The sequence below is a fragment of the Mustela putorius genome, unplaced genomic scaffold (assembly GCF_011764305.1).
Source record: "Mustela putorius furo isolate JIRA1106 unplaced genomic scaffold, ASM1176430v1.1 tig00000145_pilon_pilon_pilon, whole genome shotgun sequence".
Lineage (NCBI taxonomy): Eukaryota > Metazoa > Chordata > Mammalia > Carnivora > Mustelidae > Mustela > Mustela putorius.
This window is the reverse complement of record NW_025421294.1, coordinates 37181436-37251803: the sequence shown is the minus strand read 5'-3', so window position 1 is coordinate 37251803 and position 70368 is coordinate 37181436. Positions and strand designations below refer to the sequence as shown.

The following is a 70368-nucleotide window of genomic DNA, read 5'->3' as shown; positions in this document are numbered from 1 at the left end:
AATTTGTAGTTGTGTTTATTCTGGAAACAAGTAAGTGCTTTGTTGGTATATGCGCATCATACAGCTTTTCCCACTCTGTACCTTCTTTATCGTCCTTAGTGCCTTTTGAAAGACTTTTAATGTAGTTATTTTATCAATCTCTTTTTATGGTCAGCACTTTGTGTGTCTTGCTTAAGAATCTTCTTACCACTCTGAGGTCATGAAGACATTCTCTTATGTTACCTTCCAGAAGTTTAATATATTGCCTTTAACGTTTAGATCTACAATCTCCCTCAGACTGATGCTGCGAATGGTGTGAGGTAGGAATCAAGTTTTATTTCTGCTCTATAGAAATTTCCAATTGACTCAGCCTTAGTCACTGAAAAGATCACCCCTCCCCCACTGCTTGACAATGTCACATTTGTCATAAAATGTGTGTCCACATATGTCTGGCATCGCTAGTACCTTGGTCTATTCATCTATCCTTGCAAAAATACCACACTGTCTTGCTCACTCAGCTTTAATAGGTATTGGTTTCCGGTAAGGCAAATCCTCCCACTTTGCTCTTCTTTTTCAAAAAAAAAGGCTATCCTTCACCTTTTGTGTTTGTACATAGATTTTACAATCTGTTTTCCAAGTTATACTCAACCCCCCCAACACACACACACACACACACACACACACACACACGGGCACACACCTGTGAAGATTGTGATTTGGGTCATATGTACTGAATCTATAAGTCAGTTCGCAGAGAGTGAGATTCTGTAACATATTGAGTCCTGTCCACGAATACATGTCCCTCCATTTAGCTTAGCCTTCTTGGATTCCTCTCAATAATGTTTTATAGTTTTCTGAGTATTTTTAGGTGAACCAATTTTTTAAAAACTAGGAAGGGAGTGGAAGTGCAGACAACATTTGGATATGGCAAAATCATGAAGACAGCAATGTTCTCGAATGTTTCCTTTGTACCCCCAGCCGGTGTGGGATCCAAAGCACGCAGAGCTGTGCCTGTCTCTGGGCCCTGCCTGCATAACCACGTCCCGTGCACACTCCAAAGCAGGCCCAACACCAAGGCCTCATGAGTATGGATGGACCGAATGCTCCCTATCACTTTCCCATCCCACAGCATCCAACTCGTTGCTGGAAAATTGGTACTCAATCTATGCCAATGTGCCAAGAACAGATCAGGCAGCGTTTCAGCTCCCAGATAAAACTCTGTTCTTGAAAAGTAATTTATTGAATTCTCCATTAGTTCTCCATTAAAGAAGGTTTATACATGTTCATTAGAGAATATTTAGAAATTGCTAGCAGGTAGACAAAAGGAGAAAAACAACACGCATATTCCTATTGCTCAGAGATAATCACTGGTCATATTTTGATGCATTTCCTTTCATCTTGTTGTTATACAAATTTTGTATTTGCTTATTTTGTTTTTACAAGCTTGACATCATTCTGAATTTACACTGCTGTGTTCAGCTTTTCTTACTTAACATTTAAGATGCCAGCCTGCTCTCCTGTGACTCTAACGTCTTTGGAAGCATCCTGGCCAGGAGCTCGGTAAGGTTCTGTTAGTGACACCCGGCTGCTAAAGACCCCGCTGTGGCAGGAGATATTTGTGACTTCATGCTGGTGTACGCAGTGCGTAGCCAACGTCTCTGGGCATTTGTGAGCTGGTGTAAATGCCTCAGGTCTGCTAGCTCATTTACCCTCACAAACCTCGTAGGGAGTTTGCATTATTTACCTCATTTTACAGACACAGAAAGGTCACTTGGCCAGCCCAAGGTTCCCAGCCAGCGAGTGCCCAAGCTGGTGGATACTGTTGGCTCTTGGAGACACTCACGCCTCCTCTCACTGGCTCCTTCCTTTTAACTGACGGAGCCTCTTCTTTCTGCAAGTGAGAGGGCAGTGCAATGGAGGGACGCAGCTGTAAGGTCCCCAGGATGGGCCCGAGTCCTCCATGTTCAGCTATGTGACCTCCACGAATCTTTCACTCCTGGAGCTTCCATTTCTTCGCCGTGAAATGGGCAAAAAGGCCATGACAGGAAAATGGCTCTGTGAACTGCGAAGTCCTCCCGGAGTTGGTCATCCCCACCAGCTCTGGGCACTGGAGGAGAATGGCGGCTCCCTCCCAGTCACCACCCCCACTGACCCAGGACCCCAGCTCTTGCCACCTCACCTTGACTGACCAGTTCTCTGGAACCAGCTAAGGGGCAATGGGCAGTCCTTGCCGGCGGCTCAATGGGAGCAGCCGCTCATCCTGGGGCTTCCAGCGTCTGACTGGGGCCTGGCACAGGAGAGGTGCCCTCGGGGCATGTGGGATGGTGTTTCGAAGAGCCCTCCCGAGATGTACTCCCAGGGCCAGAGCCAGCAGGGACTAGGAAGCGATGATGAGCCATGATGGCCTGCATTCTCACAGGGTCCCTGTTTCCCCAGAGTTTGGCCCATCATGGAGTCCCTTTGCTCTGAGACATAAAGGCAGGTAAGACAGGGCAAGTTAGAAGGAAAGTCAGGATTTGAACCCAGGTCTATGTGACCAAAGCCTGGGCTGCCAGCCTGGCTCTGCGTGTCCATCTGTGGGGTTGAGATACCCATGGCCTGGATGTCACAGTCCACTCGAGCCTCATTTGATCCCCACAACTGGATCCCCTGCAACTCTGATTTTTATTCTTGACCATTTTACAGATGAGGAGACTGAGCAGACTTTACAGCCCTGAGCTGACCCTGGCCTTTTCAAGTCCCAGTCAGTGCCAGAGCAACTCTGGCCACACAGCCTAGACATCTCCCTCGAGTCGCACAGGCAGTGATGAAGGACAGAAACCTCAGAGCATAAGCCAGGCCACAGTGAGAAGGTTCCAGCATCGTCTGGGTGTTTCCACGGATCCCTAAATAGAAGCAGAGTCCCTCAGCATGGAAAGCAGGCTGAGACCCCAGCCCTTCTCCTCCTGGGACAGTAGTGATGGTTCCTGAAGCAAAAGGGTCGCTCTGTGCCAGGCTCCCTGCCAGGCACCAAGGCGACAGAAGGGCCACCTGGCCTCATTTGCTTTTCCTATTAACCAGGGATACAGACCCTCCCACCCTTCTCATTTTTCAGGGGAAGAAACAGAGGCTCAGTTAAGAAAGTCTCTTGCCAGAGGCCACATGGCCAAAGAAGGGCAGAATGGGGGTTTTGAACCCAAGCCAGCTTGCCCCAGGGCCCTTAACCGTAGCCTGCTGCACCTGCTGTGGCCCCCTGGCTTACGTCCTTCCCCCTACTCCTCTTGCCCCACCAGGTCTGCCTCTGTCCTCCAGCCTTATATCGGTGTCACCAAGGTCCTGGCAATGCCCTTGAATCTTGCTTTATACTACACAAACATTTTAGAGGAAAGGCATGCTTTACACTGAATCTTATTCTAAAAATGAGCCTATTCTAACCTCAGGCAGCTGGGAAGATGAGGAATCTGAGGTTCAGAGTGGGCACACGACATGCTCAGGGACCCTCTAGCCAGGTGATAGCAGACTGGGTGGGCCCCTGAGCCAGGACCCAGAGTGGGATTCTCCCCTCTGCATCATCCCCTGCTGGAGCTGGAGAAAGCCCTGTATCTGTGCCCCGCACCCCCTCCCCACTCCAGAGCCCACCTGAACCCATCAGTGGTGCAAGGCACCCTGCCTTCTGAACAAACAGGACCCGGCACACTAAGGTGTGGTCTAGGAGGACACTCATGTCCCAGCTGCCTACGGCCCCGATCTGCTTCAATTCCTTGCCAACCTGGGCTCCCCACCTCAGGTTTCTGCTGCCACTCCACATGGCCCTGGGGCCTCTGGGACTCCTTTGATGTTTTGGGCCAGTGCAGGGCTGGCTAAGGGCTGCCAAGCCTGCCAGAAAGGCCATAGGACAACAGGCATCCAAGCGTCCCGGTGCCCCAGATGGGCCCTGCTCCTCGTATGAATCCCAGGCTGGCACTACCCCTCCGATCTTGCTCAGGTTCCCCAAACCTGGACCAGTCCAGAGGAGCTGCCCCAAGACATGGAGACACTGCCACGTTCAGGGCCAAGAGAGGCGGCTTTCCCCACAGGGCCCACCCAAGTCCCCCACTCTATTCCCCTCCTCTAGGAAAACGTGCCTCTTTGCTGAGCAGCTGACCTCAGGAATAACAAAAATTAATAATGAATAACGAGGATGGATTACTTTTATTATTTGCCACATGCCAGGCATTGTTCTAAGCATTTGGCATGTAAGGATTGAATCCTCCAAACAATCTTATAAGGCTAGAACTATTAGCCCATTTTATGAATGAGGAAAGTGAGGCACAGAGAAGTTGAGTGAGATACTCAAGGTCACACGACTAGATAAGAGGGAAGCCAGACAATGAACCCAGCTGCCTGATTCCAAGGCCTGAACCCTTGACCAACATCTCATGATCTGTGAGTGAGACCCAGTTCCCACCCCTGGGATTTGTCCGTCCATGCATTCATTAAACATTTATTGGGCACCTGTTCTGTGCTAAGGGCAATCCAAAGACAATCTCACTGAAAGTTTCTATCACCTATTAGGTCGTCATTATTACCATCCGCACTTTAGAGATCAGGCCACTGATGTTCAGAGAGGTTTAGTAACTACAAAGACACACAGCCACAAGATGGGAGGGTCTGTGGCACTGGAGGTTGCAGATGCCCCGAGTGAGCAGACAGCATAGGCAGGAGGCCGTGGGTCTCGTGTGCCTGGCCAGGCCTGGGCTGCTTGCAGATCATCTCTCCATTTCACAGAGAAGGAGTTAAAGCCTCAGAGGGATGAAATGACCTGCCTAGAGTCACCCAGCCAGGAAAAGACAGAACCAGGACTTGAACCCAACCTGCCCTGGCCCCACCTGGATCCTCTCTGCAGTGGAAAGGGTTTGGGGCAGAAAAGGGCTGCAACCAGCTTGTGGGCTTGCAGGGGTGAGTCCAGGAGTGGGAGAGCAGAGAGAAAGACAAGCCCTTCCCAAGCTCACCTATCCTGACCATTTACTATATGCCAGGCCACGATGATGGCCACATCTCCTCTTCCAATTACCCTATGAAGTGAGGGCTCCTATCCATTCCATTTTACAGATGCAGAAACTGAGGCACAGAGAGGAGATGCAGCCTGTCCAAGGTTGCCCAGGTAGTAAGTAGCTAAGCTAAAATATGAACCTGGACTCTGGAGCCATTTACAATCTGTTACTCCAGTTTTTCTTTGGAAGTCCGTGTTCTCCTAGGTGGGTTCGCCAGAGCTCCAGGAAGTCAGCAGGGAGCAGCGGGCTCTCCCAGGGGCAAACCAGGGTTGGGCATTGGACCCTGAAAATGGGTCAGCATAGGCCTGCCTGCTGGTTGCTCTAGGTGGGCTGGGCTGGGCTCTGCAATCTCTCAGCTACCTGAGGGGCCAAGAGGAGGGGCGCACAGACTCTGAGGTCAGAGTGGGCTGGGTCCCCATTCTGGTGTGAGGCCCAGTTCACCTCTCTGAGCTTCCCAGAAGGCCCCATAGGATGGAGATGAAGGTTTTAAAAAGCAACCAATACAAGGACTGGGACGCAATACCTTACCCATTAGCTCCCTCCCTATCTGGTAGGGTTATTATGAGGATTACATAAATTGGCCCATTGTGTTCAGTCACACTGTTCTCTGCCTGTGTGTGGGTGGCTAAGCTACCTACACTCTCTGGCCTTCAGTTTCCCTCTCGGTAAAATGGGCATATTCATAGTACCGCTGCCTAGGGCTATTGTGAGCTTCATACATCTGAAGGACTTAGAACAGCTCCTGGGACTCAATAAATGTTAGCTATTCCTGTGTCATAATTACCACCATAACAGCATAGTAAATGCAAGTTACTGGAATCATCAATTAATTCCCTTTTAGCCCCTGCCTTGCTCATGGGACATACTCAAAATGATTATATGTTTCAGAGTATCTGAGCTCTGTCCCTGTCTTATGATAAAGCTGAGCTCCAGGCCCCTATGACCCTAGCCTCTAATAGAGCTGCCTCTGCCAGATTCCAGGAAATGGCCAGCCCTTGGTCTTTTCTGATGGCCATTAGAACACTGCTGAGGTGTCTTTGGGCAAACTGAGGAGGAAGGTTCTGCCCATCAGCCTTCCCACGCGCCAAGGAAGAGCTCCGCTTTGGCACTGGGTCGAGCACCAACTGTGAATCTGCAAGGCAACAGGACGAAGAGAGCATGGGACAAGCCTCTTTCCCTTTTTGCCTTGGCTGCTGGGTAACGTGCAGCGGATTCTGTTCCACACAAACAGAGACAGCTTTGCCAAGTGGCCTCATCACTCTGAGCCTGATCCTCCTCTGCAAAAAAAAAAAAAAAAGAGAACAGTGAACCCTCTGAGTTCTGCCTCCTCCTGGTTGTGTGAACTGGACAGTTTCCTCTCCTGCAAGGTGGGAATTGTGTCAATGACCACACCGTTAGACTGCGAGGAGGATCACTCACAGGGCACAGCCTGGTGACCACTCCCCAGTGGCTGCATTGTAACCAGGCACTGAAAAACGTTGCTGTTGTAGGGGAAGACCTGCTGGGGCCGGGGACTAAGGGTTTGATAGGCGGAGTTTACTGAAAGGTAGAGCCTTCAGGGAGCAGTTTAAAAACCCAGCTTTGTGGTTTGATGGCAACCCGGATTTTGTGTTCTTGAATGAGTGGTGGGCAGGAGTGCAGGCAAACACCCTTTGGTTCCCTGGAAGAAGGGGTCTTTTCACACACATGCCCCCCCACGCCCCAAGCTCAGTGTGTGCCCTTTTTATAAGGTGCACCTGACTGTGTCCTACTGCATGGGGCCGTGCCTGCCAGGGCAAGCCCTGTGGGAGTGATGCCAGTCAGCCTGGCCAGGGCCTCCTCTCTCTACCCACTGCCCTGGGAGGCTGTGCCAACACTTCACTATTAAGAGAGTTAGCCCCACCCAAGGGCCCATGCAGCCCAAGTACGGGTTCTGGTGCTAAGGGAGAGTAAGCAGAGTCTGTGGGGGTCTGGGTGTGATTAAGGGAAGGGGTAGGGGGCATGAAATTCAAAGCCAGGAGAGGTTATGACCAGAGGCTGCTGCCCAAGTCTAAGGATGCTTCCACTATCTCCTGCTTCTGTTTGTACATCCCTTGTGGCAGGGATCACTCTCTCCCAAAGCCTCCTTCCCCACCTTTGTGGATCAGCTTTGCCTCGCTTCTCAATTATGGTACCCAGAGCCAAAGCATCTTCTCCTCCAGTGGCCCAATCCATGTGCACTAGAGCAGCAAGCCCCTGCTTCATTCTAGAGACTTTACCTCTGTGAACGCACCCCTATTTTGTTCGCTTGTTTCCCCCCACGTGTATCACTAGTGATCACACCAGGGTCCGGGCTACTATCAACCAATTCCCCTTCCTTCACTCCTCTTTCCTACCCTCCCTCCCTCCCTTCCTTCTTTTCTTCCCTTTCTTTTTCCAGTTCAGAGCAATGCATCTCCGTCGTCAGTTTATTCAAAGGTGTACTGAAAATCTGTGTATACCAGCCCTGTGCTGAGCACTGAAGATTTCAAAGGGACTATGAGCTGGGTCCTGCCCACAGGAGGCTTCCCATCTGCCAGTGGAGTGGATGCAAGGGTAACAGCTATGGTAACTGAGGGACAGGACAAAGAGCAGACAGACCTCAGAGGAGTGAGCGACGGCAGTACATTCACAAATATAAGGCAACTCATATAAAGGGTAAGGGCAATCCCTCGTCCCCCAATGAGAAGATGCACAATAAAGATGAATAATATAAACTTTAAATGGTGAAGATAAAATAGATGTCTACTTCCAGTAGTTATTTCCTTAGCAAGATATACATATTTTAAATAATGTTATATAAGATATTAATTTGGAAAGACTGCCTTTGTCTACTCACAAATTTCAAGAAACTATTTGGTTCAAACCCTCCATGTGTGGCTTTGACGCCAGTGTCCCCATCATCTGCTTTGTGGGTGGGGGTGCTTTTTTAGTTTCCACAGATTTTTTTAAAGATTTCATTTATTTATTTGAGAGAGAGAGAGAGAGAGAGCATGAGCGGGGAGAGTGGCAGAGGAAGAGGGAGCCCGACATGGGGCTCGATCCCAGCACCCTGGGATCATGACCTGAGCCAAATGCAGATACTTAACCCACCAAGCCACCCAGGTTGCCCTGCACAGCGGATCTTATTCACAGGGACCAAGATGCTAAAACACGGCCCTTTTAGATACACATGTCAGTTGGCCACTGCACACTGTGTCTCCTCTGCAGGGACCATCTGCACAGCATTGGGGCAGTTGAGGCTTTATTTGCTCCAAGTGTGTACTGTGGTCTGCACAACACAAGCGCTTACTTGGATGCTCTGAAAGTGACCTTTAAAAGGTCTGTTTATACCAACCTTCCTTGCACTCACCCTTTGTGACCCTCCCTTGGTGACCCTTTTAGTCACAAAATCCCATTTGCACCACATTGCTTTGCATGAGGAAAATTTCCTTGGCTTCTTTGGTGGTAATTCTGACCTCTATATGCGTCCCAAGCTCATACGCATTGAGGGTATTTTGAACCAATGTACCTTTCCCGAACAGGCCTTGTGTTTAAAAATTAAGTAACTGACAGAGCACCTGTAAGATGAGAAATTAGTGACTCAAATAGAAGGCAACTTCATGTGCAGACATACTGAGTCAGGGTGGGTGGGGTATAGAGAAGCTTTCCCAGAGGTGGAAGCTTTGTGCTAACCATGAAGAATGAGAATCCTCTGGGATGGGTCAGGAATCCTAGGCAGAAGGCGTTGGAGAAACAGACCCAGGGGGTTCTGTCCTAGATGCCTCTCTTTCATTCGTATAGCTCCAGGCCAGTTTTGGCCCTTACCAGCTGGGAAATCTTGGGCACCTCTTTTCCATTCCCTGACCCTCAATTTCCCTATCTGCAAAGTGGGGATAGTAACGTATATTTCACAGAAGATACAAGAGCATGGAAAGTAAACTTGGGGGAAAAATAACTGGTTGAGAATTGGGTCTTCTTGGGTAACATCCTGAGCCTCAGTGTTCCTATCTGCAAAATGGAGCCCAGTGAAGGCAGGAACTAGCAGGCTTCACTTCCCACTGAGTTTGATCTGGGTTCAGTACAGGAGAGCTGCTCAGAATACTGGTGGGGTGAATGAATGAATGAATCAATGGATGAATGAGGAATGCCTGTTACTCCCTCTGCAAGGAATATGCTCTTCCGCTCTTCCCATGGCTGGTTCCTTGCTGTTTCTTCAGATGGAGCTGGAGTGCCCCAGGTTCTCCCTGAGGCCCTGAAACAAAGTTACTATATCACAGTTATCTTATTTTCTTGCTGGCTTTGATCATCATATTGTGTGATCTAAATTGCTTTTTATTTTGGGGTGCCTGGGTGGCTCAGTCATTTGAGCTTCCAGCTCTTGATTTCCCCTGAAGTCATGATCTCTGGGTTTGGAGTTGGAGCCCCAGCCTCCTGCTCAGCAGGGAGTCTGCTTGAGATTCTCTCTCTTTTCCCCTCTTTGCCCCTCCCCCTGCTCCCCCTCTCCCAGCTCACTCTTTCTCTCTCTCTCTCAAAATAATGAATCTAAAAAAAAAAAAAACCTCTTAAAAGAAATATAAAATTAAAAATTAAAAAAAAAATGCTTGTCATTTCGGTTTTCACCACTCACATGCCTCATCTGTACTTACAATGTCCAGCACAGTGCCTGCCATGCGCTTAATAAGTGTTATAATATGTTCCCTCCTCTCAACCTTTGGAGGTCCGTGGTCACACGTCCACCACGGTCACCCCGACTGACTTGTCCTCAAGTAGGTGACCTTCTGCCTGCTGTGTACATCCACAGCCCCTGCACCCTGCACTCCACATAACTGCACCGCCAGGGTGAAGGCTTGGCCCCCTTTGGCCCAGCGCCTGGAAGAGAGCCAGGCACACACTAGGCCTTATCCAAGTGTTGGAAGAAATGAGTGAAAGGCTTGGCACCCCGAGGGCACCCAACTGCCAGCGCGTCTTCCTGTCCCGGGCGCGGGAGCGGCGAGAGCGGGAGGCTCGGCGGTTCTGCTCCCGCCGCCGGGTCCAAACTTTCAAAAGATGCGGCGGCCACCGCCCCGCCTCTGCCTGCATGGTTGGAGGCAGCGGGAGGCGGCGGTGGAGGCGGAGCCAACGGGCTGGGGCCGGTTGGCTCCGCCTTCTCCTCGGCTGCCACCGCCTCCCTCCAGGCGCCCGCCCCAGCTGCTGCCCGCCGGCTCGCTCGTGCAGCCGCGATGCCCCGGAGCCCGACCCTGGTCCGGGTCCCCCGCCCACCGCGTTGTTAGCCTCCGTGCACCTCGCGCGCGCCGCCGCCAACGCCGCGCCCCAACGCAGCGATGGGCAACACCGTGCACAGGACCCTGCCAGGTATGCCGGGGAGCCCTGCCCGGGAGGCGGGCGCTGGGATTCTCCTCTCCCCAGGGGACCCGCTGGGTGACTTCCGGAGAGCCACCCCACCCACTTGGAGCCCTCGGCGCGCAGCGGGCTGGAGTCAGCGGTGCCTCCTGGACCCCGGCTCCGCGCGCGCCCCTTGGCTGGGCTTTGCGCTCCAGGAGGACCGGTACCGCGTCCCGGTTACCTTGGGGACCCCAGTCCTCATTCTCTCTGCTTGGCCAGATGCGCGAAGGGGCCGCTGGGGCGATGCCGCTCGCCCCCTCGCCTTTGTTTCAGCCCGAGGGCGCTGAGGAGGGAGCCCGGGGCGCCCTGGGGCGTGACTGGAGTCGGGCTCCCCAGGGCTTCCGACGCCCAGAACCACCCGTTGTGCTGAGACTGCAGCTGCTGATAGTGGGGGGTGCTTGCAGGGGTACCCCAATTTCCAGCCGCCAGCGCCCCCGCGGCACATGCTGCCTTGGTTTGGCCATGTTCCCACACGCACCCCGGCTGCGCCCCCCTCTGGTGTCCGCTCAATTGGGGGCTCTCTAGTCCCTCGGAGTCACCACTGCAGAGCGCATTGCCCCCTAGTTGACATCACCCTAGAATTTCCGGGGCCAGAGTAAGGGGATGGGGGTGAGGTGGGAAGGTGGGAGTAGGGAGCAGAGGAGGTCTTGCTAGAGAATACCTGGTGGTAACCAATCACTGGGATCACTGCGCTGGGGGCTCCTTGTCTGGCACTTTGCATACACCCCAGGGCCCAGACGGCATGCAAAGCAGTTTTTCTTTGTTAAGATGTTTATCCCCATTTTACAAATAAAGATATTGAGGCTCAGAGGAAGAGAAATGACTCGCCCAAGGTCACACTGCTAATTGGGGGTGAGTCTGGGTTGGGCCCCATGTCAGTCAGCCCCACACCCCGGTCTTTAGAAAAAGTCTTTATTTTGGCTTAAAGCTGGGCATCGGTAGCGTCTTTTAGGCAGAAAGTGAGAGATCTGTGTATTTTTAAAGTACGAAGGCCCAGCTCAGTGGGGAAGCAAGTCGGCTGCTGTGCAAATTTAGTGTGAGGTTTTGGGAGAGAGACATATCAGTGGTCTGTGCTCTACCACTCCCATATAGTACCTCCCCTTCTAGGCTTTATATCCAAAAATTCGTTGTTTCTTCCTCTGGGGGGTATTGAAATGGAGGATGCTGTGCCTGGGATTCGCAAGCCTGGCCTGTGGAAGAGGAGCCAGCTCTTACTTTATAAGCTTCTGGGCAGCTTTAGGGCCATTGCATTCGAAAGCCCCATATTCTCAGACAGGTGAAGTCACCAGCAGAGGATCATCAGGTAGTCGGAGGCAGAGGTGGGATTTGAACCCAGGTCCATTTATGGACCAGGGGCCTCCACCTCCTCTGAGCAGGGATACTGGCTGGATGGGGATGGAAGGACCCAGCCACCTGGCCCCGGGGGGTGTCCAGGCCTGTTGGTCAATATGGCAGCAGATACTCTCCCAGCCACAGATACCTGGCTGCAGCATGGTCCCCTTTGTAAGAGTTCCTAATTAAAAATATTTATGCTGTTCTTGTAAAAAAAATCCAATCTGCCACCTGTGGGTCAGCCCTAGGGTGGGTGAAGACACAGCCACAGCCAGAGAGGCTAAAAATAGCTGGCGATTTATATATTCTCCATCCCACAGGGCTCTTGCTCTGTGAATGGGGCCACCCGGGCTAAGAGCCCGGGGTTAAGGTTGTTTTCCCACGGCAGTAGCTAAGTGTGAAAAATTAAAACTCTCCACTGGGGCTGATGCTTGCCCTGAGTTTGAGGAAGGGGACAGAGCTGGAGCTCTGAGGCACATCAGGTTGCGGTACTGAGGATATGAAGGGCCGTTTATTGTTTTCCCGCCTGAGTGTCATTAGTTTCTCACACACACTATGCCATTTTTTACAACTCTGTGATCAGCACACAAGGCTTCCCACACTTGAAATATCCTTCCTTGTCTAGTGCATTTCTTAAAATTTGACTTAGCTGTCACCTCCTCCAGGAAGCCTTTCTTGACCACCCACACCAATCCCCACCCTTCACTCTGCTACCTAGAGACCTTCTGATGGCTCTGCTTGTGCATCTGACCACATTGCATTGTCATCACCCCTCTCCACAACTGGCCTCAAGGCTGCCTGAGGACAAAAACCATGTCTTGATTATCTTGTATCCCTGGTTGCCCAACCCAGCGCCTAGTGGCTGGCAGGCACTCAAAAACCAGTGGTAGAGCTCACATGTTGCCTGCGTCTTAGGCTGAGAGAACACTTGGCTCAGTCTTGCCCTGTAGAAATCCTTGTGCTTTCGTTCTCAGGAAAAGGACACATGCGTGGGGTTCCTTCTATGGGACTTGAAATAGAGAGCTGGCATTTGCTGAGCACCTGGATTCCATGCCAGGCTTCCTGCATATGTGGCTTCATTTACATGCCAAGCATGCTTCTCCTTAAGGCTCCTGCACTTGCTGCTCCTTCTGCCTGGAGCATTCTTCCCCCAGACCTCCACGTGGTTTCCCCCTCGCTTCCTTCACCTACCTGCTCCAGTGTGGGTCCTGCCGTAACCTCCCCTGCCCTGCCTCCGGCATGCCCCACTTGCTCTCTCCCCTTTCGTGTCTCTCCTTAGCATGATCACTGTGGGCCACACAGTGTGTGTGTACATAGCTGTTTAATCACCTGTCTCCCCAGGGAGGATCTTGTCTTTTTATTCACGGCTGTATATTCAGCACCTGGAGCAGAGGCTAGTACACAGATGTTCAGTACATGCTTGTTGAATGAATGAATGAATTTAATGTCTGCAACAGCCCTTCGAGGGAAGGATCATCATCTCCATTTACAGATAAGGAAACCAAGGCTCAGAAAGATAAAATGACTCATCCCAGTTCACACAGCTCCCCCCGTTTGGAATCCAGGTTGATTTGGCTCCGAAGTTCCACATTCTTCCTCCAGCGGTGTGGTACCCTCCCAATCCATGGTTCAGATAACTTGTGTTGGGTGCGCCCAAGTGACTCTGTCATATTACTGTGTGCAATAATGACATGCCAAAGAAAGGGAGTGTCCTTTACGATCAATGTGGGAAGCCCCTTGACAGTCTTTACAAAGGGCATCAGTAACGAATGCCCTATAAAGAGAAATGTCCAGGAGCCAGCGCCGGAACTTGCATTTGCCAAGCTCCTACTGTGTGCGTCACCCGTTGTCTTTCTAGTTGCAGTTCAGTACTGCGGAGTAAGGTGCCATGCTTCTCCATTTTATGGATGAGGAGAATGAGGCACAGAGAGGTTCAGACACTTGACCCAACTCACACAGGTCGGCAGAGGCAAAGCTGGGTTTAGAAGACCTTATTCCTAATACTACATGATCCTTTTCTCTGGACCCTGTTCCCTTTCTCTGGAGTTTGTAAGAATAAAAATAAAAGTAAACACATGGAGCTCGGGGAGGATGGAGTTCCAGCGCGGTGGGGCTCTCCCCCTTCCCCCCTTCTCTCCCTGACACATTGCAACCCTCCCGCCAGCGCGCCTCCAGGGCTCCCCCACAGTTCTGATTGGAGAAGAGACTGAATTCAAACTGCCAGTTGGGTTTAATCATTAAGTTGGTCCACGCTTGACCAAGTCAATGGCCCTTTTTAGTGTTAGTTCAATAGTTAGGCATCCTGGAGCTTGGAGTGAGAGAAGTATGTTGACCTTGGTCTGTGCCCAGCTCTACGTCAAGGACTATACCCACAAATCCTTGTAACAACCCTTTAGGAGGACTATATTTAGCCCCATTTTCCAGGCAGGCAACATCTGTCCTTAGGGGCCATGTGCCCAGGCTAGAGTGACTCCCAGGGTCTGTCCTGCCCTGCATTTTCCTGAGTGTGCATCCTCATTCATTTAACTGACATTTGGGGGCACCTGTCGTGTGCCAGGCCCCACGGGTCTAGCTGTGAATGGGATGAAAGCCACCAGAGGCCCCCGTGGGGCTGGCCTCTAGTGGAAGAGGAACGGGACACGTAGCTGGTTATATCCCGGAGAGCACAAGGTGGTGCAAACCCCGCCTCAGAGAGGGGGCATGGGGGGCCCAGGGCCCCAAACAAAGCCTGGCCACCAGACCAACTGGTCTGTCTACTGTGGCTCATGCATGACCAGCTTTTTAAAAAATTTAATGACATAGAATAGAACAAAACAAACAAACAAAAAAATCAAGCGCATTGAGGTAGTAAGGAGAATTTTTCTTCATAGATTTTGTTTCCATTGTGCCTGCAGGTGTGTGTGCTGGGCTCCATGGGGCTCCATCGATGAAGAGTTGTGGGGCGACCACTCACTGGTCCACAGCAGCGGGAGATCTGGTATTTGGGTCTAGAGCAGGGACCCTAGCGTCCAGGTGCCCGGCTTCAAATCTCAGCTCAGCCGTTGCTCAGTAGAGTAACTCTGGGCACGGTGCTTCCCTCTGTGTGCCTCAGTTTCCTCACTGTGAAGTGAGGGCCATAGGGGGAGCGCCCTCATGGTTGGGGTGGCAAGAATTAAATGGAAAAGGGCAGGTGATCTTAGCACAGTGCCTGGGGCTTTCACGGTCATGGTTATCTTTGCCCTGTGGAAAGAGAGGACTTGAGCCTGCCCCTGGGGTTCCTGGTTGGGGACGAATGACCGGTGCCCTTCATTTTCTGCCTTGAAAGCCCAGTCCAGGTGATTGTGAGCCTTGAACCCAGGGCTGTATTGGGAGGCATCCCTTTCACATGTACTGACAGCCGCAATTCCCAAGGCCTCTCCAGCTTTGTCTGGGACACCAGATTTCTGATGAGAAGACTCGTGGCAGATTGCATTTTACCATTTCCATTTGTTCACAGACCTCCAGGCTGGGCTCTCTGCTGAGCCTGGGGTTAAGCCTGGGTTTAGGGACTCAAGGTCTAGTGGGAAAGACCAGCAAGGACAGGGCAGTTACTGTAAGTGGGGTAGGGGAGCCCTGGGGGCCATGAGAGCCCAGAGCAGGATGCAGGAAGGCTTCCTGGAGAAGGTGCTTGTCTGGGGAGACCAGAAAGCAGAAAAGTTAGCCAATAGAAGGAAATGAGCAAAGCTGTTCAAGATAGAGGGGCTAGGTGTGCAGAGGCCTGAGCGGAGGGAGAGAGGGGCATACGTGGGGAGCTGTGGCCTTCTGGGGGTTCCAGTGTAAGTAGAAGTGGCCCATGGGGATAGAGCTGTGGGCAGAAGCCGTGTCAGAGGAGCGGATGGTTTCTTACAGGCCAGCCCGCAGTCAGGAGGCTTCGATTTCTTAGCTGCCGCGCTCCCTGCCGGGATGACGTGCGGAAGTTGTCAGCAGGGGCATGCAGTTTCACTGGGCTTGGCCATCAGAGCTGTTTAATCTTCCCTATGGACAAGAAGAGTCAGCTCTGCCCTCTTTTGGACCAAAGGGCTTTCTGTACTTTGCAGTGCTCTATGAGGGCTTAAAATAGAAGCCCAGAAGCCAGGTGTGCGCTTCAAGCGGGGAGGGCAAAGGAAGGAGGCCTGGGTGCAGCCCTGTAGGTAGTGAGCGCTCACCTGGGCAGCAGCAGAGCACTCACAACTCCCACAGGCTTGCCGCATTCCAGGCCCTTTATCCAGTTCATCCTCTCTCACCGGTCAGGAGCAGCCCTCCAGAAGTAGTCTCCCATTCCGCAGATAAAGAAACTGAGCTCAGAGGGGAAAGGAGCCGTGCCCTGAGACCGGCAGCCAGGAAGTGGCAGAGTGGAATCTGACCCCAGGCCTGCCCAGCCCCAGAGCTCCTTCTTCTCCATCACTAAAGGGCATGGCGCCCTGCGCCCTCTTGGGGCTGCTGCCCCTTGTCCTCATCCTGAGCCCCACCCCTGTCAACAGGTCCTGCCTGCAAGTGCCTCTTCCCACCTCTTTTGTCCTTGGGAAGATGAATTACTTCTGTCACATCAGCCAGAATGAAGCTGCCTGTTCACTCCTCATCCCTCCCGACCACACCCAGGGCCTGTAGACTTGGTGGCCCTGGAGAAGAGTGAACTTGATCTCTGCACCCCTTCTCTGAGGTTCCTGCCTGTAACCATTGGCCTGTGGTTGGCCACCCTTACCTGTCATTTGCAGGTGTCACAGTGCGCCCACACCCTTTCCCCTGAGTCCAGCCACTCATGGGCCCTGCCTGCCCAGAGGGCCAGGCAGCACCCAGCCATCAGTCAGCAAGGGTATGGGGCTCAGGTGGGAGCCCTGTGTCACCCAGCACCCAGGCTTTCCTGCAGGTGAGGAGCGTCGTGTCTCTGGACTGTGCGGTCATTCTCGGCAGAGAATGGTGACAGCACAGGCTGCGGCCCTTCATGCCTGCATTAGTCGGACAAGCAACTTGACCTCTCTGTGCTTGGGTTCTCTTTTCTGCAGAAAGGGGGTGATGATGTCACTTCACAGGCATGCAGGGCGTCTGACAGATAGTGAGTGCTCCCACGGGGTGCCTGTTAGGATTATGTACTCACAGGGGAAACCAGCCCCTGCTCTGCACTGAGCCCTGTGCTCCTGGGGGAGAGAGACCCAGAAGACACACACTTATGTCACACAGCTGGTCTGTGCCAGACACTGTTACGAGCAGGTCCCTGCATTTGACCCTCAGAACAAGCCTCAGGAGACAGCTACTGTTGTTACTCCCTTGTGACTGTTGGAGAGCAGAGAGGCACAGAGAGGGAGAGTAACTTGCCCAAGGGCACACAGCTCAAGGAGTCCAGCATGATCGCTTTGAGAAGGCGAGGATGTCCGTCTGGGACTATGGCAAGTCAGGGTGGGAGGTCAGGTGGGCCCGGAAGCCTTCGTGGTGTTAGGCAGAAATCTGTAAGCCCCCTGGCACATTTGGTTTTGGTTGTTCACCAGCTCCTTAGGTGTCTGTCCCACATCCTGCCTCTGGGCATGTGGGGTGGGGATGGTCTCTAAGTGGCCTATGGGCTCACCGAGGGGACCCCAGCTGATATTCCCCAAAGCCTGATGTGTAGCTCTCCAACCCCCTTTCAAAGCAGGTCAGGAGACAGCTGATGTCCTGAGGGCTTTCTAGACTGCAAATCGAGGCCCGTGTCATCCCCAGGGGAGTAGAGAATTCCTAGCGATATGGCCTGGGAGCTCTCTGCAGATCCCTGCAGTCAGAGAGCAGACCTGATGGGGAAGGGCACCACAGACCAAACACAGACGGGACCAGTGCAGGGCCTTCATGTGGAGGCAGATTTGAGCTCAACCAAAGGAAGAACTTTCTAACTGTGGAAGCAGTCTGCAGGGCAGTGAGGTGTTTAGCACTGGCGTTTAGCCTGGCTGGGACTTGATGTGAGCATTGTGGTGGCAACTGAGTGTCAGATGGACCCCGGATGAACTGTTCATCCATCCCAGGGGGATGCTCTTCCAGGGGTCCCCTGGGGTCTTACGGGGATGCTCTCTTGTGTTCATCTGCTGAACACCTGCAGACCCCTTCAGTCTTTCTTTTATAACATCCTTCGGCCGTTTCTTCGGGTTGGAAGTTCTTTGGCCCATTTGATGGCTCAGACACTGGGACACAGAAAGATGCAGCCACCTGCCCTCGCTGGGGTCTGGGACTGTTGTCCTTGGACATCAGGCCCAACTCACCCTTGTCCCTTTTTCTCTCTTCGTTCTTATTACTGAGGCTCAGCTGGCCTCATGCCTCACCTCCGTGCAGTGGGGAGAAAGTGCTTTTACGAGTAAGCCATGTGGGGAAATGGGTGGGGTGGGGGTGTCGGGGGCAGTGTTGGCCCTGGGCAGGGTGCCCACAGCTATTCACAAGTGTGCTCTGTTTATATCCTCAACATTACACATTGTTTATATTACAATTCTATCCCTTGGGCACGTGTTTTCTTTCCTTTTTCCCGAAGGATGATGGATTTAAGAGATGGGTGGGCACACGCGTACCCTGTGTCTCCCAAGATGGGTCGGCTTGGTAACTTTCCACTCCACAGAAGAGCTTCCCTTCCCCTCAAGGTTCGGGGCAATTCAAGGTCAGGAGATGGGACAGTGGAATTTCCCTGACTCCGAGGATGGCCCAGACCTTCATCTCTGCAGACAAAGTCCCCCCAGGGACTCTGTTCCTAGGACCAGAGAGTGATCGGAACCTGCCTCCTATCTGGCAGATGGGGACACTGGGGACCTGAGCTTTGTGCTGTTCACACAGCAATTACAGACAAGCTCTTTGCCAGAATCCCAGGAGAGGTGGTGGAGAGAGCCTTGGTTTCAGAGGAAGCCTAGAGTTCAAATAGTTCTACTGTATCTATCCTGGGTCACCCTGGGCAAGTCATGTCCCTCTCTGAGCCTCCACTTCCTCATCTCTAAAAGGGGGAGAATGATGGTACCTCCTTTACAGGGAGGCGGTGAGGAATAAATAGGGAAGTCCGTGAGAAGACAAGACAAGGACTCCATGAAGGCGAGGAAGCTGTGCTCCTGAAATAGGTGGGCTGAGGTGGAGGGTGGGGAGGAACAATAGGACCAGTCGTCCTGTTCCTCTCAGGTCCCTGTGAGAGATCACTAGAACACCCACTGGTTGGCTGGAGAAGCCATTCTGAAGAATGGTCAAGAGCATGCATTGGTTTTGGATCCACGTCAGAGTCCAGTCCTGACCCAGCTGTTTACCTGAACCATGCAGGCTTTCTGCAGCAACCTCAGTTCTCACTCATTTGGAGGACGGTCAGCATGGCGGAGGAGGTGGAGGGAAACAGAAAAGCTGGGGAAGCAGAGTGGGAGAGGCACCCTTCAGAGTCACTTCTTTGCGGGCCTCAGAGCCAAACGTGGCAGGGAAGGAGACATTAGTTGAGGACCTGCTGTATGCCAAGCCCTGTGCTCTGCTCCTCCATGCAGGGATGACTTCTACACTTTGCCTGAAGCAGCCAGAGCCCTCTCTTCCCTAACCTTGTGAACCAGGCTGGTCTGGGTTCAGATGCTAACAACACCATGTCCTGGCTGTGTGGCCTCCGGCAGCTCTCCCAACCTCTCTGAGCCTCCCTGCCTCATTGGGTCTGGTAGCAGTCGCCTCCCCAAGGAGGACCACAGGAGGTCTGGGGAGCACAGAGCCGATGGTAGTCTCTGCATTGTCCCCTGGAAGGTCTGTCTCTCTGACAGTGTCCCACCCCCAATTCCTTTTCTGGGCCCCAGGGGGCCCATCTCTAACTCCTAACCCCCCCTACCACCCCCCCCCAGCTGTAATCAGTCACTGGCTTTCCTTTTTTAGATGCTGCTTATTGTTCCTCTCAAGTTCCGCCAAACTGGCCTTTGAGCTGCTCAAAACAAGCTGATTGATGACATTTCCCCCCCCACCACCCCTCCTCAAGACCAAGCCAGGGCATCCCTCCACTGCTCCCACCAGAAGGCGGCTTAAGCTACTTGGACGTAGTCTAGCTCTTTTCCCCTCCGCAGGTCAGGAGAAAAGCAAGAGACCCTGGGGGTGGAGTGAAGTATGAAACACGAAAGGCGCAGCCTTTGGAGTCAGACAGGACCAGAGTCAAAAGCGGACACTGCCCTTGCAAGCTGGGTGGCCTCTGTGAGGGTATCAAGAGAGGGGCCTCGGTTTCGTCATCTGGGAGCCACCCTGCAGCGGGTGGTGAGGGGCAGAGGGGCCACGCAGCAGGCCCACAGCACACACGTGGTGTGTCACAAAGGCAGGTCGCTGCTCCTCGGAGCCAGACAACACTGCCCAGCCGTGGGGCCTGCGAAGAACACCGCCTTGGCTCCAGGAGCCACAACAGCGCGGTTCAAGGAGGGCTTTCTCCTCCAGTGTTGCTTTGGGCCTGAGAAGCAGGACCAGTGGATCTATGGTTCCAAAAAATCAGGCTGGAGCCCTGCAGGTTAGTGAGTGGCCGAGCAGCCGGGCCCCACCCAGGCTAGGGGAGAGGCTGTCCTCACGGCAGAGAGAAGAAGAAAGCTGGTGGACTCAGCCAGCTTATCACCAGGCCACTGCCAGGAGCTGCCTGGAGGAGAAGCAGGTGCCGAGGGGCAGGACCGTACCAGCAGTTGGAAGCAACATTCAAAACCTGAACTGTTTTTCTTACTCCTGCTCTGCTAGGTCATTTTGATAGGCTGAGAAGAGAGAGAGGAAGTTTCTATGGGAAGAAGCTGGGCTTGACTCTCATTCTTTGGAGAGGTGGATCCTCAGGGTTCCTCCCTGCTCCAAACAATTCGGTGGTCCCCAGAGCCTTCTTGAGGAACTTATCCCCTCTGCATGGCCTTTAAGACCCTTTGTGATGCAGCCCCAGGCTCTGGCTCCAACTTCCCCTCTGTCTTCTGCCCTACACTCCTTTTAGTTCTTTAAGTACATTACACTCATTCTCACCTCCAGGCCTTTGCCTGTGCTATTCCCTCTGCATCAAATACAATTCTCCAACCCTATCAACCTCCTAGCCACGTCTGCCTCAGTCCTGTAGCATGGCTGCTCTGAGAAGCATCCCCACGGCCCCAGCCTTGCCCATCACCCACCCTGCATAGTCCTGCTGTCGGTGTCTGCCCCTCACCCAGTCTCAGATCACAGGGCAAGGGCTATGTGTGACTTGTCAGTGCATGTGTCCCTGCAGCCAGGATAGGCCCTGGCATGGAGTGCGTGCTCCTGAAAAGTCAGATGAAGGAGGAAGTGATGTACTTGAGAGAGAATGAAGGCACTTCCCTCGGCTCCCTGCCCCAAAGTGGCAGTGGGACCCTAACCAGGGGAGCTGGCCCCTGGGAATTTCCTGGGGCTTGGAGTTTCCTGGGGCAGTTTATCAGGAAGAGACCTCAGTGAAGAGGCCCAGCAGAGGGTCAGAATGGGCTAGAAAATCCTGACTCCACTGAGCACACTTCACGGGGGCATTGGGATGACCTCACCCCCTGGGAACTTGGTGCATCTGAGCCCACTTGAGCCAAGAGGCCTGGAAGGAGTAGGCTTTGCTCCCAACAAGCAGTGTCGCGTGACCTCCGGCTTCCCTCCCCAGCCTCCTCGTAGGTGTTGACAGGAGTGTGGGGCCTTCCCAGCTGTGCTGGGGTGACCAGGTTTTGTTTGCAAAGAAAAGGAAGGGGAGGAGCAGGGTGGCAGTTACCAGTGTGGGCTGGCCCCATTCCATCCTGGCCTCCCAGGTTCTCTGAAACAGAGAACAAAGTCCCATTACGCTGGCATCTGTCTCGTGGGTGCCAGTCACTGCCCCATTTGGCAGAGGTGAGGAACGTTGGTTATTTTTTTCCTAGCCCGCTTTCAAACCCACCAATGGCAAAGGTACTTCATGTTGCCAGAGAAGACATATTCTTGTCTGGCTTTGGGTGGAGGGAAGCCTTACCAATACTGGCCTTGTGTTTTCCTCTGTAAAGGACATACACACACACAGACCATGTTGCCAATAGCATTGATTTGAATTGCGGACCTGGACAAATGTCACTTGAACCAGCCTCTTCTCGCCGGAGGTATACTGTCTGAGCCTAGAGGTCATAGGAGTCTAGGAAGCCCCTGAAATTGTATGCCAAATTGTGTTCATGGAGTGTTGGTATTTTTCGGGGGAGAGAGGCCTATACAGTTTTCATCATCCTTCACAAGGGCCAGGACACTTGCTTCCAGTGGTTATAGGGGGCTGCTTTGGAGAAGGGATGGGGTATGGAAGGGCCTAGGCTTGGCCCTCTGCTGCCACTGCCCAGCTTTGCAGCCTTGGTTTTCCCCTCTGGAAAACGAAGGTGGTAAAACCGATCCTGCAGGGTTATCCCAGAGTCTAAATCGAATAAACAGAGGCAATCACCGGCCCGTAACAGGGGTTCAGTAAAGGGCTGCGTGTGAAAGGAGGGCACAGAATAGACCATTCTCCCGGCTGGCGAGTCCCTTTCCCTGTGGAGTGGAAGCGGCTGAAAATTTCAGCCAGAATGCCATCTGCTGAATGCCAGCACGCTGGAAGCTGTCATCTCAGCGGCCAGAGAAGCTGGGGTGTTGCTTCCTGTCATCCTCTTGGCCGTAAATACCATTTGCTCAGGCTCTTTTTAGATCAATGGAGAGGCTGGGCTGGGGCAACAAGCGAGGCACATTTGGGACACTGCTGGGATGGCTTAAAAGTGGGCTCCTGTCCTTGGACACTAAGGAAAGGCGACCCCAGGGTTTTTAAGAGGCCTTTCCTGGTCAAGGTCACCAGCCCTCCACGGAGAAACACGTCCAGATGTATTTCCCCAGACCTACAGGTCGACTTCTCTGATGTCAAAGGACGTTAGAAACCTTTTCTTGTCAAAGGAACAAAGTAAGGTGGCTGATGGGAGAGACCACGTGTTTAGTGAACACCTACTACATGCCACGCATTGTGTCTGATGAACTTAGCTTGCCAACTCAAAACTCCTCACAGCGGTCTTGCAGGGTGGGGAGGACTCCTGCCAGCGTTGGAGGTCTGGGCGGGGAGACCCAGAGAAGTTAGGCATGGACCTTAACATCACACCACTATAAAATGACAAAACAGAATTTAAACCCACATCTGTCTGACTCCAAACCTGTATTCTTTTTAGCTGCCTCTCACACGGAGATTTAGAAAATGAGACTCTGGGAGAGACGGAGATGAAGGGCTCCCCCAGGAGTTGGATCTGCTGTTCCCACAGGGAAAGAAAGGAACGTTCAGTGATCATCTACTATATGCCAGGATTTCTGCCCGATCTCTGTGCTCTCCCAGCCTCTCAGCAGCCCAAGATGGGCCCAAGGTCACACAGTATTCCAGATGAAAAACTGCACCGCTGGGAAGTGACGTGACCACCCAGGGCCCCCAGGCAAATCAGCAGCAAAGCTCAGGCTCGAACCCAGAGCCAGGAGGGGCGGTCTAAAGGACGGACGTGGGAAAAGCACATAGCCATCACCCGAGCTGCTCTTCCGTCCACTGTCTTACCCAAGGACTTGTCCAAGGATGGGCAGTGGCAACATTTATTTAGTCAGAATAGAGTCCTGTCCTCCCTAACTGTCCATAGCCACTCAGTGTGCCCCCCCAATCACGGCCCCTATGCTTATTGATTTTTTATTAAAGATTGTATTTATTTGACAGAGACACAGCAAGAGAAGGAACACAAACAGGGTGAGGGGGAGAGGGAAAAGCAGGCTTCCCACTGAGCAGGGAGCCCAGGACCCTGGGATCATGAGCTGAGCCGAAGGCAGATACTTTATGATGGAGCTGCCCAGGCGCTCCTGCCCCTACGTTTAGAGTCCAGGCACTGCTTCCCTGACAAAATGCTGGAAAGACCCTCCCCTGTGGTCTTGGCAGGGCTGGAGCAGCCTTTGGTCAACTGTGAGGCTGGGCCAGGAATGTCTCCTGCTCCCTCCTGCACATGGGATGGGCTCCTGCAGCAGTCTCCTGGGCCCCCACCGCACAAGACCACCTCTGCACTGCCTTATCCTTAGAGTCCCCAGGTCGGATTCCCTGACCAGAAGAGCAGGGGCTCCCTGGACGTAGTGGGCACCCTCACAAGGCTGGCGGGTGCTCAGCCTTCCGGGGAAGGACAGGGGCCTGGGGCCTGTTTCCGGACATGGTGTGGGGGCCTCTTCTTGGCCAAAGGCTTTCTCGCCCCTGACAGTGTGCCCGTTTGAATCTGGTGCTGGTGCCAGCAGCTAGGAACCTCTGTGCCCACAGACTCAGCCATTTGGGGGAACAGCTGAAGTGATCCCAGGAGGGGAAAGGTGGGGGACATTCTGGCTCTCGCAGCCATGAAACCTGAGCACTGGGAGGCTCCAGGAGCCATGCGGGGAAAATAGTTTTTATATAATGTCGAGTTAAGAAACAAAAAGGCAGGAGCACCTGGGGGGCTCAGATGGTTAAGTGTCTGCCTTCAGCTCAGGTCATGATCTCCAGGCCCTGGGATCAAGCCCCATGTCAGGCTCCCTGCTCAGTGGGGGAGTCCGCTTCTCTCTCTCTGTCTCTCTCTCTCTGCCTCTCCACCTGCTTGTGCTCTCTCTCTTTCTTAAATGAATAAATGAAATCTTTAAAAAAAAAAAAAAGGCAGGAAGCAAAACTGGATGTGGGCTCTGACTGCAGGGAAGTTGGAAAAGATGCTCGGGACTACTTAGTACTCAGTACGTGCGTGCTGCTTACGGAAGCAGGCTGGGACCGGAGGAAGGAACGCTGGTTTGGGATCAGGTGCTGCTGGGCCTACATCTCAACACAGCTTCTCGCAGCCGAGGGGAAGGGTCTCTGCTGCCAGGAGCTTTGTTTCTCGCCTAGAAAATCCTGCAGGTGAAGATTCTGAAAAGTAGCTACAATCCCATGTCCCAGGAGACATCTAGCATGAGGCACAGCATAGAGGGAGGGCACAGCCAGCAGCCCTTCCATGGAGAAGGGCCAGACAGAGACCATGGAAAATGCCACATGAGTTAGGGTGCGAAGGGAGAGAGAAAGGAGGTATTTTTCTCTTCCCTGCTGAACTTTCTGTAACATGGCTGTGGCGTTTCAACTTCAGGTTTTCTGTTGACATCTCCAAACTAGGATGTTCTGTGGGGTCCCTGAGGCCCGCGTTCATACTTCTGTTTTTTTGTGGAAGCCACTTTCCCCGAGCCCAGCTAAAACCAGACAGCGACGTACAATTGGGAGATTATTTATTGTTCTTTCACCTTAAGCATTTTCAATTTGTATAAATAACACATCCTCTTAGACACTTTCACTCTGGTCTTTTTACCTCATGTCAGGGCAGTGGATTCTGAGCGGGTAGAAAGAGTGTTTATCCCTCACTCCCTAAAGGAAGTTGGATCATATAATCAAGATTTAACAAGTATGTAAACTTCGCAGGTCACTTGGCTGTATTTTGTCCTAACATATAGCTGGTTTTACAGGAAACTTCCCCTTGTAGGAACAAAGCCGGGTGTCTCCCCAGCCAGCGTTCATTTCAACCACCAGGTCCCTCTAAAAGAACATCTACTAGGATTCTCAAGCTGTTGGGTAAAGAAATTCCCTGAAAGAGAAGGTTGGGGAAAGAGCAGTGATGTTAGGGAGAGGAACATAATCACATAACCGTGGCTTGTGGGCTTTGGTGCTCAGAAGTGCTTTTGATCTGTGGTCATATTTAGTGTTTCCTGGAGACTGTGCCAGCTATGGGGACCTTGGGGAGAATTCAGCCTGTGGACACTGGAGGAAGTCTCAGCCCAGAGAAGCTGGGTGGCTTGCACAAGGTTACAGCGTGCATGGAGAACGTGGGCTCTGTGGTCCCTGGGCGGCCTCTCTTGGTTTACACTGGAGTTGTACTTCCTCGACTTGCTTGATTTTTGTCCCCGAAACAGCTCTCCAGCCGGCCCTTGCTCTTACCCTTGTGGTTCTGGAGATGGCCCGCAGTATGGCTCGGGGTTCACCCTCCTTGCTGCCCAGGGAGCCCCTCCCTTTCAGCCTGCTCTGCTGAAGGCCCTTCGTAGCCCCCTCTCCCTGCTGCCCCATACAAGGTTACTATCAATCAAGGCTGTTTGGGTTGCAAATATCAGAAACCTGGCTCGACATGGCTTATAAGCAAAAGATGTTCTCCTTATCCCCCTTGGGTGGAAGGAAACTCTGCCATTCTGTCTCCTGCCTCAGAGGCGGTCTGCTCGGACCCCTACTGACCCTGAACTCCACAGGCCCTTCTCCTTCTTTGGGCCCATTTCCCCATCTGAAAAATGGGCTTATCAGAGAAGAGGATTTCTGAGGTCTGCTCTAGCTCTAAAAGAGAGGCAGCGGCTGGGATATATCCAGTGCCTGAAGTGTGCCTGGCAGACACAGGGAGAATCAAAGATGAAATGAAAAAGCCCCTGCCCTCCAGGATCCAACCCTAGTATCTCCCTATTCCTCCTCACCACCTCTCTGCTTCCCCGTCAAGTATCCATTAGGTCTTATTTATCGACTATATTAACCACCCAAAGCTAGTATATGGAATGTTTCCTTGCTTATTACAACCTCAAAATTCGCAATCTCTACTACCTTCAAAACATATCCAGAATCTGACCCCTTCTCGCCACTCTGCCAGGTACCTCCCCACCTCCCAATCTCAGCCTTCATCATCTGTGCCTGGAATAATCCAGTAGCCTTGTCCTTAGCCCCCAGTTCCTTCGCCCACCCCCTGCCAGCAGTCCCCTCTGCAGCCTCATCACTTCTCTGGTAGAAACCTCCAGTAACATCCCTTTCACTGTGGTAAATTGGCTTAAAAAACAAGAGGCAACCAGGGCCTCTCCTCCCCTTCCCCCCCTCCCCGCTCCAGCTCTGCTCTCATTTGCTTCCACTTCCCACACCTGCTCACACCAGCCCCGCTGGCTTCCCTGCTGTTTCTCAGCCACACCAGCTCATTCCCACCTCAGGGTCTTTGCACTGGTTTTTGCCCCTACCTGGAAGGGACCCCCCCACCCCTCACCCCAGCTACCCTCATGGCTCAATCCCTTCACCTCTGCTCAAAGTCACTGCTTCAAGAGGCCCTCTGTGAACCTAGTACTTTACTCTTCCCCACTTCCTGATTGCATTTCTGTCACGCTTCCCACCAGGTAGAGTACGTTTTACTTCTTGTCTGACTTTGACCCCTGCCCCAGAATGTCCACTCCCTCAAAGTGGGAACCTCATCCTTCTTGGATACTACTGTATTTCCGATGCCTAGCATGGTACCTGGCTAAAACACTACGTGCTCATTAAAGATTTGTTAAACGAATGATTAGAGTCCCATAAATTCTTTTCTTTTCTCCTTCTGCAGGACCTTGGCTTCTGTCCTTGTATTCTGTCTTCTGGGGATTATTGGCTTCTGTTTGGAGAGGGGCCTCCAGCTTCCCAACAGGGCTTTCTACCTCCCCCACAGGCTTGGGGAGGGGAACCATAACTTCCCTGGCTCATCATTACACCTCTCTTCATTTTCCCCTGTCCTCGCTCCCCTTTGTCTCAGTGGAAACCCAACAACATGCCCAGAGAGCAGTGAGCCCCATGGCTGGGTGTGGGAGGAGTGGTCCCCACAACAGCCTCTCATTTCCCAAGGTGACTATTCTTCTCCCATGACTGCAGACCACTATGGGCCAGGGGTTGCCTGCGATTTATAAGCCCTTGCCATGAAAACTGTACTCAGCTGCTGTTGTGAATGGGCAGCAGAGACTTGTGTAGTAATTCCCCACCCTGCCATCTCCTAGGAACTGCCCTGGGGATGGAGGAGGACAGGTGGAAATGATGAAGCCCCCACCTCAAATCTCAGCCACCTGAGTTTGTGGCCAGCAGCCCGCTCCTTTGAACCAAGACCCTCCCGAGATTCTCCAGGTCCTCTGGGGCAAAATTCCCTTAGAAATGAATCCTCAACAGTGCATGTTCTAGAAAAGCCAACCTTGCTTATAAAGAATGCCTTCATTTTCTATGGGTAAATGGCTGGGGGCAGGGGTTGGGGGGGAAAGAGGGGGAGTCACAGCATAGAGTGACTTTGTTGTGATAGCCTTGGGCAGGCTGGCAGTAGCTGGAACCTACTCAGAGTTTATTAATGTCTAATTAAGATGGAATTTAAAAAGGAAATGACTTTTAAAAAGACGAAACTGTTCATGGAGTTCTGAAGGGCCCTCACCCTCCTGTCTGTCTCTTCCCACAGACCCGAGCCCGCCGGCTCGCCTCCTGGCCACCCGGCCGTGCTGCGGCCCCGGCCCCGAGCGGCGCCCGGTGCTGGGCGAAGCGCCGCGCTTCCACGCACAGGCCAAAGGCAAGAACGTGCGGCTGGACGGCCACTCGCGCCGGGCCACTCGACGCAACAGCTTCTGCAATGGCGTCACGTTCACGCAGCGGCCCATCCGGCTGTACGAGCAGGTGCGGCTGCGCCTGGTGGCCGTGCGCCCCGGCTGGAGCGGCGCGCTGCGCTTCGGCTTCACGGCGCATGACCCGTCGCTCATGAGCGCCCAGGACATCCCCAAGTACGCCTGCCCCGACCTTGTCACGCGACCTGGCTACTGGGCCAAGGCGCTGCCCGAGAACCTGGCGCTGCGCGACACCGTGCTAGCCTACTGGGCGGACCGCCACGGCCGCGTGTTCTACAGCGTCAATGACGGCGAGCCCGTGCTCTTCCACTGCGGCGTGGCCGTGGGCGGCCCACTCTGGGCGCTCATCGACGTCTACGGCATCACCGATGAGGTGCAGCTCCTCGGTAGGTTGCGGGCCAGACCAGGCAATGGTTCTCCGTGCTCATGGACGTGTATTTTTTTCAATATTCGCAAACAGCAAGGGCTCACTTTGCCAAACCTTGTTCTAAGCAGTTTACACATTTTAACTTCTCATTATTTTACCACAACCTGCCATATTCATTTTACAGATGAGAAAATTGAGGCACAGAGAGGTTAAATAAAACTTGAGTTGCAAAGCCAGGACTGAAACCCACAAGGGCTGGGTCCAGAGTCCAGGCCCTGGGCCAGGTTCATTCATACATCAGGTACTTGCTCATTCACCCACCCATTCTTTTGTCCAATCCTTTGCCAATTCCTTCACTCTCTTGTTCATTTGCTCACTCATTCTCTTATGCATGTGTTTGCACACCCATTCGTTGTATTCAGTCATTCACACAGGTACTTATTCATTTGCTCTTTCATTCAGTCACTCACACATCCACTTAGCGATCAAATTTATGCCCCAGTCCTTGTGTATCTACAGTGGCCACCGGTAAGGGGCTCAAGGTCCACTGGGGAGGCAGGCAGAGAAGCCTGGCTAGCCGTGGTTCTAACGGAGGAGGCAGCCACTAAAGCTAAAATCCATAGGCGCAGAAGCCCTTGAGACCTTTTTTCTTTTCTTACCTTTTTAAAGGATTTAAAATTCACATAATGTCAAAGTAACCATTTTAACGTGTACAATCCAGTGGCATTCAGTTGACAACAATCACCTCTAGTTCTAAAACATTTTCATCACCACAAAAGGAAACCCATACCCATTATGCTGTCCTTCCCCATTCTCCCCTACCTCCAACCCCTGGCAACCACTGACCTGCTTTGTATTTGTGACCTTAGCTCTTGAACTCATAGGTTACATGTGAGCCAGCCCATGTGATTTCTGAGGAAGGGGAGATCAGATTTTTCAAAGCATCTGGACACAGCCCGGCCTGTCATTTACCTGCAGCAAATAAACAGATCTAAAGTTTTTGGTTTTTTAGTTTGAGTTTGGATGGGTTTATATATCCATCATAACCTAGGAAGGTTCCCCTCTTTCTTGGAGGCAGCCTGTGTCCTGATTTTTCACCATATATTAGTTGCATCTATTCTTGAATTTCACATAAATGGAATCATACAGTATATGCGCTTTCTGTCTGGCTGCTTTATCACAGCACATTATTTTAGAGATTCATTCGTGTTGTTGCTGTGTGAATCAGTGGTTTATTCCATCTTAACTGCCGAGTAATATCCCATGATAGAGAGGTACCATAGTTGGTGGATCTGAATATCTGGGCGGTTTCTGGGTTTTCTGCCTTGCACCTTGAGGGAACACTCTGACTCTCACCTCGCTCACCACTACCACCTGCACCACCACTGGGCAAGGCGGGAAAATTCATGCACCCTGGCTGTGCCCTCCTTTCCCCAAAGGAAGGCATAACTTCTGAGTGGTTAAGAATAGAAGGTTGAAAGTCACACAGACCTCTGTTCTATACCTGGTTGTCGACTTGCCAGCTTTGTGGGTTTGGCCAGGTGATTAAACCTCTATGTTTCTTCAGCTGTAAAATGGGCTTATGGTAGTAGTACTCGCCTCCTGGCATTGTTGGGTGACCTGAGAGGGTATATGAAAGGGACACAGCACACTGTCTGGCACATAGAAGGTACTCGAGAAATAATAGCTAAGAAAGCAGAATCTCTGCCCATTAGCATGTGAGGCTAAGCACATGTCTCAATTCCAGGCTTATGCAAACCAACCTATGAATAGCTACCCAGCCTGCAAGCTGGGGCCTTACTTGGGCATTTTAACCATGTTCCCCCACACTCTTTTCCATAGAAGGTTTCACATTTCACCTTCAGGAGATGTAAGTTTCTAAAGCCTCCTTGATCTCCTGTCACTCTTTTTTGAAGGTCTCTATTCAGAGCAGGGAAATGATCATACCTCATTCACTTGCTTTCTCATGTAGCCCATGTGTGCGGGTAACCACCAAGAAATCCTATCCACCCTGTAATCTGGGTTAGGGTTTTTTGAAAATTTACAAACTGGAAGCTGCCTTTGATGACTTAATCTGAATAAATCTGTGAGGAGTATGGACTCTTCCCCCGCACATTTGTTCACTTAGCAAACTTTTATTGAGTCCCCTTCAACGCCCCAAGCCCCTTGGAGGAAAGGAAGAAAACCCCCTGGAACACTAGTGTCTATGGTAGATGTGCTCCTCGGTCTCCTAATCTTCAAGTAGTGCTGGAGATGTGCGGGCTGACAGGAAGTACCTGTGTTACAGGACCAGGTGTACAAGTAAGATTCGAAGGAATTCCATTTCTGAGTGATAGGATTCTAGGTAAATTTCATTTCTTTATACCTCTATGAGTTACTTTACCAAAAAATGTGTGAGGAGCTTATGGTGCTTTTACAATCAGAAAGGGCAATGAAGTTATTTTTCTTTCTGAAGGTTATATGAGATAATGGGGAAATTTCTGGCATGTGATCAAAGCTTAATCCTTCCTTCCCAGGGGAAAGAGTAAATTGCCATTGGGTACATCTGGGTAAAGGGATTATGGGTGGTCCCCACCACTGCCACCACTACCACCAAAGTTACTAACAACTCATGATCAGAAAAAAGAGTTATAATAAAAATAAGGAAGGTAAGCTTTTATGATTTTTTTAATGGCTTGAGTTCAGGCAACAGATACCCTACTATTGGTAGCAGCAGCGGTGAGGCAACATGACAACCACAGAAATCCCACCCTAAATGGGATCTCCCTCTCCTAGTTCCTAGAACTGGGCTTTCTAATGGCAGTGTCTAAGGTACCAAGTGGATAAATACAAGTCAGCCAATGTTTGTGCAATCCAGAGCCCTCTGATCTCCTTTTCCTCACAAGGAACAAGGAGTTGACATAGTTCCTTTAGAGACTGTCAGCTGTGAAACTCCAGAATAGAAAACCCCAGAATAGAGACCCCTTACCCCGTCCTCACCTCTCACAGACCCCACTAGATAAAGACTGAAAGCCAACAAGCTCAGGTGTCATCTGAGTTTGTCAAATTGAATAAAAATACAGGACACCTCATTACATGTGAATTTCAGAAAAGGATTTTTTTTAGTACAAGTATGTCCCAAATAATATTTGGGACATACTTATAAAAGCATTTGTTGTTTTTCTGGAATTCGAATGTCACTGGGCATCCCGGATTTTATCTGGCACCCCTCATCTGGGAAAATATCCCCCCTGGCTTGTGGAACTGGGGGTACCTTTATTTGCCCTGGAATTTGAGCTAAAGTTAAGTCTCAGAAAGAAAAAGTTCATAGGCCTCATGTATTTCTTTCAGTTGATGGAATTATGTTCCTAGCCCAGCCTCCTCGTGCAAGGGGTTCCAGCTACAGATCCCGGTGTCTGGTGTGCCGTCTCTTGTGAGCTGCTCATTTTCTCCTCAAGACACGGGGATTTAGCCCCTTTAGATAAAGAATTTATGACTCACAAAAGGGAAGTGACCTGCTTAGAACCACCAAGCTTGTAAGTGGCAGAGCCAGGATTAGAACCCAGATGCATTTGTCTGTCCTTAATTCTGTGGTTCTTGACTGTGGCTGCACCCACAGCAATTCAATCGGTGCTTCAGGGCGTGGCCCCCAGGCATTTAGATCTCTTAAGGCTCTTCAGGAGATCCCAGGATATAGCCAGGCTTGTGACCACAACAGTCCCCTTTGCACTGGTGCCTGTCTCTCCTCCTTGCTGGGTGCTGAGCTGAGTTTTTCAGACATGTCAGCTCAAAGCATGGGGTCATCCCTGGACCACAAAAGCCCCTTCTCTTGTTTGACTTTACTGCTTCATCCCCAACCCCTACTCTAAATTCGCACTCACTCTTTCCCCTGCCCAAATAGGCACTACTCTTATGTTTAGTGTTTTTATAAAAACATGTAGAGTTTTACATGCACAGATAGATGAGACTGTGCAAAGATTCTTATTCCATTATTCTTTTTCCACTTGCCTCATTTTTAGATCTGTCTGTGCTGCTGTAGACCTGCTGGTTTCTTATTCCCTATGAGCTTCTGCACCGATGGGACTAGGACGCCACCAGTCCCCCCATCCCCTCAAGCGAACTACATTGCAGTGCATACTCTCCCACAAGGCTGTACTGTGGCTTCTGGGGTTTACCATTGTCTGGGGCACAGACCAGGATGGCCATGATGGCCCCTGGAGTGGTCCATCTTGAGAAAATGATTTCTCTAGATGCTCCTCTGGGCCAAAGAGAAGGGGCTGAGCCCAGGCAAATGACTTTCTGTTGAATTTAGTAGTTCCTGGACCCAGGAGAGGCAGGTATGGTCAGGTTTCCCCCTCCTGTCCCTGGCTCCTCTAGAAGCTCTTTCTTGGAGCTCTGGAGTTCAGGCCCCATGTCCTGAGGCACCTCTGTCCCTCTTCCAGACAATTCAGTAGTGGTCACTGTCATATAGCCCAGTGGTGGAAGGCTGGTCAGACCAAATAAGCAACACCAATCCAAGGCCATGGCATTGCAGGTTGTGTTGTCAGAAATCTTTGGTTTTAAGTGGCATAAAACAGTTCAATCTTAGTCAAGCAAGGAAAAAAAAATGTCTCATGTGACAGAAAATTCAGGAAAATGATCCTGTAAAGCTGGCTTGATGCAGGCATTCAATGAACAGCACCTGAAATATTGGCCGCCCTTTATTGTTTGCCCTGTCATCCTTATTAGCATCATCCTCAGCTCGGCTCCCTTTTGGGGTGGGGGGGAAGGCCACCAGCAGCTCCATTCCCATGTCCGTCATCCCACCAGATTAGCAAATCTAGCAGGGCAGCTGCTTTCCTACAAGGTCTAGCTCAAGTTCAAGGTTTAGTGTCATTGCTTTCCATTGTCAGGCGGGTGGCATAGTGACTGGCCAAGTTAAGGCCTCCTCCTCCTCAGGGTACTTAGTGGAGTCGGGAGGTAGGTGTGGGGCAGTTCTCTCAAAAGCTGGGTGCTGGGCCTGAAGAAGGGGGGTTGGATGCCATACACCCAGAAACCCCTAGCTCTGTATAGGCCTTGTAGGGGAGCCATTTACCCTTTTTGAAAGCGTTTAGTCCCTTCGTTAAATTAGTTACCTACTATGCACCAGGCACTATGCCGGGAACTACCTGTATGCTGTTTTCTAGTCCTCACTAGAACACTGTGAGGCAGGAAGTAGCATCGTCCCCTTTTGCAGACCCTGCATGGATGGATAATTTGGCCAAGGTTACCTATCAGTTGGTGGTGTTAGAGTTGATGTTTGTTATTTATTAGTGTTATAAACAAAGTTTGGCCAAGACTTGAACTTATGGATCCAGATACAAAGCCTACAGGTCAACTGTACCACCCCATGCTTCAAGTGAGGAAACAGACCTAGAGAAAGGCAGGGACTTGCTCAAGGTCACCCAGGTGATAAGTGGTCATGTTAGGGGAGAGGGTTGGGCCCAGGACCCTGGGGGGGGGGGTGCCTCAGCATAGGAGCTGTGAGCACCCCACAGCACACAGGGAGGAATGGCTGCAGGTGGCTTCATCCAGAGCCTCAGTGGGGAGCAGCACAGGGGAACTGGATTTTGCAGTAAATGTATTCTCTCTAAATGGTCCAGGCCAGCACCCAACTCCCTGTCTTGATAATAAGGCATTTGCCTGGCAGGGTTGCCTGAAGGATTTTGGTTTCCCAGGGTCCTGAAGGCCTATTCTGTGCGAGGCACAGTGCCAAGTACATCGTTATTCCACAGATCTGCCATTCGCCTTTCCCACGGACCTATGAGACAGGGATGAAGGTCCTCACATTGCAGAAAGAAACTAAGGTCACATCCAGGACCGGACAGGGTCCAGTGGAGGTCTGTCTCCCCTGGTCCAGTCTTCTTCTGTCAGAAAAGTGTGGGTTCAGTGGCCCACAGACCTGGCATCTGTATCTTTCCTTCTTAAGCTCTAATACCCCTGCCCTGCTGCAAGCCCTCCTATGGCTGTGGCTGAAGGAGCTCTGCTCCTGTTCCCTCCTGCCTCTTTGGAGACATTGCTCCTATGATTTGTCCCTTTTTCCACCTTCACTTTCTCCCTCTCCACAAAATTGTTCCCATGAAGCACATAAAAGAGGTCTGGTTTTCATTAAAAAAAAAAAAAAAAAATCCCCTTGCAGCACCTGGGTGGCTCATTTGGTCAAGCTTCCAACTTTTGGTCTCGGCTCAGGTCATGATCTCAGGGTCAGGTGACTGAGCCCCACATTGGGCCCTGTGCTCAGCGTGGAGTCTGCTTGAGATTCTCCCTCCCTCCATCCCTTTGGCTCGTGCTTTTTCTAAAATAAGTAAATCTTTTTTTTTTTTTTTTTAATGCCCTTGGCAATCTTCTCCATCAACTACTTTCTCATTTCCCGGCTCTTCTTCAGAGCAAAATTTTTTCAAAAATATCTTTGCTATGCTCTCCACCTCCCTCTTTGGCTCATCCCAATCCTCTTTATCTTATCCCAGTAATATGTATTTTTTTTAATTTTAAAAGTTTAATGTGAAATGTAAAAGAAAATACAAAAAGAAAGAAGTCCACTTTCTTTAATGTACAAAGAAGTATGAGTAGAAACAATAATAAATTATATATCACATTTGTTTATACCACATGTATAGACATATATATGTATATATATGGCCATATATAATATGGTTCTCCACATTAACTCTACTATTCTAACAGTAGGAAGTAGGTAGCAATTTAGGGAGTGGGAAAGAAATAACCCTGAAAAGACTTTTTTACCATGTTCATTCTACACTGTGTATGGCTGTGTGTTCATTTCACCACTGCACAGAATTCAGCTGTATATAAAATTGAACTTGTTCAGAAGTTGAAGGAGACAAGAAATGATGGTCCAGAGCCTGGTGTATTGTCATACAATTCAAACAATGGTATAGCTACCAGCTTGTAATTTTTAGGGACTATAAAAAAGACTTCCTCTTGAAGTTGAACCAAAACAACTTTTGTTCCTTAGGCTTTGTAATATGTACAGGAAAAAATGGATACTGAAGAGGTGCAAAATTTGGTCTCTACCAGTTAATGCAATTAGCAATGACCCAGTCTGGCTGGACTTGATCTTGATGACCAATATCTGTCAGCATTTTAGTCCTTCATTTTCATCTTCTCCTGGGTTAGGTTCTCCAGCAGATACTTTGGAGAAAGTTGTTCCCAGCTGTAGCAGTGACATGTGGGGTAGTGGGTGTTCATGTACCTCCTCACAAGGATTTTATCCAATTTCTGCCTCATGCACTGAAATCTGGCTGCTCCCAAGCTGTCCTCATGGTCTCACCAGACTTCAGCCTGCAAGCTCTCCCTTCAGCCCCATGCTGTCAGATCCAGAGCTCAGGCTTGTCCTCTTAGCTGGCCTCTCACTTTTGGCACACGTGATCTCTCCCTGCCTCTCCGACCTGCTCATGCCTCCTTGCTTCACAAGCTTCTGGTTTTCCTCCTGAATCCCTGGCTGTTCCTCCTTGGCTTCTTTTCTGGTTCCTTCCCTGCCTGTCTCCATATGCTGAGAACCCCAGGGTTATATTGTCAGCTTTCTTCTCTATCAATATGCATGTAGAAAAGTGTACAAAACATATGTGAAGTTTAATAAGCCATCATAAAGTAAGACCATATCTTCATCTACCCTTTCTCCAGATGAATATCCAAGCCTGTCACCAGGCTTTGAAACCCATCTTTAGGATGTTGGCTCCCAAGTCCATATTCTCAGCCCTGATGCCTCCCTTTACCTACTCATCTCCTCCTGCCATCCAACAAGCATTCCACACTGAACACATTCAGGCAGCCATCCCCACTGTCACTGAAGGGCACCACCCACTTGATTGACTGGTCCAAAACCTCAAGAGTCATTCCTAATTCCTCTTTTCCTCTCCTTACATCCATTCTGCTAGCATGTCCTGAAACACCTTTGGAGACAATGAGTGACTGATCAACGGTCTTTTCTGTCTCTAATACATTCCTGGCTTCCTTCATCTTCACACAAATATGGTTTTTCCTGAGACAAATTCAGCTCTGCTTCCATCTAGTCCCAGATATATTTGACCTGAGTGAGCTAGGGAAAGGAAATAATCCAACTTTCTCCCAGATCCAGAGCCAGGCTCTGTATATGGGCCAGGGAGAGTTGGAGGTTGTGGAGCCAATCCTAGCCACCTCAGTCTCCCTGAGCCTGGCCTTGGGCTGCTACTTATTTATTTATTTAAAGATTCTATTTATTTATTTGACAGAGATGACAAGTAGGCAGAGAGGCAGGCAGAGAGAGAGAGGAGAAAACAGGCTCCCTGCTGAGCAGATAGCCCGATGCGGGACTCGATCCCAGGACCCGGGAATCATGACCTGAGCCAAAGGCAGAGGCTTCAACCCACTGAGCCACCCAGGCACCCCTGAACTGCTATTTAGTAGATGTTTGGGGTGGGAACAGAACTGCCAGACTCATTCTCTCAGGGATCATATTAAACTTGTGAGGACAAGAGCGACTTGGCCCAAGGCTGAGTCCACGTGCTGGCAGCTCTAAGAGTGGAACAAAGACAGGTGAACTTTGGAGGCAGTACTGCTAGTGGTCAGGGGATCTGGTTTTGGGAGTCATACAGCCTGAGATGGAATCCCATTTCTGTCACCCCTGGCCGTGCAACCTTAAATAACTCATTCCACCTCTCAGAGCCTCGGTGTTCTCCCGTTGTGAAAAGTACCCACTTTACAGAACTACATGAGATAAGGGTGAAGATTGATGGGGATAATGCAAAGAATTTCATCTGGTAAGCAGGGTCTCAAAAAAATGCCTGTATGTACTTTCATCAGGTCTAGAGAGTTTAAAGGCAAATCACAGGTTAGAAGTTAGGAAGTCTTGATAAGCTCCCTTGGGGGTCTTTTGGTATTGTGGGATTTCTGATTCTCCACAGAGAATCTTTTGAGAGGTGGATTCTGAAGTGTACTGGCTTGGGCTTGTCTCACTCAGGGACAATGTCTGATGGGGACAAAGTTCCTTGCACAGAGATAAGTTATGAGGCCCAACCTTTTCTGAGGGGCTGCTGTGTGCCAGGTATTAGGCTAAATGCTGTCACATATGTTGTTAGACCAGTCTCATAGACTAACCTTTCACCTCAGAAATGCTGTTTCTTCAGTTTATCCCTTCTGCCTGGAATGGTTATATCCCATATCCCACTTCCCAGGCACCCCTCTACTCCCTTGGCCTTCAGATCTTCACTCCATTTTCACTGTCACAGAGACCCGTTCTGGCCTCACTTTTGACCAAGTCCCCCTTTCACACACTCTCAGAGAACTCCAGTTGTCACTCCCTGGTTGCATGATGTGGAGTGACTCTCCTTGCCTTTCAGAGTCTGAGTTCCCACACTGAAGCATGCTCATTCTGCAGAGCCATGCAGGACAGCGGCTCTTAGTAGCACTCATCAGTTTGTTACGTGGTTTTATGTCAGTGCTTCATTAAAGTCTGTCTCACCCACTGGAAGGGGAGCTCCATGCACACAGAAGCCATGCCTGCTTGTTTAACTCTCTTTACCCAGCACCCAGCACAGTGCTTGGCACATGGCAAGTGTTCTATACATTTTGTTCAAAAAGCGCTGAGGGAATAATGATAATAACTAACGTGTTTTGAGCACTTACTTTGTCCCATCTTCTGGGCTACACTATTCATAACAACATCTAATGTCATCTCTATAACCACATGAGGGAGTGGGACCAGGATTATCCCATTTGAAGCTGAGGAAGCCAAGGCTCTGAGAGATTAAGTGACTTACCTAAAGTCACATAGCCAGGAAGGGCAGAACCCAGGACCTGAACCATCTCCACAAACCATTCTCTTAATGAGAATACCACACTGAAGGATGGACTCCTGTGTAGAGCTGCTGGGGCAAGGAGGAGCTGCACTGGGGTGGGGAACAGCAGCAGACACTGGCAAGGGCAGAGGCCCAGGGCAAGCCGAGGATAATGCCTTGAGGCTTGCCTAGCAGGATGGGTGGAACAGAAAGGCCTGGGAAAGTGCACCAGAAGCTTCCACCAGAAGTGGATGCTATGTGAGAAATATCCACTTATCAAAAATGTCTTTAAAAGAAAAAAAAAAAAAAACTAAAACACATGAGTCTTTTATATGTGCCTTTTTTTTCTGATTACAAAACCAATACATGTTCACTAGAGAAAAGTGAGAAAATCTAAAACTGTAAAAGAAGTCAACTTACATCCAGAGATAATCATTCTCAGATTGTTATGTATCTCCTCCCTGTATTTTTCCTATGCATCCTATACATACACCATTGGAATCCAATGATATATTCAGTTTTGTGTCTTCTTTTGTTCACTTAATGTTATATCAGTGTTTTCTCACATTGTTGACTACTGATTTTAAAAGATTTTTAGGGGCACCTGGGTGGCTCAGTGGGTTAAAGCCTCTGCCTTCAGCTCAGGTCATGATCTCAGGGTCCTGGGATCGAGCCCTGCATCGGGCTCTCTGCTCAGCAGGGAGTCTGCTTCCCCCTCTCTCTGCCTGCCTCTCTGCCTACCTGTAATCTCCATCTGTCAAATAAACAAATAAAATCTTTAAAAAAAGATTTTTTAAAATATTGGGGTTTTCTCATAAGACTTATAATATATATATTTATTATAGAAATACTGAATAATACACCAGTAGGCCAAACAGTTCTGTGAGCCAGGGTCAGAACAGGGATGGCCAGTTTATAAAATCTGCCCTGTAGATTTCTGCAGGTGGAGTAGGGAGTAACATACCAGACTCACAGGGGCTAGGGCATGCTTTTTGAAAAAGCATATTCATTATTATGACAATTTTATATTTGGAAAACTAAAAAGAGGAAGAAATAGGTTTTTTTCCATGATATAAATTACAGAATGACAAATCTTAGCTAGAGGGGTCTAGTTAGAGAAGTTTGAAAAATACTTTTTCTTGCTTTACTTATTATGGTTAATGAGGATATTTTTATCACTAAAAAAAACTTCATAATACTTCAGTGACTGTTTCTTTCTTTCCCTGATTTGTTACTCATCGAGTGGCAGTCTTCCTCAAACCTCATTCATTCATTCATCCATCCATCCAATAAAGAATGGAGGTCTTTGCCCATCACACTCCTAAGCCCTGAGAAGGTGATAGTGAAAAGACAGGCAAGGACTCACATTCTTGTTGGGATAATCGGCAAGTAATCTACCAAAGTATGAAGACCTGTATTACCTAAATGAAACACTATTTTGTTTTTTTTTACTTAACTATATCATATGTAGTATCAAGAACATGTTCCGTACCACTAAAAATTATTCAAAAATATTTTCATGATGGTGACTTAAAACTCTTAATTTTCTGTCCTATAAAATAAGGCTGTCTCGCAGAAAGCTAACATATCCAATGTCTGTGCAGCACCCAGGCACAGGGCTGTGTGCTGCGTTCTTTCAGTGTCAGCACAGTGCTAAAGAGCTGGGGTTCTTGTGGCTTTGCCAGTAGCTGTGTGACCTTGGTCGCATTCTTTAACCCCTCTGTGCCTCACCTTCTTTTCTTTGCTAAATGGCTGGTAATAACAGAACACACCTCACAGGTTGTGTAAGGACTCTGATAACACACCAAGGGAGCTTAACATAGCACCTGTCACTTAAGGCCACAAATATAAAGCAAAAAGTCTTCCTTCATGGAGCTTATGTTTTAGCTGGGGAGGCCAACAATAAAGGGTCTTCAAATCTTCCAAAGTATAAGAAAACCTCTGGAGTGGGGGAGGAAAGGAGGGGGGAGGGGCAGGGAGAAGAAAGGAAGGAGGAAGGTTGGGAGGGTCGAAGGAAGGAAAACAGAAAAGGCCTCACCTGCCCAACCCAAAGAGAAGTCACCAGGATTGTGCTTACTCAGAGTCTGGGCACCTGTGGTTCTTGAATCAGCAGACACATAAACTAGAAAAAAGTGAGGGGCTATGGGGCGGGGACGAGGGGGGCACCGAGGCCAGCAGCCCGCACCCTCACCACCCTCCTTCTGCCCCGGAGCAGAGAGCGCCTTCGCCGACACGCTGACGCCCGCACGCCTCAGCCAGGCCCGCTTCAGCGCCTGCCTGCCGCCCAGCAGCCACGACGCCGCCAACTTCGACAACAACGAGCTCGAGAACAACCAGGTGGTGGCCAAGCTGGGCCACCTGGCACTGGGCCGCGCCCTGGGCCCGGTGCCCGCCGACGCCTCGGCCGCCGCCATCCCGTGCGGACCCCGCGAGCGCCCTCGGCCCGCATCGTCGCCGGCGCTGCTGGAGGCTGACCTGCGCTTCCACGCCACGCGCGGACCCGACGTGAGTCTGTCCGCCGACCGCAAAGTGGCCTGCGCACCGCGGCCTGATGGCGGCCGCACGCTCGTCTTCTCTGAACGCCCGCTGCGACCCGGCGAGAGCCTCTTCGTGGAGGTGGGCCGCCCGGGGCTAGCGGCGCCCGGCGCGCTGGCCTTCGGCATCACGTCGTGTGACCCCGGTGGGCTCCGGCCCGCGGAGCTGCCAGCCGACCCCGACGCGCTGCTCGACCGCAAGGAGTACTGGGTAGTGGCGCGTGCTGGGCCGGTGCCAAGCGGCGGCGACGCGCTCAGCTTCACGCTGCGGCCGGGCGGCGACGTGCTCCTGGGCGTCAATGGGCGCCCGCGCGGCCGCCTGCTGTGCGTCGACACCACGCAGGCGCTCTGGGCCTTCTTCGCCGTTCGCGGCGGTGCCGCGGGTCAGCTGCGCCTCCTCGGTGAGTTCCCCGACCGACCGCGCATGCGCAGGGCCATCCGCTGGGTATCTCGAGCCAGGGCGGAAGCTCAGGCCCACTTTGCAGGCTTGAGCGCATGTTAGCACCCTCGTGCCTCCACCTAGAGTTTCTGATTCAGTCAGAGCGGCCCCGAAATGCAGTTCAAACCAGTGTCCCAGGAATGTCATGTTGCTGCTCCCAAGCCCACCCTTTGCCCACACCGACCTAAGTTCCCACTGGCGTCAGGGCCTGGACAGCTTCATGCAGTCGGTAGATGGTCAGGGCAATTTTTATTTCTGTTGTTATGACTTCTTATATCACGTATTTATTTTTTACATACATGAGGCATACTAAGTTGTAGAAGAAAAAGCAAATACAACTACACTTGAGAGGACATCAAAATAACAGTGTCTACAGAAAATGGGATGGGGGCTTGAACCATCTTATTTTGACACGATTTTGCCTTTATTCATGCCACCAATAGACATGGAGCACCCCCCCCCCCAGCTGTGGACCAGGCGCTAGGCTCCAGGGTGGGGCATGGCAGAGGACAGGACACAGGCTAAGCACAGGGGGACCCTACAGACACCCCTGAATGGAATGCTGTGGGCCACTGCAGAGGGCCTTCTCTCCCATTTGGTAGAAAGGAGGTGGTGGTCAGGGAAGGCTCCCAGAGAGCCCCGTTCCATTTTCATGATTCAAGAAGTCAGTCCAAATGGTAACAGAAATGATGAACACTTCATGTTTTCTCATTCAATTTTATACTCTGCCTCTGTGAGACCAGTATCACTATCCCATCCACAGGAAAGAAAACTGAAGCACAGAGAGATTAACTCACTGTCCCAGTCACATAGCTGGTCAGCCATGAAGATGTTGGGCAAATCACAGACCCTCTCTGAGCCTTGGATTCCTTCTGTGTAGAGAGGGAGTAATCACCTGCATCGTGGCATCGTCAGGAGGGTGAAATGATGAGGTTCATATAATGCTTGCAGCAGGTGCCTGCCATGTACAGCATGTTTAATACACAGTAACATCAATGACTGTTGTTTGTAGGCAGAAGAACAAGGAAGGTCATCATTTGTTGTTGTTGTTTAAGGGATGACCAGATATAGTCATCATTTACCCTGAGATGAGTTGCCTAAGTTTCCACTGGGGCTTTGGCAAGAACTAAGCCTAGAATCCGTCTCCATTACGTTCCTCCCCAGCACCTCCAGAGGAACCAGGATGAGTCCTTGAGTGGTCAGGAAGAGAAGGTAGAATGGAAGCAACTTCTTTTGGAGGTCAGGAACCTGCTGTCCTGATTGCTACCTGACAGCAACCCCAGCACTCCATTATTTGTCCATCCATCCTCAAGTAGGGTCAGGGAAGGAACATCTCTCTCACCTAAGAAATAAGCCATTATTATCCAAAATGGCAGTGAACACAAGGAAGAAAACTCATTCCTGTTGAATACTACTAATCAGGAATCTTGTAGTTGAAAGTGAAAAAAACCCACTCAAAGTGCCCTAAACTGAAAGGGAAAGGTATGGGTACACACACCTCAAAATTCTGGGACTATATTGGATGGATTCAGGAGCAGCTGGATTGAGGTTTTGAAAGCATGCCAGCAGGATCCCATCCCAAAGCTCGCTTTCCCCTATGTAGAGCCTCTACAAGCAGGCTCTACGGTGCCAGACCTACCTCCGAATGGATGGGCCCCTTCTTTCCCAGCAGTTGTAGTTGTTCTCATGAAGACCTCTTCGACCTCCACTGGGTTATGTAGCCTTATATAAACCATCAGTGAGACCAAGGGGTGGAAGTTCTTCTTGGCCTGGCCTGGATCATGTGAGTGAGGGTGAAGTCAGTGCCCCCAAACAAAATCCTGGTACTGTTTCTGAAATAAACAGGAATGGAGGCTGAGCAGGCAAAGAATAGGTGTCCACCCCACATAGACGATTCCGTCAGTCCTTAGCAGAAACCTGGGAGGTTACTTTTACTCCCCCCTCCATTAGACAGATAGGGAAGCTAAGGTGCAAAAGAACCAGGGAGTAGCAGAACAGGACCCACCTCCCACCTCCCCTGATGAAGTCTCTTTGGTCTCAGGCACCCTGCAGTCCAGCCCTGCGACCACATCCCCATCAGGGTCCCTCAGCGGCTCCCAGGATGATAGCGACTCTGATATGGCCTTCAGTGTCAACCAGTCCTCCTCAGCATCTGAGTCATCCTTGGGTAAGGAGGTATAAACCCTAGAGGGGGTAGGGGCTGCCCTGGCTCCTTCAGCTGTGCCAGAACCTTCCTGAGACTGAGCAAGGATGGCCACCTTTGCCCCCTGCATCCTCTCCTTCCCCGGCCATACATTCATCTAGAGGGAGGAGATATCTACATATCGTATCCCAAAGGGAGATAATGGTGCTTGATGCTTGGGGGAAAGAGGGTAGGGTAGGGGCAAAGCCCAGAAGAAAAACCCAAGTGTCTCTCAAAATTATTTCCCCACAGGTTCGACCACAGAAGCTCTGGCTTCTGGGGGTTGCCCCAGTGGAACCCCGCTGAAAACCACATTATTATGGTCTGTCTTGTTCTCCCTTTTGCAGTGACCGCACCCAGCTCCCCACTGAGCCCCCCAGTGTCCCCCGTGTTCTCCCCACCAGAGCCGGCAGGCAGCAAGAATGGCGAGTGCACAGTATGTTTTGACGGCGAAGTGGACACAGTCATCTACACGTGTGGACATATGTGTCTGTGCCACAGCTGTGGCCTGCGGCTCAAGAGGCAGGCCCGCGCCTGCTGCCCCATCTGCCGGCGGCCCATCAAGGATGTCATTAAGATCTATAGGCCATAGCCTGGCCTGCCAACGGGCCTTGGCCAGAGCAAGGTCACCTTTCTGAAGGCCCCCTGGGCCAGGCAACCGCTGTGGTCACCAGGGGGTCCAAGGGCAGTGGCCATCCGGTCTGCCACTCTCCAGTGGTGGACAAGGCATGACAGTCATGGAGATGAGTCCCTGGGGGTCTGAGCCCAGGCAAGGGCTGCTTCTGACTCAAAAGTGCTTTGTCCCCAAAAGGCCGTCCCAACAGCGAGCTCAGGAACTGCCTGGCAGACCACCCTGTCCCTTGGTGACCTCTCAGCTGGGAAACAGCATTCTCTGTGCAATGCTCTTTGCATTGGGTTGGGTTGAGTGTGTGTGAGAGAGGGTGAGGGGAGGGAGCTGCCAGAGAAGAGAGAGGGAATGTGTGTGAGAGAATGAGTGAGCGAGAAAGCATAGATATTTATCCAGGGATCCTGGCTCTAGGAGGTTATTTAACACTAAGGAATGTGCAATCCAGAGCCCAGACGGTAGCGTGACTCGAAATTATTCACTTTCTGGGGCTGGAACGTCAGCTGGTTTTGAATGTATGAAGCCTGCACCTTGGAACTCCCTTGGATGGTATAGAAAAGGGGCACTCAGATTTTCTAAGGGGAGGAAAAAATAGCTCATTGTTTACAGCTCCCAAGCAGCAACGCCTTGGGGGGAAGGTGGGTGGAGAACTGAAAAGAACAATTTGCTTTTTTAGTTTCTTTCTCAGTCCTGGAGAGGAGATTGGATGGGTGCTGCGGCCCACTGAGAGCTCTGGGTGCTGTCATCCCCTGAAGCCTTTCACCCCTTCACCCCAGATAGCCTAATAATAAGCATAGCGCACCTTGACTCAGTCCCTCTGGATGTTTTTTGTCTGTCCCACCCCTTGCTGTCCCCAAGAAGACAAGCAGCAGGTTCTCTTTTCCTGGGGGAGGAAAAGAATCCAGGAGGCAGCTGACTCACCTGCAGTTGGAGAGGCCACCCCATCCCGCAGACGGCTCTCCACATTTCGTTTTGTCACCCCGGGCCTGGCATTCACCAGCAGCAGTGGGCACCACCAGGGCAGCCTGCTGGGGAAGTGGGAGGAGGAAAAGACTTCGCAACTGGTTCTGATTCTCAGCTTCTCTTTCGCTGCTGATTACTAAAATGTTAAATAATCATTAAAATGTTAATAGCTGAGATACTAAAATGCTGACCGTAGGACTCTCCCCCTTCAGAGAGAGTCCAGGGCCATTTGCAGGCATTTCCTGGGACCTGGCCCTGTCCCTGACTTCTTCACCCCTGTCGAGGCCCACGTCTGCAGACTCCCAGACCAACCCCGGGGCTGATAGGCTGGCGCAGGCCCACTCCTTCCTTTTGCCTCCAGTTCTGTCTGGGCCTAACCTCTGCCCTACTTTGTGCTGTATCTTTAAGGAAGCCCCTGGGCCTCTCTGATTCTCAGTTCCCAATCTATCTAAGATGAGGCCCAGTACCTGCCCACTCCAGAACCCACGAGAGGACCAGCATAACATCTAAAAAGCCCGACGCCCTGCGAAGAATAGGTAACATTTTTACTACAATTCCTAAACTGCTTCTCTGCTGCACAGATGATGGCAGGGAAAGGAGAACATTCAGAGAGTTTCTGCATTCATAGAGCACATGTTTGCCAGGTGTCTGGGGGCCCAGAGCGCAGTCCAGTTGGGCCCTCATCAAATCAAAGCCCGTAAGACCAGTTGGTCTTTGCGATGCTCTTGGACCACCTGCTTCTTCTCTGTCTGACGTGGTCATAGTGTTCTGACCTGGTCACAACTTCAGAACCCCCACCCTTGCTCCTGCAAGGACCCCTGATTGGCTTTTTTTTCCCCTAGTGAATCCGGGAAACGTGCCCACCTTCAAATTTTGTGACGGAAGTTTTTGGGGAAGGACTGGAGCCCCAGGAAAAGAGCTGGAGAAGCTTGGTAGCACCCAGGGCCCAGCTGCATTTGGCCAGCAGGAGCCTTCCACGTCCCCCATGCGGGGTGTCAGCACACCGCGTGTGAGAGGACGCTTGACCTCCTCCCCACTAGAGCTGGTTCTCCAGGCAGCAGTGCCGCTGACAGGATTGAGCCAGTCCCAAGCTCTGGTGGTCTCAGAAGCCCGTGGGAGGCAGCTGGTCTCCCCTATTCCTTGCCCTTCCTAACTGCCCCCACCCCTGGGTTCTAGCCAGGGTCATGTACAGCCATCACTGGGAAACCAGTGACTGAGGGCCTGGACCCGATGTAGCTCCAGGCCGTGCTCCTGGTGACCAGTTACCCAGATCAAAAGGAGCTGGTGGCCTGTTTAACTTGTTCCGCAGCTGCTATAAATAGCCTCCCTGTTTCCAAGAGGAATTAAGGGGGTGTTTATCTTCTAAAAACCAGACATTTCCTGATGCTCTAAACTGATTTATTCAGTGCTATAGAGGAGCGGCTCACATGGCCCTCACATGGCGGGAGAAAGAGGAAAGGGATCCCCTCTTTCTCACTTCACGCCATTATGTGCCTCAGCGCTGGGCTGGAGAGGCATCCCTGCACATGGATCCTGCGAGGCAGGCCTTCTTACCCCACTGAGTCAGATCTAAAACACCACTGATGATAAAATACACCATCTTATGTTCCACTAAGGGGAAAATACATAGATTTAACTAAGATGCCTCAGCTATATGATTCATTCTAATCAGAGACTTGAAATGTGGTGGGGGGGGGATCCTGCTATTTAGAATCGATAAAATATGGTATTATTCCCATTTGGCAGGTCAGAGAACTGAGGTCCTGTGAGTGAAGTAATAGGATCACATGTAATAGGTGGCAGGGCTGGGATTCAAACCCAGCAGTGTCTGGTGCTCAGTCCCACCCCCTGGCTGCCTGGCCCCAAGCCCCGGAACGCTTGAGACTGCCTTGCATTTTCTTTCTAGAACCTTCTCCGGGTGCTCGCTTCGGCAGCACATATACTAAAAATAGAACCTTCTCCGGGCAGCCCCTGGAGGGACCCTGGGCACCTGCACCTGTATGAAGGGTTCCTGCCCCTCTGCCACCCATATCCTAGAAGGACAAGTGTCCTTCCTTTCAGGCTCACCTTCCCGCTGCCTGCCTTCTGGCAGAGTTGAGCCATGTGAGATCCTGAGTCCAACCCAAAGGCTTCCTTTTGTGACACAGAGAAGCACACACGGGGCCACTTTGTGGAGGAGCCAAGGCGTTGTCCCACCACCTTCCTGGGCCTCAGGAAGGGATTCCAGGGCTGAGAAGGGGGAGACCAAAAGATACACCTTTGTTGTGGTCTTGTGCCTGTTTATTTTGAACCCCCAGAGAAATTGGGCTGTTTCCAAGTCAAAACAAGCTTCTTTCCCTAGTCCAATCCCAGAACTGGGAGTCTCCTGGGGTTTACCCAGGGAAGCTGCTCCCCGAAGTGCTGCAACACTTTGCTCAGCACCCACTCATCGCATGGTCTGTGTTCTGGACACGGCACTGGAAACGGACTAAAGACAGAGCCCACAGGGAGCTGACAGTCTGGAGCTGGGCAGATTTATAACCTTTCATGTGCCCCATCAGGCACTGGGGCCTGTGCTAGCACATAGTAGGTACTCTTTAAAGGTTTATGGAAGAAATCCAGAAATTAAATTACAAGGGCTCAGGGTTTTGGTAAAACACCACATACACATGCACACGGTCATTCAACAAACATCTGCTGTGTGCCTGCTAGGTGTGGGGTGCTGGGGATGTGGAGCTGAGAGGACAGTGCCCTAGCTATGCCTTCAGAAGTAGAGACATTAGAGGACAAGGAGATGCTAGGGACAGAATCCTGTGGTCTTATTCGGCCATTCTGTTGCCTTTGGGGATCTATCCTGGTGAGTGCCCCAGAGCCTTCCCGAAAGCTTCATGCTTTGAGAAGCCTCTTCAGCATTATAAATGCCAGGCACTTTGTAACCTGTGTGCTGCTGCCAAAATGGCCTTGGGCAGAGCCCTCAAAGGCTCCACCTTTTGATGATTACCCTCAATTCCCCCCAGGGAGACCCCTGGGGTGATGGCTACCTGCTACTTTCAGGCTTGGGAGTGGCTGCTGGAAACAATCCCCTGGTCCCCAGAGAACCCCATTAGTTCCAGTCGAGAACGGGCTTGAGCAAAGTCTTGGAGAATGAGAGGCAGTAACCTCCCCCTGCCCAATCCCATCTCTGCCCCAGTTCCGGCAGAGGGATGTCTGCTCAGGAACACGTGGCCTCCTGGCATTTCTTGGTATTTCATTGTCTTTCCTAAGCCCCTAATGAAACAACTTGTACAACAATCTGTCTGTGCCTTATGAAAGTGTCTGTGCACTTTTTATCCTTTTTAAAAGCAACTTTAAAAAGTGGGCAGGGGACTAGCATACCTAGTAGTATTCTAGAAATATGTGCTAATCACAGAAGCCCTTCTGTATTATGTTTTTTGATGTAGGAGTGATGAAGTGTACGTCTCTCACCCCATCTCCCCACTACCTGTGTACAGACCTTTTAAAAAATGTCTCTTATTCTTATTTTTCTGATTCAATACTGTGACTTCTCCAATACAATCTAATCTTTGGGGATCTGTAATAAAGATTTTAAAACTTGGGTGGACTGGGTTGGGAAGGGTTTGCACTGGTCCTGTGTGTTGTGCTTTTGTGTGTTGTGTGTTTTGGTTTTTGTCTATTTTTATCTGTTTTATATTAACATAATTTTTTCTGTTTAAAAAACAAATACAACTTTGGCTTGTTAAAAAAGAAAGCTTCTTCAGAACTCAATTTTAAAAATCGCAGTAGCACATACTGTTGGAGAGTAAAGGTGAGGGGTACAAAGCATTGTTGACCTTGAGGAAACATTTTGCAAGTTATGTCCATAGAGTCCTGATAATGTTTGATCCTTTTGCCAAGGAACAATTGTGAAAATATCACAAGGACATCATTCTAATCAAGGATAAGCTCATATGCAAAGATGTTCATTGCGGCATTATTTATAATGGTAAAAAAAAAATTGTATAAGCCACCCTAAACCAGCCAACCAACTAACCAGGGTGAACTTGCCAGAGCTCTCAGTTTCAAGTGACAGAAACCGAACTCAGACCGGTTTAAGGGGATTTAAAAATTCAGTTACCTGCAAAGTCCAGTGTCATGAACCCAAGAAGCCACTTCAGGTACAGCTGGATCCAGCATCTGAAATGCTACTACAGGACTTGGTCTCCCCTGCTTCTCACACTGTCCTCCTTTGCTGTGGCCCAATCCCAGGATGGTTCTCAAGACAATTGGGCACAGCACGGGGTAGGAGCAGCCTACAGCCTCCCTGTGTGGGCCCACCTGGATCACATGCCCCGCTCTGAGCCAATCACAGAGGCCAGGGAGATCCAGGCCTCTTACTGACCAGACCTACCATAGGCGCTCAACTCCACCCAATAGCTGCTCTCCTAGAACTGAGAGTAGGGAATTGCAGTCTCCAGTGAGGAACTAGTGCTGAGCAAGTTGGAACAACAGGCATTGCTCTCTCTAAGAAAGGTTGAACTAACAATGATACAGATATGTACCAAGTTAGTGGTATGACCTATGAAGCCAGACAGCCTGGTCCTCACCACGACACTGAGCGAGGCACTTACCTCTTTGTGCCTCAGTTTGCTCATCTGCAAAGCAAGAATCCTAAGGTTCCCTGATTGTAGGATGGGTGTGAGCATTATTGAGATCGTACTGGTGATGTGCTAGGCACCATGTCTGGCACTTAGCGAAGAGTTTACAACACGGGAACATGTTTATGTCAAAACACGGTGGGAAAATCAAGATATAAAACTACACATACACTCTGATCTCGTGGTTGTAAAAACAAGCAAGCAAGCAAATGAACAAACAACAGCCCCCAAACCAGACTGTGTTGGAATGACCAACAGGAAAGAAAGAAAAATCTCCAGGGGGCTGTGTTGGGATAATGGTATTATCGGACATTCCCCCCTCCCTTGTGTTTTCTAAATTTTCTGTAATGACAAATTATTACTTCTAATTTAAACATGCAACTTGGAAAAAGTATTTCCCGTCCCTGCAAAAACTGATGAAAACAGCTAACCCTTGCTGGAATTCGTCAGGAATTCCCAGGCTGACTGTCCTAAGTTTGAGATCCAAATTTAGTCACAGTGGAGATAAAGGCCTGCAAGCTTCCAGTGGAGACCAGGCCAGGCTGACCATTTTGGTTGGGCTTTCTCCCAGCCAGGCTTTAAGGCCCAGATTTCTGGGGGTGGAGCCTTGCATTGTATGGGGAGTAGCCAGGGAAGGGAGAAGGTGGAGCTGCTCATGCCTGCTTTTCCTGGCTTGCTGAAATAGCCTGGTTTGGTGACACTGAGTTTGGGGAACAATGGGGCAAGAAAAATGAAGTTGCATTTATGAAGCCAAAAAAATCACGATTTTCTTACTTCTCTCAATGAATCTTTACAACAATGTTGGTCTCCTACAGGTGAGGGAAGCAGGGTTCCTTACAGGTGAGGGAAGCAGGGTCCCTTCAAGGTAGAAGAAGGAAGCCACCCTAGATGTGGCTGTCCCAGAGCTAAGACAAAATGTGCCTCTGAAAGATAGCATTCATTTCTAGCAGGCCAGGGGACATTTTCACAGATATCATCTAAAAATCAAGACTTTTTTTTTTAAATAAATAAGGGTAAAGACCATACTAATCTAGACTCTTTGGATTTTAAGAGGCTGAAAGCCAACTCAAGAAAAACAACTTAAGAAACAACTCACACAACTAAACTGGTCAATCCTGCTTCAGTAATGGTTGGATCCAGGTGCTCACATGTCACCAGGTATCTGCCTCTGTCTCAGTTCTGCTTTCCTCTGGGTTGACATCACTCTCAGGCAGGCTCTCCCTCTGTGGTAACCAAGATGGTCTCCAGTGGCTCCTCACTCATATCATACCAGCTTAGTGACCCTTTAGAAACCTTTCAGGAAAAGTCTCAGGGCATCTGTCTTTTGACCCCTTGGATCAAAAGCCCAATCCCTAAATCAGTTTCTGTCACACACCCACAGTTGATACAAAACCAAGGATGACGTGGCCCTTACCCTCTAGGACCAACCAATCTAGAGGGGAAGGCAGACTCATAAAGAGACATGTTCAAACCAGTGTGGACCTGAGCCTGCTAGGACAGATCAAATTCAAGGCATAAAGACCATAGATCATTTAGTGATATATAATTTAAACATCCTTCATTCTCCTGGCTGTTCAGGCTTTCACTGATGCCTGGGTCATGCTTCCTAGTACACCATATTTCTCTTCAAAGGCTTCAATGTACAAAGCCTGTGCCCCAAACCTCACCATCCCGCCGCCAGAAGCACAGCTAGCCTCAGAGGAGTTCTGTATGGAGACTTCTTTTTCTCTTATTTCCCGGCTTCCTTCAGGACAAACAATTCTCTGCAAAGATAAGAACAAATCATCTACTGGACATTTACTATGTGCTAAGGACCTCCAGGACATGTCTGGCTCCTCATTCTAGCTCTTTGAAGTAGGTCCCATCATTACTTCTGTTTTATACAAAGGAAAACCAAGACTTCAGATTAAGTAACTTTATGCCATTCCACATGGCCTCTCAAAGACAAAAGTCGATCCCAGGATCTAGACCCAGGGCAAATGGTCCCAGAACATATGTCCTTATGATTTCACTGACCCCACCAACAATCTGTCAGAGATTTTATACTCCCATTTTGCCGACAAGGTAAGAGAGGCCCAGAAAGGGCAATGACCTGCCCTAAATCACACAGCTGTGAGCTGTAGAGTGGGAATTTGAACCAGATCTGACTCTTCCCACAGCTTCGCAGCTTGTCTGTGGGTAAATTATCAGAAGGGGGTTGGGGGAGAGGAGCAAGAGGAGGGGGAGGAGAAAAGAGAAGAAAAGTGGGAATAGGAGGGGAGGGACCCAGGTTGTGCACCTAGAAAGGCAAAGGGACAAAGCTGCCTAGCTGGGTCCCTGACTTACACAATGGCCATCAGTGCGGTTCCAGGGCCAGAGAATCTTCCCTTCTCCCTTCAGGCTCAATTCTGCTGGCTCTCGGAAGCTGGTTCTGGCTCCCACACAGGGATGTGGAAAACACGAATATTCCAGGCATCCACAGTGGGAACAGAGCGCCGACCTTGGCTGTTAAATGCACCCAGGGGAAGCTTCCAGAAGCCCAGGGGCGGCTGCATCAACAGAAAGTGCCTGGGGCAGCCAGTCAGCTTTCCTCAGAGGCCCCCCTCCTGGCTTGGCCTGCTCAGGTGTAACCCTTCTCCCTGAGTGGTGCGCCTCAGCCTGCCCTCTCCTGCCTCTCCCCAGCTGCCCGGGAAAAGCCATCATCCTAGGAGCCCAAAGCCTCTGCTTAGGAGTCTGCAGAACTGACCTGAATTCATGTCCACGCCCTGCCGCCAACAATCAGGAGTCCCAGGAGTGCTATTCATCCTGAAGCTTGCATGGATATGGCCTCTGGAGTTGTACAGTGGGAAGCCCCCTTCTCTATGCCTCACTTCCCTGCCTCTAGGTGGGGCCTCTAAGACCATCCCCTCAAGCCCATAGCGGGGAGGAAGGGAGCCAGATTGTGGCAGAAAGAAAGTGTCTCCTGGGGACCTTTGCCCAAGGGAGGCTGCCTCCTGGCTTCGCAGCTTGGAGCAGCTGTTTGCAGCCTGTTGGTGCCCAGTAGGGTGTGGGGCGGTAGAGGGGAGGGGGTGATGAGAGCACAGAGCAGAGAAGATAGATGGGCCTGGGGGCCAGGCCTGCCCCTGCTGTGGGATCTTGGACAAGTTACTGACTCTCTTTAAGCCTCAGTGTCTGGATCTTTAAGGTCTCAGCCCCCTTGTGGATTGTGTCAAGATGAATCAACTGGGTCAGGAAGTGGTTGGCATTTGGGAGGTACTCGGCAATGGTGGTTCTTCTTTTTACCGGCGTTGTAAGCTGTGCTATCTCCCTTCCCTCCCTCGTACCACCCCCCCACCCCCCACATCCCAGCTGGGCCTCAGTCTTCCACAGTCCCCTGTGCCTTCCCCTCAGGCCCTTACTGCCTCAGGGGTTGGCCCCCATGACACTATTAGCACATCTACAGGTGAGCACGCAGGGTCTCCCAAAGAGTAGGACCTCGGTATTTAATCCTCCCCCCCCCCCACCGTGGAATTTCTGGCATTAACACACCTCCTTCCCACAAGGAATGAAAGGAAGGGGCAATCAGATGGCGGGGGCTTGCCAGGCCTCTGAGTTTGCCCTGGCCCCTCGCCCCTTGCTTGTTTTGGCTCCCTATCAAGAATGCTGGACCAGGCCTGGGAGGCTGACTGACCTCAGACTCCACAGGGAAAGTCACACTTTCGCTCAACTCCCAGGAGCAGCCCTACATTCCAGGAGGGGCGTGGGAAGGGCCAGGCCTTCCCCCAGCTCCATGGACCAGACTGGGGAGCTGCCTGGAGCCTGGCCTTGCTCACAACCTCAGCACCGGCCATGCCCACCTCCACATCCCCCAGGGAGATCTGCACTCCCCCCACCCCCAGTGGGTAGAAGATAGAAGATACCCATTGCCAGCACAGGACAGAAGTGAAAAAAATTTCCCAATGAGATGTCTCTGTCCTTCCCCATCTAGTCTCCCTTGCTAGCTAGTGTTCTTTCTTTCTGGTACCCACCCCCAACTCCAGCTTCAAAAAAATCCCAGAACCCTCTCCATTATTCTGAACACTTCTAATCTCCCTTCAGCTTCTGTCCCCTCTGAGAGGTAGCTGCAGGCAGTCCTAGGGCTGTTTAGATTTGACAGGGGCTATCCCTCCCAGTCCAGTCTTCCTGTCTATCCACCCTGGTTTGGGGGTGGAGGGTGGTGTTGGAGCAGGGAGGGGGGTTTCAGCTGTTCTAAACAGAGGCCTGGGCGAGGCTTCCCTGAGCAAATCACACAATAGGTGGGCCTTGGAGGGTGGACAGCAGACGGCCAGCAGACTGGCCGGTACAGAAGGGAGATGCCCCAGCGCAGAGGACGCGGGGCTGCTTGCTGAGAGAGCAGACCAGGGGCCAGACAGAGAGCCCCAGGAGACATTTTCCTTCTGCTACAGCCAGGCTGTCTTTCCCCAAGAGGATCTCAGGACTCTGCTGCCTAGTTGGCTTCTAGGTGGGCTTCCTCCCACAGGCCAGGCTTCCCAAGCTCCAGTTGGGACACAAGGCCCTGGAATAGCCCAGGCAGAGGTCAGGAAGCAAGGTGGCCTTGGGTGGGCCCCACCCCTTGGAACAAGGAGCTCTTCCCTAGTCTCACCTTCTGGGCGTTGAACCTGGAAGTCCTGAGGTCCTGAGAAGAGGCTTTTCCAGGCTCCTCCTTGGGAGGGGCCGGCTGTTTCTTTGCCAAAGATGGAGCATGGTTGCCCTCTCCTGGTCATGGGAGAGTGAGCCAAGACAAGCAGAAAGAAACTGCTGGATGAGCAGTCAAGGTCCAGGCACCGGATGAAGCTACGGCTCCCACCCCATCCCTGACACATCCTCGAGATGTCACCAGATGGCCTAGGAATGCCGGCTCCTGTGGATGGCCTTGTGGGTCCAGGGAAGCTTGAGGAGGACTCATTAGGGTGACACGGAGTCTGGGCTGAGATAGGTCCAGGCTGAGGTTACATTAGAGCCTGGGACTTAGCTGAAGCTTTGTTGGGGAAGGACTGGGGCCGGGACCAGGACAGGTTCCTTCCCCAGACCCTGAAAAACTAGGAGGATACTACCTGGCCCCTAACTTTGGTCCTCACCTCAGGCCACTGATCTGAATGGCTCAGTCTAACCTAACATACAGCCCTGTGTCAGGGCTGTTAATTAAAATTAAACAAGTAGGAGGAAATACAAGAAAAAGAAAACTTCAAGATATGATGCTGAGTGAGATAAGCCAATCACAAAGAGACAAATACTGGGTGATTCCACTTCCATGCAGTCTCTAGAGTAGCCAAATTCATAGAGACAGAAGGCAGAAGAGAGGCTACCGGGGACTGGGGGAGGGGACGTGTGGCGTTACTGTTGAATGGACACAGTTTCTGCCTGGGAAGATGAAAAATATTCTGGAGATGGATGGTAACGATGGCTGCACAAGGAAGATGTACTTAGTGCCACTGAACTATATGTTTACAAACGGTTAAGGTGGGGGAGCTTGGGGAGAGCACTCAGTTAAGCGGCTGACTCTTGATTTCAGCTCAGGTCATGGTCTCAGGGTCGTGGGATCGAGCCCTTCATCCAGCTCTGTGCTTAGCGTGAAGTCTGCTTGAGATTCTCTCTCTCCCTCTGTCTCTGCCCATCCCCCTGTTCACTCTTGCTCTCTCTCTCTCAAATATTTTTTTTAATGGTTAAGATGGCAAATTTTATGTTCTGTGTTATTTTACCACAATTGGTTTTTTTAAGGTTTTATTTATTTATCTGACAGAGAGAGAGAGAGAGCACAAACAGGAGGAGCAGCAGAGGGAGAAGCAGACTCCCCGCTGAGCAGGGGCCCCGATGCAGGGTTCGATTCCAGGACCCGGAGATCATGACCTGAGCTGAAGGCAGATGCTTAGCCAACTGAGCCACCCAGGCATGCCTACCACAATTTTTTTTTTTTAATCGGGAAGAAAAGCAAAATTCTCAAATATAGATGAGGAATGGCAGTGCTCTAAAACTGTCGCTCTGGCCGTTGGAGCTAAGGGGAAGCTTCCCTACACCTCTGTCCCGGTTTGCTAGGGCCACCATGACAGAGTATCATATACTGGGTGGTTTAAGCCATGGAAACATATTGTCTCACAGTTCTGGAGGCTGGAAGTCCAAGGATAGGTGCTGTCAGGGTGGTGTGTTGGTGACTCTCTTCCCATCATCACATCCTGGCATGGCCTTTCCTCTGCGTGCATGTAGAGCAAGAGATCCCTGGTGTCTCTTCCTCTCTTTATGAGGACACCAGTCCTCCTGAGTGAGCCCACCCTTTTAACCTCATTTAACCCCGCTTACCTCCCCAAAGGCCCCATCTCCAAAGGCAGTGGCTCTGAAGGATCAGGCTTTCAGCATATGACTCCTGGAAGGGTCATTATCCTTGTTTGGTACAAGAAGGGTCTGGACAGTGGGAAAAGAGATCTGACGTGGCGAGGCCGCCTCCATCTGGAGAGAGTTGGCCAAGGGGCGCCCAGCCCAGGGAGCAGGTTAATGGATCAGCACACCCTCAGCTTTACCCAACGTGCCACCGGTGGGGAGGGGGGTGGTAGTGGCAGACACTACAGCAGAGTGGCCTGGCTAAACCCAGGAGGACATGAAAGTCCTGATCTACCCTACGAGGGTCAAGGGAGACTTCTGGGAGGAGCATCTTGAAGGGGGAGCAGATGGTCTCCAGGTGGAGAAAAAGAGGAAGGATTTTCTACGTAGGTGGAAGAGTGGGTTCCTGGGCGATTTATCAGGCCAACAACAAGAACAGAAGTCTAAGAAGGAGCTGGTTTGGAGAGGATGGATACTGCACCTTGCCAATAGCTTTTGAATATTTCTTTGTAAATAGTCCTTGTTATTTTCCCTCCCTCCTTCACGTAAAACAGAAAACACTTAAGCCCTGATTCACCTTTTAAGTCTCTCCCCAGAGCAGTGGTTTTCCTGATAAATTGCAAAATTGCCTCACTAATGCTAAGCGGTTAAATCAGATTAAATCAGGACAGTGAGTGTCCCAGGGCTGTTTATCATTCCCCACTTGTTTGCAAGGAAAACAGGCGATGTGCCCTGGGTAGGGGCTGAGAAGTGAGCTCTGTCAGCAGCATGACCCCAGCAAAGTGATCGGCACTTGCTTGCTCCCCTTGGTTTCTGTAGTAACACAAGAGGTATGTGATAGCCCCAGTCCACCTAGAAGACCTCTCACTATAGGATCTGGGAAGAGTAAAATTCAAGAGCCAACCTATCCCTGATGGAGAGAACAGTGATGATGGAGAGACTCGGGCTACCTTCTCCTTCATGGATAAAAGAAAGAGGATATGTGGGGTCCACCCCAACTCTTCCCTTTTGTTCCCCTACAATTCCCCAACCCCCATCACTCTGACCCTGCACTTTGCCAACTTTATGAAAGTGGAAAGCTCTTAGTTTTTAAATATTAACCGAGTGTCCTTGACCCCTGACCCTTCCCTCCCTTATCTGGGATCTCTCTTCTGCTCCCCTCTTCCCTCCCTTATCAGGGACCTCTCTTCCCCACAGGGCAGAAAGCACAAAGGGTGCAAGGGTTCAGCACCTAATCTGATGCTCTAGGACCAGTCGGGGTCACTGTGTGAATGGAATTGAGGACTGGCTCCTGAGTTCTATGTCCATACCCCATCAACATCTTGACATGATACCAGCCCCTGCAACTTGGCCATGACCTTGGGGGAAAGGGAGGGAACCCCAGTGGAGTGGGGTCTCCAAGTAGAAATGAAGTTGTGAGGAAAATAAGCTCACTTCAGGCAAGCCTGGGTTTATGGATTGAGATTCAGACCCGTGGTACACATGCTTCCCTCTATGCCCCCTCTCCAAGTGCATACACGCACATTTTGTTTGGGTCACGCCTACTCACCCGTCCTCCATTCAAACCTCACAGCTTCCGCATGACCTCCTCCAGAAAGCCTTCCCTGGCAGATGCCACCCTTCACCCCTGCACCACCAGGCTGGGTTAATCTGTACTAACTTGCTTATTTCTCTGTCTCCTTCAGTAAACCATTAGCTCCTCGAGGGGAGGGATAAGTTCTAGTTTACTCTTGGATCTCTGGTGCCCACCTCTTAGAAGGCACCCCCAGATGGCTCTCCACTTGAACAAATGACCACCGGTAAGTGAGGAAGACAGAGTGGGCTAAAGTATCCAAGAGGGAGTTATTTCTGAGAGCTGCCAAAATTGGCTTCTGTCAGACTGGACCCTGTGGACCACAGCTTTTTAGCCTTGAACACCCTTGAGAAACCACCATAGAACGCCGCTAACTCTCCTCCTGAATCAGCAGAAGGGAAGAGCGGTCTCCCCTTCCGGAGCGCAGAGCCCTCCATATTTGCTACCTATGTGAGCTCTTCCTTCCACACACTTTCTTTGAGCCTCCGCATGTCCCAGTTGTAGACGGCCCTTTCCATCCTTAGGCACTTCTTCTCATGATAATCCCTTCAATACCTTCCCCTCTGGTCCCTGACGTGGACAGCTTTTGTTTTTTTTTTTTTTAACTTGTCCCGCCCAGCCCAGCCTTTATTCCCCTCCTTTGGGAACCACCACCTCAATTTCCCTCGGGGGACAAATCCCACCCCACTCTCATCCGTGTGACTCCTGCCAGCGGGTATCATTCCCCTGGCTGCGAGCTGCGCACATGGCCCGGCCTGGCCACACTTCCCACCTCCTCCTGACCTCACCCCGCCTCACCCCTTGGCCACACCACAGCTGCAGGGAGTTTCTCAAAACATAAAGTAAATGACATAATTCCTCTGCTAAAAATCCTTCAAAGATTCTGCCATCCGGCCTAAAACTCTTCACCAGGGCCTGCAAGGCCTTGAGGCATCAAAGTCTCAACTTTAAGGTCACGTACTCAGATACACCCATCCTGACCACACTCCGCAGGTGTGGATTCCTTGCATCCCATTTTCTTCACAGTATTTTTTTTTTAAAGGTTTTATTTATTTATTTGACAGACAGAGATCACAAGTAGGCAGAGAGGCAGTCATAGAGAGGAGGAAGCAGGTTCCCCGCTGAGCAGAGAGCCCGATGTGGGGCTCCATCCCAGGACCCTGGGATCATGACCTGAGCAGAAGGCAGAGGCTTTAATCCACTGAGCCACCCAGGTGCCCCCACAGTATTTTTTTAAAAAGACTGTATTTATCCACGTGTTGGAGAGAGAGGGAGCACAAGCAGGGAGAGCAGCCGGCAGAGGGAGAGGGAGGAGCAGACTCCCCTCTGAGCAAGGCCCACCCCATCCCCATGTAGGAATTGATCTCAGGACCCTGGGATCATAACCTGAACCGAAGGCAGCTGCTTAATGGACTGAGCCAGCCAGGCGCCCCTTCTTTATAGCATTTCTCACATTCTGTCAGTTTACTTTCTCTCTCACCCTATCAGAAGCTGGATGAAAGCAGAGACAAGTCTATCTTACTTTTGAATCCCCAGAACCTGACACAATATAGGGAGAAGCTGTGGACAATGACCCGGGTCTGGGAGTGGCCAAGCACAGACAGGCAGGCTGCTGCTGTGGCAAAGATGGAGGTGGTCTGCCCTCAGGGGATTAGCGGGCCAGATTTGGCCCACATAGAGCTCCCAAGAGCTGTAGGGAGATCCGCTAAAAAAGACGACATCAGTGATGTTGAAGGGAGGGAAAATCAAAGAAGCAAGGCTTCTGAGAAAGCCAGAGGGGATCCAGAGCCCGGAAGGCGAGGTGGCTATGGTGGGGAGAAGGACACCCGCTGTGCTGTGCTGTGCAGCAGAGAGAGGAGGTGTCCACTGTGTGGGAAGGTGGTAGGCTTGGGGTGCGGATGTGAGCTTTGCCCCTGGAGTCCTCTATTATTACTCCACGAAGAATGAGCTGAGATCATCAGCTGCAAGTCCGCGAGAAGTAAAGGGCTTAAGAAAAGAGAGCCGGGGCTTGGGGTGGAGGCAGGAGCTGTGTTCTCAGAATGGGAAAGGAAACCTAGAGAGTCACAGGAGGATTGCAGGGCGGTGGTTTCTGAGGATGGAAGGTCCCTGGCATGCAGTGGGGTCAGGGGGCTGAGGGGCTGGGGAGCAGGAGTTCACCGGAGGTGGGAGGGAATGAGGCTCAGGAGCTGGATGGGTCACTCCCGTGAGCCTCCAAGTCCCCCCACACGAGCTCCAGTCTTCTGTGACTTGGAGGGGTTGTCCGGTGGGGTGGCAGATGGCAGCCACAAGGCGGAAGGGAGGGCAGTATGGCCAGATGATAGAATTTCAGGGAGAGGGAGCTGGGAACCTGCAGAGCCATCATCGGCCCCCAGGCACCCCGTGTGGATGTGGACACGTCTTCCCCCTCATACACCTAGAGGGAGCCTGTCCTCAGGGGCAGCCCAGCTCCAGTCCAGGGAGGAGAGGAGAGGACCGCTCAGAGCCTCAGCCGCTGATCTCAGAGAGGCGGGCAGGGCAGGGGGAGGTGACCAAGCATGCCTGTGCGTGCCCGTGTCAAGTGAGTGCAGGAGCATACGTGAAAATGTGTTAGTGCAGGTGCAAATATGTGGATGAGTGTGCAAATGTGTGTGGGAGTAGTGGTTGTGTATGTGTGTACGGGTGGTGCGAGGATGTGTTGAGTGTGAGTGTGGGTGTGAACGTGTGTGTCCATGTTAGAATATATCGTGGCTGAGGGTTCCTGTGGGGGGGTGGTGTGAGTTTCTGGGACTGCTGTGTGTGTGAATGTGGGCAGGTACATGGGAGTACCGGTGTGTGTGAGAGAGGGTGTGAGTGTGTGGATGCAGGAGTGTGTGTTGTGGGAGAGAGAGAGAGGACGGGGAGGGAAGGAGAGAGAAGAGGGGGGCGGGCAGGTTCAGGCCAGCTGGGGTGGTGTACAGGGACCACTGGCCCCAGGGAAAGTCTGGAAGAAGACAGAAGTCCCAGAGGGCTGGGAGGCAGGGCGGGGTCACCTTGAGGATCTTCCAGGGACATGGGCTCTCACCCTGCTCTACTCCTGTGGCCTGGAGGCTTCTTCAGCTGAGTGGTGGCTTCTGGGACAGGGTTCACACCATGTATGGGCAGTTTGCAAATTGCTACATGTATTTTTATCATTAATTCTAAGAAATGCATAGTATTCCATTGATTAAGTGATCCAAAATGTATTCATCGTTCCCCTAGTAATAAATAAACATTTAAATTGTATGTGACATGGGACGCCTGGGTGGCTCAGTTGGTTGGACGACTGCCTTCGGCTCAGGTCATGATCCCGGAGTCCCGGGATCGAGTCCCGCATCGGGCTCCCAGCTGCATGGGGAGTCTGCTTCTCCCTCTGACCTTCTCCTCGCTCATGCTCTCTCTCACTGTCTCTCTCTCAAATAAATAAATAAAATCTTTAAAAAAAAAAAAAATTGTATGTGACATTTTCCAATGGTTATGGGAACCCTGTCCCAGAAGCCACCACTCAGCTGAAGAAGCCTCCAGGCCACAGGAGTAGAGCAGGGTAAGAGCCCATGTCCCTGGAAGATCCTCAAGGTGACCCCGCCCTGCCTCCCAGCCCTCTGGGCCTTCTGTCTTGCAGGTCCTTGAAGCTCTTTTTGCTCATCTTACAATTTCTGTAGGAAATTTCTATAGGAGGAATTCCTTGCAGAGGAAGTGTTAAGTCCAAAAATATGCAAAGATCTAAGACAGTAGACCTCCACTGCCAAACAGCTCTTCCAAAACCTCTGAAACAATTTACAACTTCCCCAGCAACGTGGGACTATCTATCTCCCTACAACTTCACTAACTCTGGGTAGGATTTATTTTTCATCTTCGATCGTTAGATACTTTAAATATATGGCCTCTCCTTGATGTTGCAATATCTGTTTTTTATTATTGGCAATCACTGCATTTTATTGTTTGAGTACTGCTATCTTATTGTGAATTCCTTTTCCTTGTCCTTTGTGGATTTTTTGGCGAAGTGTTATTGCCAAAGAGTTAAGAATGCTAGTAAAAACAATAATCCTTTGTTGGCCAGATAAGTTGAAAGTATTTCTCTTAGTTTCTTATTTGACTTTCAATTTTGCTTAGATGTTTTATATGTAAAGAGAAAAAATGATAATTCTGGTAGCCAAGGCTATCAGTCTTTTCCTTTGTCTTTTGCCTTTGGGGTGAATCTTTAAAACAATGTTTCAACCCAAAGATGATATATTCACCCATATTATCTTATAGGGCATTTATATGGTTTTAACAAACAATTAGGTAATGGAGTCATCTAGAATTTATTTTGCTTTAACTCGTAAAACACAGATCTAACACGTTTCAAGGTTCTTGTTGATACTCCCCCCTCATGTTCTCTCTGCGGCCTCCCCCCTCTTGCCCAGTAACCATTTACTGAGCACCTACTGTGTGCCGTCCTCATTCCTGCCTGGGCACATGAGTCACCTGGGAACCTGCCTGGGGGCTCCAGGAGGACAGAATCTCCATTCACACACCTCATTCTACCTTAGTTTCTTCTCTAAAAGCCTCTTTCTCCAAATACAGTCCCATTCTGAGGTCCGTGGGGTTGGGACTTTAACATATGAGTTGGTGAGGCAGGGACACAATTCAGTCCATGGCACATCCATGAAATCTGTTCTCAAAGGAGAGAATAATGAGAGAAATGGAAGGAATATTCAAAGATATAGTGGCTAAAATTTTACAAAGGTTATGAAAGACCTCAAGCCACAATTATAAGAAATGCTAAGCTCCTCCAGGCAAAGCAAATTAAAATCAAAATTCACCCGGGCACATTATAGAAAAGTGACTGAAAACCAAAGAGGAAATCTTATAAGCAGAGAATGGGAAGCATAGAGAGGAGCTGAGGGTATGGGGCATTTGGTGGAATCTTTACTCTTCAGACTGATTGGGCTGCACAGAGGAGGGGTATGGAAGGAGTAGAAAGTATTATTGGAATGACCTAGCGGTAGAGGCTAGGCAGCAGGAGAAGGGCATTTGAAAGAAACAGGGAGTGGGGACCTGAGTGGCACAGTCAGTTCAACATCCAACTCTTGATTTCAGCTCAGGTCATAATCTCAGGGTCCTGGGATCCAGCCCCACCGTGCAATTCCCACTCAGTGAGGAATCTACTTCTCCCTCTCCCTTTGCTGGTCCCCCTGCTTGTGCTCTCTCTCTCTCTCTCTCTAATAAATTAAAAAAAAATCTTAAAACAAAACAAACAAACAAAAAAGAAACAAGAAGAAGGCACTTGGTGAATTGAGCTGAACAGTCCCTTTGAGGAAGAGGGCTCAGGCCCGGCAGATAGAAATGCGCCTTCCTGGGCCAGATGCTCTGAGGTCCAGAAACCCTAACCCCAGGGATCATTTCCAGCTCACCCTTCCCTAACCAGCCATTGCTGGTGGGCTCTCCTAGGTGCTCAGAACAGGCCTTGCCTCCTTCACATCTGCATCCTCTCCGTCTTGGAGGTATCCTCAACCTTGGCTTTAATAATGGCTTCGACGCAGGTGACCCAGAATGCCCCTCTCACCTGGAGCGCTGTGCCTCACAGCCACCCTCTGCCAGAAACCTCCTTCAGGCTGCCTCCCCGAAGCTGTGCACTAGCCCTGGGCTTCCGGCATATGTCATCACTCCCCGCATCAGTTACGTAAAACCAATCAGTGCAATAACAACCCTCTGGTCCTCATCTCGTATTCTATCCAGCCCTGCAGTCCTGGGTCTTGGGAGTCATGTTGGACTGGCTCTCTCCCTCGTGCCCCTGACCCCACCATATCTAACCCATCAACCAAGCCCCATCGATCTTCCCTCCTCAATACATGTGGAATGTGTCTCCTCCCCACCAGTACCCTTGTCCCCATGACCATCTTCTCCCCTCCAGTGGGCTGCAGCAGCCCCTACCTGCTCTCCCTACTTCCAGGCCTCTTCAAGCCACCCTCCTCAGAGGCCAGAGTCCTCCTGCCCCTGGGATTCAGATCCTGTCACCCCGTCCCACAACTCTCAAATAACTAGAACAATAGCAGTGATATCTGCCCACACTCATGGGGAAGGAGGGGGGCTTAAAGGGGCCCCCACTGTTCCAGGAGTGTCACTTGTGCATACTCATTCCTCACAGGAGCCCTAAGAGGGGAGCTCTGTTAACATCCCTGTTGCCCAAGGGAAGAAAAGACACAAAGAACTTCAGCAACTTGCCAGAGGTCACCCAGCTGGCAGAAGACAGAGACAGGATTCAACCCACATGGCCTAGGGCCAGAGCCCACCCCTTAGCCCCGACACCAAGCTGGTACACCACAGAGACAAGCAAACTTCCCACTGAGGCTCAGAAGACCTTGTGAGGTTGGGTCTGACTCCCTCCAGAGCCTTTCTCCCATCATTGTCCTCCTCCCATCCACCCCACTCAGCCCAGATCCTAGCAGCTCACTCACCAGGCTTCCTCCCCACGCAGGGCCTTTGAGGAGCCTGCTGCCTAAAACTCCAAGAGATCCCCACGACTGGGATATCTCCACTCTCTGCTCTTCCTTAACTCCTCTTCAAGCCTCTCATCTCTAGGCCTTCCTCACCTTTGCACGAGGACCACTAGAGGGCGCCATAACCCGAAAAATCGCCCCGCAGACGGGGTCTACCCTAAGCCCCAGGCAGGGGATGGAGCCCGGCACCCGCGGTCTCCTCCCTTGGCGTGAGCGCTTCACCCTGAGAAGCACTGCGGGCAACTAGACACTGAGACCCCAGCTTATTCTCTCCCCTGCCATTTCCTAGCTGTGTGCAAAGAGGATCCTCAGCCACCGCTAATATCCCCATCTGTCAAATGGGATTGTTGAACCATCAGCACCTGCCCCCACAGAGCTCGTGCTTTAAGTCCCACGGAAATCAGAGTGATGGCAAAAATCCTCCCTGCCCTTGTGGGAACCCGAGCCCAAGAGCCTCAGCGGAGAAACAGGCATTTGTTCAGAAACATCTGTGGAAGGAACCAGCCTAGAAAAGGACTTCTGAGTGGGAAAGAAAAGCAAATACTAGTCCCTTACTCTCATGCACCCTTCAAACCTCAGCACAACTCTAAGAAGTAATATTTTTGTTCCCCATGTGGGTCAATGAGGAAACTGAGGCACAGCCATACATGGTAGAAAATGGTGACCCCCCCCACACACACACACCCTGCCTGCTGGCTGGCCTCCATGCATCTCCCGTCTTCTACACCTGTGGTTCTCACGGTGGAGCTCTGAATCAGCGGGAGCATCCCCCCGAGACCTCCAAATCAGGGATTCAGGCTGGGGCTGGCCTTCTGAGTCTAGAACCCTCCAGGGCATCCTCGGGTCCATCAAGCCCTTCCTCAGGACTGTACAATGTACCTGCCCCTAGGGGAGGTGAGACAAAGGGGAGGAGAGCGTGGAGTAGTCCCTGCAGGACCCTGAGGGAGAAGGGGAGTGAGAAGACGGGCTGCCTCTCCTGAGCTGGGCTCCTGCCAATAAGACCCCTGGGTGGGTAGGGCCCACTGGCTGGAAAAGTCCCACAAGATGAAGCCTTACCATTTCTGTGACACCTGGGAGTCTACCAGACAGCCCTGGTGGCCGCAGAGTGTTGGGGAGCAGAGCAGAGGAGAGGAGCAGAGGAGTTCAAACTCATGGTTGGGGGGCGGGGGCGGGCGGTGGTGTGGCGATCGCTGAGAATGCAGATTCCCAGGCCCCTCCCAGCATCTCCCAGGTTGGGCCCAGGAAGCTGCCTTCTGAACAGGCCTCCTAACATTTGGGCACCTTGCACGTGGAAGGCATAGGGCCAGCCACAGCTGTGTCCCAGCGTTTCTAGGGATCTGATACAAATTCCATCCCCGCTGACCATCAGATTCCTCCTCTATAAAAGAGGCCATTATGGCGTTGGTGGTATAGTGGTGAGCATAGCTGCCTTCCAAGAGGCCATTATGGAAAAAAAAAATGTTGGTTCCAGAATCAGCAGGGGCTCGATACACTAAAGCAGGAAAGCTGACCAGGGAGGTGAGGGCAACAGGAGATAAAGGGCATAGAATGCCATCCTCAGAGCACAGGGTTTTTTTGTCCCTGGGGCAAAGGGAAGCCATGGAAGAGGGGTTAGCCCAGGAGAGACACGATCTGATCTGCGTTTTCCCATACTGCAGTGGCAGGGGCTGAGCAGGGAAGGAGGCTGTGTGTAGACACTCCGGTCAGAGTCCCTGCCATGCCCACCCCCAACTGCTGCCGGACTTTGCGTGACTGATTTAGCTTGCCAGTAACTCAGTCCCCTCATCTGGCAAAGGAAGATAAGAAGATTGTGTACGAGAGTTAAATGAGGACTCTCGTGAGGCACTCAACCCAGTGGTAGTCGATGATGCGAGTGCAGTAGCTAGAGGAGACCAGCAGGGACCAAGTCCATGAGGACCCTTTGTGGGTGCCCTGGGGGCACATTATAATGCCAGCCCCTGGCCCTCCTCAGGGACCCTGGCCAGGTAGGCACTGGCTGGGAGCTGCTGCCTGGATTGGGCACCCGCCCCTATCCCTGCTGCTGCCCCGCCCCAACCTACCCACATGACCCAGCTTCCTGTTTGTGATGCCCAGGCTGGAGGGAGGAAATCAGTGCCCCCGCCCTGGGACTGGAGGGCAGGAATGTGAATGTGTTGACGTCAAAGCCTGTCCTAGTTCTGGGGAAGTCGGGATGGGATGGGCTTCCTGCGGTGCTGCCTTTGATCCCAAGCCTGAGCTGGGGGCTTCAGCTAGCCCTGAGGAAGTCCAGCCACCCTGAGCTCTCTTCATGGGAGGTGATTCAGGGTGCTTTTGTCTGGGTCCTACCCAACAGAGCTATGTGGCCCTGGGCAAATCACCTTCCCCCTTCCGAGCCTCAGTTTCCGCATCTGCAAGGTGGGGATAAAAATGTGCATTTCAGAGCTTCATTCATTGATCAGATACATATTTTGAGATAAGACTGCCTCAGGTCTTTTGGCTACCATTCCCTGGCAGATGGGGCGTGGAGGGAGGGTAGGACCTGAGGCAGACAGAGGGGGCTGCAAGAAGGCTTCCCGGGTGGCTGGGAGGATGTCCTGAGGGGGTGCTCAGAACAAGGTGCTGGGACAGCATCAGTGCCCTGAGAGTGACTGTGAGTAAACCTTCCTGGGAAGGACACCAGGAATAATTTCTAGAGCCTTCTATGGTCCTCCACCCCACTCCCCTCTCCCATCTTTCCTGCCTGCTCCCTCATTCCCTCTCTGTCCTTCTCCAGGACACTGCTCAGCTTCCCCTTTGGGGCCAGATAGACCTGGGTTAAAACCCAGGCTTGGCTATTCATTAGCTGTGTGACCTTGACCATTCTTTCTCTTTGAGTCTGTTTCCTCATCTCTCTGTAACAGGAGGGTAACCCCAGCCACACTACAAGGCTGTTGGAAATTAAGACATCGTGTCTTTAAAGCACCTGGTACAGTATCTGACGAAGAGTAATCATGACTGTGCTCCCGCTGTTGTTCTTGACATTTATTTGTTAAGTACCCAGATGTCAGGAGGGGCTCTTTGGGGGGACTGTAGGAGCCCTTTCCCTCAGATGCCCAGTAGGTGGCGACAGAGGCCCCTTGTTCAACAAAATCTTCATTCACCCATGAGAAACCAGATTTCGAAGGTTCAGGTTTTGTTTTGTTTTGTTTGTTTTGTTTTAATTCAATTAACTAACATATAGTGTATTATTAGTGTCAGGGTAGAGTTCAGTGATTCATCAGTTGCATGTAACACCTAGAGCTTATTCCATCGCATCAAGAGATGCTTCCTGAACCAAATGCCCCAACAAAGTACCCAGGCCCAGGGGCAGTGAGAATGGGGTGGTGGAGGGCAGTGACCTCTGCCCAGTAGAAGCCTGGGGAAGGAGACTATTGGCCACTTCAAAAGCAAGTTTGGTTTCAATTCATTTGGTTATATATACCCAGAAGTGGGATTGCTGGATTATGTGACAGTTTGCTTTTTTTTTTTTTTAAGATTTTATTTATTTATTTGACAAACAGAGATCACTAGTAGGCAGAGACGCAGGCAGAGAGAGAGAGCGGGAAGCAGACTCCCTGCTGAGCAGAGAGCCCAATGCGGGGCTCGATCCCAGGACCCCGAGATCATGACCTGAGCTGAAGGCAGAGGCTCAACCCACTGAGCCACCCAGGTGCCCTGACAACTTGCTTTGAGGAACCCCCACACTGTTTTCCATAGGGGCTGCACCAGTGTGCATTCCCACCAACAGTGCGTGAGGGTTCCAGTGTCTTGATATCCTCACCAACACTTGCTGCCTTTTTAAAAAATAATAGCCATCCTAACAGGTGTGAGGTTTTGATTTGCATTTTCCCTGCGATTAATTAGTGACATCAAGCATCTTCTCATATATCTGTTGGCCGTTGTGGTATCTTTTTCGGAGAGATGTCTATTCAAGTCCTTGGTCCATTTTTTAAGACTTATTCACTTTTGGGCTATTGAGTTGTAGAAGTTCCTTATATATTTTGGATCTATATCCCTTAGTTGACATATGGTATGTAAGTATTTTCTCCCGTTTCGTGGGGTGACTTTTCACCCTTTCCTGTCTCCTTCGCTGTGCAGAAGATCTGCTTTGATGCTCGGGGCAGCATCAGTTATGACAGCCAAGATGTGGAGACAAACTGAATGTTCATGGACAGATAAATGGGTGAGGAAAATGTGGTATAGACATACAACAGAATATTATTCAGCCTTTCAGAAAGGAAATCCAGCCACATGCGACAACACAGAGGATCCTCAAGGACTCCGTGCTGAGGAAAATCAGTCAGTCACAGGAGGACAGATAGTGCGTGATTCTGGTTATATGAGGTATGGAACTTATAGAAGCAGAAGAGAATGGTGGGTGCCAGGGGCAGGGGGGAGGGGGAAGGGGAGTTACTTTTCAACAGGTATAAAGTTTCAGTCACACAAGAGGAGTAAGTTCTAGAGGTCTGCAGTACAACACTGCCCGTGGTTAACCCTGTATCATGCACCTGAAAATCTATTAAGAGGATGGAACTCATCTCAGTGTTCTTACTGTCCTAAAATAAAAAAGGAAGCAAGCTCAGGTGAAAGTCACCACAGAAATGTGAAAAAGGAGTGTGTGGAGAAGCCGGGGAGGGAGTGTGGGGCTCCCCCACCCCTGCACTCCTCCTTCCCTCCTGCTCTCCTTCATCTCTTCTACTTCCTTCCTCCTCCCCTTCCTGTCCTCCTTCCTTCTCTCAGCAAATACGCACTGTGTGCCTGGCCTTGTGCTAGGAGCTGGGATCAGAGCAGGGAACAAGTTGTAGGCTCTGCCTTCTAGAACTTTCAAACTAAGGGGGACGGATAATAAACAGATAAATAGAAGATGTAAGAAAGATCCTTTCCGATCCCAGCAAAAAATAAGACCCTGGAGAAAATAAAAGAGTGATGTGTTCCAGTGCCCAAGGACTGGGAGTAAGGAGAGCAACCGGGAGCTGGCTAGAGTGAAGCCTCTTGAACAAAGGGCCTGAGGCGTGAAAGTCCATGAGACCGGTGGGGAGGAGGCAAGAGGTGGCAGTGGGGTCAGGGGCAGATGCAGTGGCGAGACTCTCAGAAAGGGGTCTGCAAGGTGCAGGCTAATAGCTCCTCTGGCTGCTGAGGCAATCACGGCAGCCACTGACACTGACCGAGCACTCACCATATACCAGGCACTGTTACTACCCCATTTTACAGATGGTGAAGCTGTAGCAGGAGCCACACCATGCAGGGTCTTCAGGGTTTCTGGAACTCCTGAGGCCCTTGGTGAGAAGAAAGAAGTAGAGACTGCGAAAATTTAGCATCTATTACCACCTCCTGGGTACGGACACCCTGCTGAGTTATCTGATGTTATTTGATGTGTATTTATCATTATCACTCACGAGGATAGTGCTATCGTGATTCCCATTCTAGAGATAATGAAATGAGAGCCCAAGAGGGAAGGTGATTGGTCCACGATCGTGCAACCAGAGAGCAGAGGACCCCAGACTGGAACCCAGGTCTCCATGCTCGGGCAGATGGTTGCCTGCATCCAGAAGGCTCAGAGCCACCTGGAGGGCAAGCCAAGTTCTCTGGCGGCAGCTCCTCACCATCCCTGGGGACCACCCATCAGCAAGCCCAGCCCACAAGCCCCCAGGGTCTCACCCTCCTCCACTGCCAGCCCTCCAGCAAACCCAACCATCCTTCCCTGGAGGGCTCTGTTCCCTGCCTTCCTGATACTACACCAGCCTAAAGCGGTCTCATTTACCTGTGTGCAGTCATCTCCCCACCAGCCTCTACTCTGACCCATTCAGACCTGTCCAGCTTCGTGCTTCCGCCCCCAAGTTCTGAGCCCCGCATTCCCCACCCGGACATGCTCCTGTTCTCCTGAACAAACCCACTGCGCATGAGGACAGGTACGCACCCATCTCCTTCATCCCTCCTTCATCTCCTCAGCTTGGCTCTGTGCCTGGCACTGAGAAAGGGGCTCAGGGAAGATGAATGAAGGCTTGGAGTTCGAATGGAAGTGGATGAATGGATGGTTGGATGGATAGATGGATGGTTGGATGGATGGACACAAGACCATTTGACCCGAGCTCCTGTTGTCCTCTTGACTCACAGGAAGTAGATCGGCAGACATGGCAGCAGTGACTCTGGTAAGAGGGTCCTCTAGTGTGGGGACATCCAGTGTGGGGCAGCTGTCAGAGCTGGGGATATGCATCATTAGGGGCTGGCAACCTCTTATGTGCACAGAGCACCAATGAGGGAACCCTGAGACCTGACCTAGAACATCTGCTAGAAAGGACAGGAGTGGGTGGGTGGCCTGGAGCTAGGAACAGGGCAGCAAAGCACGTTGAAGCCCTGACTCAGCCAGGCGCTATGGGAGTTTGAGAAACTGGGTGCCAACACCCACCCCATGCCCTGTACAAGGCATTAGGGACTCTCCCTTATGGTTCCATGACTGATCTTCACTGTGATCCTTGAAGCAGGTGGGATTCTGTCCATGGTGCCAATGAAGAAACTGACTTCTGGATGGGAGGTGACTTGTTCAAGACT

General features: G+C 51.1%; 1 protein-coding gene, 1 long non-coding RNA gene and 1 pseudogene across 4 annotated transcripts; 1 reads left to right on the top strand and 2 right to left on the bottom strand.

Annotated features, from left to right (window-relative positions):
- Positions 1 to 10108: 10108 nt before the first annotated feature.
- Positions 10109 to 48578, top strand: NEURL1B (neuralized E3 ubiquitin protein ligase 1B). Of its 2 annotated transcripts, XM_004737600.3 has the most exons (5): positions 10112 to 10322; positions 27809 to 28354; positions 40324 to 41043; positions 43123 to 43248; positions 43611 to 48578. In XM_004737600.3, the coding sequence occupies exons 1-5, from the start codon at positions 10292 to 10294 to the stop codon at positions 43853 to 43855; spliced, it is 1668 nt and encodes a 555-aa protein (XP_004737657.1). In that variant the 5' UTR covers positions 10112 to 10291; the 3' UTR covers positions 43856 to 48578. The 2 variants fall into 2 exon arrangements, with proteins under 2 accessions (XP_044931537.1, XP_004737657.1); XM_045075602.1 differs by lacking the exon at positions 43123 to 43248 and having other exon boundaries at positions 10109 to 10322.
- On the bottom strand, positions 34882 to 37828 carry LOC106003464 (annotated as a pseudogene).
- Positions 41043 to 52930, bottom strand: LOC106006824. 2 transcript variants are annotated; one of them, XR_006605409.1, is made up of 5 exons: positions 52190 to 52930; positions 46919 to 51227; positions 44810 to 44916; positions 42721 to 42913; positions 41043 to 42423 (listed from the first exon to the last, which is right to left on the bottom strand). It is a non-coding gene; the product is annotated as an uncharacterized LOC106006824 (long non-coding RNA). The 2 variants fall into 2 exon arrangements; XR_001181118.2 differs by lacking the exon at positions 52190 to 52930 and adding an exon at positions 51790 to 52181.
- Positions 52931 to 70368: the final 17438 nt, after the last annotated feature.

Coding starts and splice junctions, on each gene's coding strand:
- NEURL1B (XM_004737600.3), top strand. CDS start 10,292: ATGGGCAACACCGTGCACAGGACCCTGCCAG. Junction 10,323..27,808: donor CGTGCACAGGACCCTGCCAG/GTATGCCGGGGA, acceptor CTCTTCCCACAG/ACCCGAGCCCGCCGGCTCGC. Junction 43,249..43,610: donor AGCATCTGAGTCATCCTTGG/GTAAGGAGGTAT, acceptor TCCCTTTTGCAG/TGACCGCACCCAGCTCCCCA.